Here is a 71,345-nt window from a genome sequence, read left to right on the forward strand (position 1 = left end):
GCAGATGAATCTTCTCCAAGAGATGAGAATCACCCAGCATCCCTGTTCTTGGTGTCTGTACGAGACTCATTTTTAATCCAGAACATCACCAAGCCAACCCATTTTAGGGGTAAACAGACCCCTAATATTCTAGATCTTGTGTTTACAAGTGAAGAATCAATGATAGATGAGCTTCGCCACGAGGCTCCGTTGGGCAAAAGCCACCACCAATCACTGTTTCCCAATATTAAGTGTTATGCAGAAAAGACGCTTCGGAAGCGTGAACGTTTGAACTTTGCGAAAGGCGACTATGATAAACTCTGTGAAACAGTGAATGCGGCGAATATGTCGGACTGTATTAAGGACATGAATGTGGCTGATTCATGGTCGTTTCTCAAAGACATGGTTATGTCTGCAGTTGATGCCTATGTACTCAAGATTACGCTTGGAGGAGTCAAAAAATCCCAGTGGATGACCAGTGCAGTTAAGACTCAGCTAAAGACCAAGAAAGAAGCCTACAAGCGTTATTTACGAACTCGCAGCGAGTCTGATTATAACCTGTATGCCAGAGCTCAGCCTAGCTCCTTATCGAACCCGGTGGAAGTCTAGTAGCTACTTCAAACTATCGCCAGTCATGAAAAGATCCGGTCATATGACACGAGTTTAGATCTATGAACAAGGCACGAAAAGGAAAAGAATCGGCGACAGGCCACATCAGGCCTACACTTCAGCGCCGACATCACTATGTTATGTTATGTTATACCGTTGCTCCCATTTATATAGTTTTCGCTCAGAGCAACCGAGACGCCTGACTATCTAGAATTGGTTATCAAAGCGCAAGATTCTGGTGCAGTGATTTGGGTCCAATACTTGCCTAACTTGTTGAATCGGGATGGCAACCTTCCCGGGAATTGCTTGAGTATAAATGAAGAAATTAACAGTGAGGAAAAAATACGATGGATATATTTCTTCATATAAAATATGAAGAAATCAACCGATCGCGAGGAACATTCTAGCAGGAGATTTTTGTTGGTGGCTAGAAAACCTTTTCAGGCAAGAGTCGCGGATGTGGGAGGGCAGTCAAACAAATACGTTTATTTTCGTAAAAATACAGTCAAAAAAATGTTACTTTAGTTGCTGTTAAGAGAAGAAGAGGATGAAAAGACTTGTATAGTTTTGAGGAAACGACGGATCCAGGATCCTGTGTGCGTCGGCCTCAGGGGTGCCATGAGAAATCTTATAGAGCGTACGCCACTCCAACTCATGGTGGCGCTCGTTCTGACCAGGTTAGACTATGGTATTGCAACACCCTGGACTTCCAACCACGGCACTAAATGAACTACAATTAGTTATGAACGCTGCTACCCGACTCGTGTGCAATAAGCGAAAATCGACCACGTGACAACTATATTGCACAATCTTCACTGACTGCGCATGCAAGTAGCAGGCGTATAATTTTTTCAGTAGCGTATTCCCTGAAGAGGACTTGAACAGTATTCCAGCTATTGAGGAGCGCCCAGTCGGCTCTAAATTAACAAGTTTTGAAATACAAGAAGAAGAGGTTCTAAAGCACCTTATCGCTGTAAATTCAAACAAGTCACGTAGACCAGACGGCTTCCACCCCAGATTACTCAAAGAGTTAGCAACTGTCCTAGCCGGCCCTCTGAAGTCACTTTTTCGAAAAACTTTGGACGAAGGAATGTTGCCGGCTGACTGGAAAGAAGCTCAAGTGACACCATTGTTCAAAAAAGGTGCCAAAAGCTGCCCGGGCAACTATCGCCCTGTCAGTTTGACAAATGTCGTTTGCAAGGTAATGGAATCTGTTGTGAGGGATCGATTGATAGATCATTTAACTGCTAATAATCTCCTATCAGACTGTCAACATGGCTTTATTGCCGGGAAATCCTGCACCACTAACCTCTTGTATACTCTGAACGAATGGACCCGCCTGTTGGACGAAAGGTAGCCAGTAGATGCAGTGTACCTCGATTTTGCCAAGACATTTGACAGTGTCCCACATGAGCGGCTGTTGCGTAAATTGAAGTCTTTGGGAATTGAGAGTAATGTACTCAAATGGATCAGAGATTTTCTAGTAGAGAGGCGACAACGTGTCAGTATTAATGGGTCCGAATCAGACTGGGCTTCAGTGCGCAGCGGCGTGCCACAAGGAAGCGTTCTCGAGCCTATTCTATTCGTTACGTTTATAAACTATCTGCCAGAAGCTGTGTCGAGCGCTTGCTCGATGTATGCTGACGACACAAAAATTTATAATACAGTGAAGAATACGTCACAAAAAGTACAGTTGCAAGGTGATCTTGAAAGGCTGATTGACTAGGCTGATGAGTGGCAGCTGCGTTTTAACGCTGACAAATGTAAAGTTATCCTCCACCTTGGCAAGAATAATGAACAGCAAGATTACAGTATGAGAAGACACGGTTGCAACGACAAAGTGATGATGTCGAAGTCGACAATGGAAAAGGATTTAGGAGTTAATATCGACAATGAGTTAAAATTTTCTAAGCATATTGAGGGTCAAGTTAATAAAGCCAATAAACGACTTAGACTGATCAGACGCTCTTTCGAGTTCCTAGATGCAGAAGCGATGAAACAGTTGTTTGTTGCTGTTGTGCGCCCGAACCTAGAGTTTGGAAACGTCGTGTGGTCACCGAAATTTGAAAAGGACAACAATTTAGTAGAGAGTGTTCAAAGACGCGCAACAAGGATAGTTCCGGGGTTGAAAGGCAAGTCCTATGAGGAAAGATTAAAGATTATGAAGCTTCCAAGCCTCAGTTATCTACGTCTGCGTGGGGACCTCATTGAAGCATACAACGACAACATTTCATCTCGCTTCGAGTCACCGACATGTGGAACAGCCTCCCTGATAGCATCGTTGACTCTCCGAGTATGAACATCTTCAAAAACAGACTAGACGAAGCTATGCAAGAGCATACAGTATGTTCAGTCTTAAAATGCCCAGCAAATTACGGACCAGGCAATAAGTCCAGCAGCTATCTCAATCAATCTTCAGTTATGGAAAGATCGGGTCTTAAAGGCCGGATCCCTTGTGAATCAAGTCACGAAAAGTTCAGGAATCGGCAACAGGCCATGGGCCTATTTCTTCAATACCGACACTTTTATTCTATTCTAACAGCGCACACAGTTCAAGGTTGCTGTTCCGACATTCCGATGTCTTCTTGGTCTGGGGCCTCCTTATCTCGCAGAATATCTGCAGTGCGTGTCAGATATGCCATCTAGAAGACGACTGTGTTCGTCGTTAACAGCGGACCTTGTCGTTTGCCTCGATCTAGCGTCGGCCTCAGAGCGTTCACTGTCGCCGCCGCCAGAACCTGGAACAGACTGTGGCTTCCGCAACATTAAATCCTTTGTTGCAGGTGTTCGTCGATGCCTAAAGGACGAACTATTCAGTAGAACCTACGAATACAGGTGTCGGACAAATTTATGGCCGGACTAGCGGCCGGTCTCACGGCCAATCTCCAAATTCACTGACCAAGGAATATCTCCCAAACTAATAAAGGTAGCTCGATGAAACTTGGTACGCGTATTCATTAAGACCTCAAGTGCTTAGTCATTTTATCCGATTTCATCCTTTCTCGTGTCTATTCATTTTTCGCTTGCTAATAAACTTATGTGTAATGTGTGTGTCGGAAGTTCATTTGAACCACAAGCCAAGCCATGATAACTGCTTCGTAGAATATTAATAATAACAATAATGTAAAATTGTGCAGGCAGTGGTCAAAATAGCTTCATAAACATCATGTGATCATGGAAACCTACAAATCATTCAGTTTATACATCTGCCCAACATGTACCATTATACTATACAGTTTTACTGATTAGCGGCAAGATTAGCGGGCGGTTGTGCGGACAAGTGAGCTTGTAGGTTGTTGCTGCTAGTGGCACAGTGTCACTGTGGTGCCACTATCACTGTGGGCTGTGGCTGAGCAGTTACTCACTAGTCACTCTCACTGCCTGACTGCAGTATCTGCGAAGAGGTGTTTGTCAAATTGTCATTTACACTTTGACAAATTGACAGTACTCAACGTTCACTCAGTAGCCTGTACTATATAGTCATTTCCGTAGCATGCATGCACATCGTGACGTCGGCCTGGGACTGGACTCACTGGCTGGGGTGGGGACGTTGGACTAACCGTATGGTGGGGTACGAATTACGATGCTGGGCAGCTGGAGGAGGTCGCCAAAAGTAATGGTCAATACTTAATGGTATCGTGCATTGGGATTTGGGCGGCACTTGGCAGCGCTGACTGCTACCAAGCCTACCGTTAACCGTAGTAACCGTACAGGGCACTGTACTGTAAGTCTGTCTGTGACTGTGATTTGGTCTATGAGACTATGGGGCTCTGCCTCTGGTGGGTGAGTGGTGATAAAAGGTTAATAGTAACACTGCAACAACATTACATGATTACAGCAACAAATTAGAAACTGAGAAGACAATAATAATTTTTTTTTGTTATTATGTTGTTGTAATGTTGTGGAAGTAAGCTCATTTTACTTGTTTCTTTTTAGTAGGCCTATGTTTTGTAATCTGTAAGAGTCAGAGTGCAAGTTCTGATCTAGTACTACAGTACCGTAAAATGGGGTAACTTTGAGTCTTTGACCACTTATTTTTTTCAAAATAATGCCATTTTTTTACTAGATAAGTTATATTTGAATTGAAACGTGCAAAATAGTATACAGGTCTATTCACCGTCTATACTCTAGCTTTACTCCCCATAAATTGCTGGCTCCTGCCTCTCATAGTTTTGATGTAATTTCAAAAAAAGTGATGGTCTTTGTTACCCCAGCTTTTGGGGTTTCTTTGACCGGGTGGTAAATCACTAAAATCAATTTTATTTTTTGGTAAAATAACTCCAGGTTGTAATGCATTGTACTGATTGTAGTAGAACTCTTCTAGTTACATATGCAAAAGACAAATTTTAGGAAAGTGTCATAGTTTGCAAATGGGGGGTGCCGCCCCCAAATGGCCAATGGGCAAAATGTGACCATCTAATGGCAGCCGTGACAGGGTAACATTGACCGGTTTGGAAATTAAGTTAAAATTACCATATATAAGACTCTGTAGAGTCTGAAACATAAAGAAAAAAACATTAATAGGTGTATCAAACATAAAATATGTTATATAGGTACCTATGGTAATTTTAACTTAATTTTCAAGCCGGTCAATGTTACCCCGTCCATAGTGACAAACCAGAGATTTTTTAGAATCAGTTCATTTTTAATTCCCTCATTCACCCAAGATTTAAATCAATTCCTTATGTATGATACTGCTGGTATCCAGGATACTTTACTGGTCTACTTATAGGACTCACAAATGAACTTGAGGGAGAGTCTAAAAAACTCTCTGCTTTGCCACTATGAGTCCCCGTCACGGCTGCCATTAGGTGGTCAAAGTTACCCCATTGGGGAGCGGCACCCCCCATTTGCAAACTATGACACTTTTCTAAAATTTGTCTTTTGCATATGTTACTAGAAGAGTTCTACTACAATGCATCAAAACCTCGAGTTATTTTACCAAAAAATAAAAAAATTGGAGGGGGTACTCCGACAGGCTTTAAATAATAGCTCTTTTTCATGGGTCACATTTTTAATTTTTTAACCTATTAAATATGCAAACTTTTAAAATCTTTCTATTGTGTTACGTAGCCTCAGTATTAGGCCTTTGATGGACATTGACAAAATTTTTCTATGTCGAATCGTTTTTGAGTTTTGGGGGTTTTTGTTAAAAAAACGAAAAGTGGTCAAAGTTACCCCGCCGGTCAAAGTAACCCCATTTTACGGTATATTTAAATAAATTATATATAGGTATATTAAATATATATATATACCTATATCCAAACTGCCAAACATACATGTAAGTGAAGTAGTAAATTTTAATAACAGCAAATCCTGAATAAATGCTTTGTAAGTTTTTAGCTATATATTAATTCAATGATTGTGATTTGTAATAGAAATACCAAATAAAAAATTTATAAAACTATAAAATGAATAATAAAATGAAATACATATAGCAGGAACACATAGTTTGTACTTTGTAAGGTGTTAGCTGTTACTAACTAACTAACTAACTAGTACGTAATGTAGCATAGGTAGTTCACCTACATGACACCTAGTATTAGTATTGCCAATTATGTGCTAGCTACTTCCTTTGTAAAATAATCTTTGAGTGCTGTTAACAGTTTGAAAAATTTCAGAGTTCAATCTTATTCTATTAGATTTTGTAGAAGCATGTCAGCTGAACTGAACTGGAATTTAATAATTGTTACAACAGGCAACAAAACTACCTGTCAAGCTCTACAAAAAGGTTTGTTATATTCAGAATATGGTGGCTCTGCAGCCTGCAATGAGAACTTTTTTTTTCAAACAGTTGCCTTTGTATCATTTTTCAAAGGTTTGTCATTTGGGTAGAAAATTGTTGGTATTGGTAAATAATTAAGGTGGAAAAGATATTTGTAAGAGAGGCAAATTGATTGAAAAGTCAACAATTAATCCCCTTTCCTTGTCATAACTCGGGAGGCTAGAGACAAAGAAATTTAAGTTATTGCAGAAGTTATTTTAATCTACAATAAAAATTTAATTTCTCAACTAAAGTTAGTCAAGTCTAGGTTGCTGACCATGTTATCTTATTTGCTAATGTATTTAACTCATTTTGACTGGCTGCCATATTTCAATTTTATTATTAACTATTCTACATTACTAGCCTACTAGGTACTATTCCTTTTCTAGTATCTGTTTAAAATTTCTTTTAATTTTAAAATTTGTTTGTCTCAAATGCATTTGAGTATTCCTTCTTATCTGTACTAACAAACATGATGAAATTTTTCTAGTGTTTCAGTGTTTGTTTCTCACAGTTGGCCTTTTCCCTACAGAGTGTGATGTGCTGCATGCTGGCAATTTTCTCCCTGCACACGATGAACTATTGGTTGTGGCTGATCCTCGTGCACCACAGGGGGAAGTGGGGGTGGGCAGTGGAGGAGCTACCATAAATGCTGTTCTTATTGCAGCTGAAACTTTATCTGCAAAGAAAGATTACTCTATGGTAAGATTATTCACACTGGCTTTATTGCCTGCAAAAACTTATATGTAGGATATTAGATGCATTGTGCAAAAGTCAAGATTTTTATGTCAATACTTTCATTACATTTGTACTTAGAAAATCCATTATGGACATAAATTTATTAAGAATTAACACAGTAGGTATGCAGAAGTAGGTATCAGCCATTTTTTTTTGCCAATGTGTATTTATTACATGAAAAATAATCAAACTAGGTACCATCAATATCCCCTTAATACTTTGCAACTGGGTGAAACAACCCTTGTAATTCAATTTAAGAAATAAGAATATAATTATTTGAGTTGTGTAGGGATCCTGTATCACTATTGTCATGCGGAACTGAGCTAATCACCTTGTTGACCAGAAATTACAAAACAATTTTGAAGGCTCTTTCACAATGTGTGGAAGAGATTATAGGTACTGAATTGCCAATTGATGTATGTGTAATACTATGTCACATTGTGGAAGATGGGTTAACTTAACTTGACATAACTTTATTAACTTAAGTTAGTTAAATTAGAAGCCAATGAACTGTTATCATTGGGTTCATATAGCAAATTCCCATTTGCAGATAGAAAACAGCATTCTTGAGGAGTCACGTGTGTTGGTTGTGCATGCTGGTCGGCCACCTAGCAAGCAATGGCTGCTCAATCCTGCACATCTCGCACCTCTCTTGAAAGGGCCTCGCCAGGAATTTGCTTATAGTGAGCTAGTACCTATTGTAGTGCATTTTCTTTTATAATATTACTAAGAATTGGCCAGCTGTAAGCTGCTGTTTTTTCCTAGACTAGCTCATAAGGTAATAAAGCTCTCCAGCTCATTAGATAATTAAATGATCTTGACCACTTCAATGTTACAGTATTTATTGATTCAATTATTATAATTTTTGACGTTAACCACCTGTCAAAATGAGTAAAGTTATTTAAAAGTGAAGGCCCAAACAGACGATGATCAGTATCAAATATTTTTAAGTAAATTCTTTTGGAAAAAATTGGTTTTTATGGTTGGGTTTTAAGAGAAATTCCTCATTGACATTGAGATAAATATTACAGGCATGGACTCGGCCGTTCCAGCTCATGTACGGCAACGGTTACCTTGGCCAGCGTCACCTCTTCTGGCTTCAATGTGGACAGCTACTCATGTACAAACATGGACAATATATGACAACTTTTGTGTCACATAGTCAGCTTCTATAGGATGCTTTTTATTACAGTTTTTTAGTAGAATTTATTGCCTCTGATATATCCAGAGGATGAGGTTATAAATTAATATAGTTGAGCCAATTAATTGGTGTGACACCAAAGAGTGTTGATAAAGATACAACTTATGGATGAATTATTGTGACTTGAGAATCAAAATATCAAAAATTTTGAGTGTAAATATAATGAAGGTTTACATTTTGCCTTAGATTCCTTATCTTGTACATTCAAGTCAAATTATTCTGTTCAACATTCTCCCTTTCAGTTGGCAAAACGCTGCAACAGAGGACTCTGGATCTCATCAGTAGATAGCATCCTGATGTTGCCCCACGTGCTCCCGGAGGTATAACTGATTCTTAGTTGGGTTCAACTGTTACAATTTGAAAGCAGTCCGGGATATGAAATTAGCTACTTTCTTATGCTATGCTGCTTACTTGTGTTTATTCAATCTGCTCTCCTGGGAAAGAAATACTTATTAAACAAATATTTGTAATGGATGAAATTAAAAACTGATCATTTTGAATGTAGTCTTTTCTCAAATTGTATCTTAGTTTTGATCCACCTAATTCACTTTTGATCTATCCAAGTCTACTGTCACACACGTAATTTATTCCATAGTATTCAATGAATGACATTTCAGTAGCACATATTTGACAACAATGAACCAAGTCCTTATTGTTCAAGCAGCCTGGTGTGGAGGAGGGTGCTGATGCTGTGCTGTTCACCGTGCCCTTGGCGATACTAGAGGCAGTGCAGCACGGCGTTGTGCTCACAGACTCTCATGGTCTGGTGCAGCAACTGATTTACCAGCCATCATTACAGACCTGCAGTGAGTTGTCTCCCCCTTCTGAACGCTTCCTAAGCATTTTTTCTTGCATCTATTATATGTTACTTACTCATGATGATAGCCGGCTTTTCCAGTAATAGCTAGAGAATATAGAAGCTAGAGGCATCATGTAGATATCCAAAGATAATAAATAAAAATATTAGGAACATTTATTGGTGTTTGCGTTACAGTGAATGTAATCTTGACATTTTGAATGGTCTTCCTACGATGAAAAGATTACCTATGAATAAAGCTTGCAGCAGTTGCAATTAAAGATATAAATTAGCCTCAAATGTAACTTCACCAACTTGTCTAACTAGCGAAGAATTATGTCTAACTAGTGCAAGAATGCGTATGAGTTGCTGCTACGATAATTAAATTACTGATATTTGATATCAGGACCACGCATTTTCATAATGAATGTCTACTAGCTTAGCTACCCCAGTCTACCAAGTTTACATCGTTTGTTCAAGTAATATCGATTGTGTTAGTTCTATGGAAACTCTGTGCCTGGATCGTGTGTGTAAATGCTTTATTAATATTTTTTGGAATTAAATAGTATTTTTTATGTGGATTGGGATTATTTTTGCATAAAATTTTTCATTTTCCCAAGTAAATTCGATAGTTAAATTAGCTATACAATTTTTAATTTTGAGTTTCATTCTTGGGCTAGAGGAGATGTCAGTGGAGGGCCGAGTGCCAGTGATCAGTGGACAACTATACCTTCCTCCTGCCGTGTGTTCTCGTCTGCTGTCCCTGCACACACGCCATCCCTTCACCCACTGCACTTACCATGCCACTGACTCTGGACTCCAACCGTTCTCAGTACGCAGTGCCCCAGCCTTTCTCAACATGCAGCATTCCAGCTTTACTTAGTACGCAGCACCCCAACCGTTTACTGTACCCAGTGCCCCAGACTTTCTCAGTATGCAGCGCCCCAGCCATTTTCAGTATGCAGTGACCCAGCGTTACTTAGTGCCCCAGCCATTCTCAGTACGCAGTGCCCCAGCCTTACTTAGTACGCAGCCTCACATTAATGTGTTTCAGCAAAGGCTTGTTAAGTAAGCTGCATTTACATTTTACCTTTATTTATATCAAAATTCATTTCATTTATATTCATAAATTTCATCCATTTGACCAAAGACATTGATCCATTTGGTCCATGCTGTGAATATTTTCTATTACATACGGTATCCGATTTCTCCAAGCTCTCTCACGCCTCCTCTGCTACACTGATTATACTACGTTAGCTGTAACAAATATTCCCAACAAAGTATTTGTTTTCTAATTAAATAGTCAATAATTGATCTCAATCGTGACTGTATATATTTCGTCCCTTCATCTGAGTAAATCAAATTAATTTTTATTACTCAACTATTTATTCAGTTGAATATCCTAAAATAGAACTACTTTTTGGAATGTTGAAATTATATACACTCTGAACAAGTGAATTATTGTGCAGGAATATAGTCTTTAGTGCTACATTCTATTTCATCATGACAGCTTCTATTATGATTATGCTGTCTCTAGATACGACGGGTTTAGTTTAAGCTTACCTTATCTCAAAAGATTTCTTCATTATATCTGGTGTATGAGGAGCGGCTTAAAATGTCTCTGTTTTGCAGGTGTCTCTGTATTTTGAGTTGATAGCGGCGCTGTGCTGTGGAGCAGGAGGCAGCCACTGCAGAGAGACCGCGCGGTGCAGCGCTGAAAAATATTCCACACAGCATTTCAGCGTGCACGGCACCGACATGCGTTCTCTTGCCAGGTAAATCAATTGCAAAAACGGGTATGAATTACTTCCGTCGCCAATAAACGAGTACCTGCATAGCTGTTTGTACCTGCATATCTATAAAGTTAATTTCAGACTTGCTCGTTTTTCACTTTTCAGAGAATGCGCCGAAAAAATGTTCGCAGGCATGCGGCTTAAAACTCATCTGTTGGAATCATTCCACTTCTTGCATTGGCCGTCGGTTAGAACACTCTCGTGTGAACCGTTCTTTGCATCATGTGTGGATAAAAGCCTTGCTACTTCTCAAGTGCGTTCTATCAACTCAAACATTTGGGACAAGCACAGCTTTGCCGGTGATGTGTGTTCCGGCAGACCAATATGCGTTGTGGATTCCTTCAAGAGTCAAGGGGTTTCTGTTGAAATTGGTGAAGGAAGTGCGGCGTTAGGACTGACTTTAGCTCGTCCTGGAGTTATTAAACTTGGAAATGACCTGTTATGGCAGCAATGTAGTCTCAGAAATGATGCAAATAACGCAACTTTCAACTCCATTGTTGTTTGTTTCGGCGTTACGGACGATCTACATGCAGAGTACCCGAGCGGTGGCATGTTCAATATGCCCTGGTCGCGTCTTGAGCGCGGTGTTGACGGCTTGGCTCATCGTCTCTGGCGTCAAGATGTTCCCAAGACTCCTTTGAATGCACGATTTTTCAGCCCATGTGTTGATGTTTGTGAACAAATCACGCGGCTGACTTCTTTTATGTGGCACGACGCGAGCCTCTCTATTGACGACGACTGTTATTCCATTGCTGAGGCTGCGATGCTGTGTTGTCCGATGGAATTTCTTAAACTGAGACACGCTGAGATCAAGAGGTATATTCTTTCGCACGTCGAGGCCATGATGCCTTATGTTGGGTCCATTGATGTTGGCCGAGAAATCAAGTATCTGGCTTATGCCGACCGAGAGTCTCTGCAAGAAGTTTTCAGGTCCCTTCACACGCTTATAGTTAACTGCAAATCTGCAGGTCAGTAGAACGTTTGATATTTTTCAATTACAATTTGATTCGAATTTCTTATTGTACTTTATTGCTGTTAATGGGTTCAGATATGAAAAATATTCATGACAATACTGAAATAAATATTTCACTACCTTGTTTCTCTCTGCATCCGCTATAAGTTGACGCTGTTTAATTGTGACAGGACCTGTGAGTGCTACAGGGTGGTGCTGGAACTCGGGCAGAAGTGCTACTCGTCTGCTGGCTGTGGTGGCTGACGTTCTGGCAGCACTGGCAGGCTGGCAAGGAAACATCAGGACCGGGCCTGCCGCCAATGCTATTTTCAACGAGGCTTTTCAGCACTTGCAGGTATAACTGGCATCGGAGTAGTGACGTTGTAGGACTAGAACTAGAAGGACGTAAATTAAATACACATACATGTTCATATTATCGTCTCAATCGTACTGATATTATTTTCAACATGTCTGCAAATGTCGAAAATTTTGATAACCAGAATTTTTAAATTTTCGTAGTTTAACGTTGATTCTTTCTGTTACCGCTTGAATTCTTACACCTTTATGACGCCCACCTGACCTGAGCGCATAAGTTCTTTCACTATTGAGGTCTCTTTCCGCCTGAACAGAGAATCTCGCTTAAGGGGAGCGTCTGGGTCAAAAACTAACTTTTTCATTTACGGACGGATTTCTTTGAAACTTGGTACACATATGTAAAACAAAAATCTAAGACTTTTTTGTTCGTGTAGATGAGACTAAACACGTAACTGCAGCACAACTCAAGTAGACACTATATTTAAAGAGCTCAGCAGCTAATTAGTTCCTATCTAATTACTTAGAGAACTCCCCCACCCGCCCCTCTTTCATGAAATGTCGTGAAATCATAAATCAACGTAGAGAGATGGCAGTGGTACCGTTGGATAGGGCAGAATGTCAGCTTTAAGGTGAGACTAAAAACCGGAAAAGCCAAAATTGTCGATTTTGGACCCAGACGCTCCCCTTAAAGGACTCCGGCAGAACACGCAAATATACACTATTTATGTCCACCAAATGCGCTTGTTCACAATATCAACGTCTCAATTCTGGTTCATATTTTTCAACTCTTTGAGTCCAATTCTTGGCCAACTTCTCATGACCAGGAAGGTTCGCTGGTTACGGGTGTGCAGGCGCTGGAGGGCGCGAGTGCACAGCTCTGTCAGCCCGCCACGGCGCCATACTTCGCCTCTGCCGCGGACCTCACCAGGGCCGCCCGCCACTACCAGAGAGCCGTTGAGATGCTCATCGCCCGGCAGGTATCGACATGCCGCTGTACTATTTAAACTCGTTTAAGTACACTTAGCGGCCTGCGTACACGTATAAGCCGATTTCTTGGGTTTAGCTCGAGAAGCCATCCGTGATTGGCAGACAGGGTTACAATTTAACTATTACTATTAAAACTCGTTTAAGTACACGTAGCCGTCTACGTACACGTACGTAGAAGCCAATTTCTTGGGTTTACCTCGAAATGCCATCCGTGATTGGACTATTTTTGATGGTACTAGCCAAAATCACTTACGGCTTATCAAGCTAAACCCACCTATCGCTGACGAAATATTAGCCGCTACTTGTAATCATGCTGGCATTGAGATTATTGGTCCAGAGGGCATTGGAACTACTACTAGTGTAATATTCCTAATCGTAATCGCAGCGCAGTGGACATTTTTTGGTACCTATTGTGAAAGTCATCGGCATGAATTTAAATAGTTGAAGGGATATATCCCTTGCACTTGGAATAAATACATGATTGCCGACTGTGAGGAAAGCATCTGACGACATATAAGTCTTGTCTTGCCTCACATAAGTCATTTAAGTCTCGCTCTATGTTATCGTCTTGACTACTAAAGTGAGCCATTGCTGATCAAAGAAACGTCTTGCAATCTCTGTCCTCTTAACACGTTGACTCCGAAGTGGTACATATGCGTACCACGAAATGTATTTCTCCAGGACGTAGTGGTACAGAATTCAGGTTGCCTAAAATCGGCCAAATCCGAGAACAAAAAAGGCCGATAACTCAATATATACTAGTTTATTTGTAGGTTCCGCTATAAAAATTCCATTCATTTTCTTTTTGCAGTAGGTATTTAAAATTTTATTAGGAAGCACCCCTATCATAAATTTCAGCCGGCCAGCGCAATTGAGAAAAACTAAATCACGGAATTAGTCCGGAAAAAATGACCGTCTGGCAACCCTGTTTAAAAACAACAAAAAATGAAATAATAGTACAAGATGAAGCAATCGTAGTCGACGTGCAACAACGTGCAAGAACGACGTGCTAAATCAGCCGCAACTGTTTATACTAAGTAAAACAATCGCTTCTGGACTCGCGTACAAAGAAAGAACTTAATTAGCAACAACCTGTTCAGAATTTTGTCTCTCTTTGTTTGATTTACTTCACTGCGTATCCTCTTCTCAGATCCTTGAGAGCGTACGCAGCCACCCCACCCCGTCTGTATGCCTGGCACCGGTGGCAGCAGGCGTGTGGGTAGAGGGCACCTGTCCAGCTCGCCTGGACCTGGCAGGCGGCTGGACCGACACTCCGCCTGTTTGTTATGAGCTTGGTGGTGCAGTGCTCAACGTTGCTATCTTGGTGGGTCGTGTGACTAGCGCTGTGCTTGGTTTTTATTGCATTAATTTTGTTGATAGTCGGGTAAAAATCTGGTTACTTGAAAATTGTGAAGCTAATGAGTTCGATCGAAAAAATTAGTTGTTATGCGCATTCTTGGTAAATGGTACCTGTGGCAGAGAATACAAAGTGATTTTTTGCTCTCATTTTCGTATTTCTTGCCTCTTCCACTTTTGGGAATGAGTTTTTATTTTGTCTCAGGTGAATGGCAAGAAACCTATCACCGTCCGTGGCCGATGGAACGCCCGGGACGCTTGCGGCGAATGCTGCCGTGCAGGCCATGGCAACGAGCTCCTTGGTGTGTCTTGTTTACTTCAGAGTGGCAACGACAAATACGACGCCGGTGTTCAAACTCTGAGTCTCCACTGGTCGCAACTGCATGACTTGGCTGACTATCACAACCCTCTGAGCGCTGGTGCACTCGTCAAGACTGCTCTCATACACAGTGGCATCGTGGACCTTAACTGTAGCGAGTCTTTGGATGAACAACTTGGCAAGTTCGGCGGATGGCTCGAACTGCAAATCGTGTCTCGATTGCCCTCAGGCTCAGGGCTGGGAGGCAGCAGTCTTATTGGCGGGGCACTTCTTGCAGTTTTAGCTGTCCTAAAGGGCAAGGCTGTTGACGGTCCCACCCTCATGCACTCCACTCTTGGCCTAGAACAACGGATGACCACAGGCGGAGGATGGCAAGATCAAGTCGGTGGTTTGTATGGTGGTGCTAAGCTGGGCTTGAGTAATGGCAAACTGCCTGTGCAAGTGGACGCGTTTTCTGTTCCATTGTCGAATGATTTGCTTGGCGCTCTAAACTCCCGGTTGTTGCTCCTCTACACGGGGCAGGTGCGTCTTGCTAAGAACATCTTGCAGAACGTGGTCAGGTCTTGGTACACAGGCAACGACTCCATGCTTGCAACGTTTAGTGATTTGATTGAGTGTGCACTGACCGCTGCGTCGTGTCTCACGGACCAAAATATTGACGGCTTAGCGTCTTGTGTCACCCGATATTGGCAGCTTAAAAAGACTGTCGCTGCAGGATCGGAGCCTCCAAGGATATCGAAGCTTTTCAGCGCGCTCTCTCCTCACGTAAGCGGTGCATCTTTGTCAGGTGCCGGCGGTGGCGGCTACTTGTACGGTTTATTGAAATTATCGTCTTCCTCTGAAGGAATGAGTAGCAAGTTGGCTGCTGAACTCTCGCTGTTCGATGTGGAAGCTGACCGCGTTGAGGTCTCGAAGGGTGGTCTCTCCATAACTTGCAATGGAGTGGAATTGGTCAATCTGGAACAACCTCCTCAGGTGCTTGACTCACACAAACTCCGTGAGATCAAAACCAATTTTGAGCTGCATTGGAAAACTTCGAAGAAACCGCATCTGCTACAGTCTGGTCAAACGTCATCGCAACATCATGTTCAATGAATGGTGAAATCAGCATAAATTTATTCAGTTTCCTTTCAGATTACCGAGTTAAACCCGTGGTGAAATTGCTGCAAAATAACATACAAGATTTACTACGAGCTGTGGGCTTACGCCGTTAAAGATACAAAATTTAACTTTTGAGACAAACTTTAGCCCGTTTCGTGGGTCTTGCGAGCCATTTTAATCTTAGCAGCCCCGATTCTATGGGGAACTAATGTCTGTGTTTGAAAAAATTCTATTGTAACAATTACCATGGATTATACTTGGGGTACAGCTCCTTATAATTTGAACCTAACTTCTGCGGCTAACAATGGGGGTTACTTTATGAATATACGCTCACTAACTGTTTTGAGTAACTATATCAATATACGCTCAGTAAGCGGTAGATATCTGAAATCTGAAAAAATTAAAGTTTTGTAGCGTCCTATTTTTTGTTGATTTCTGCGTTAGTTTTTGGTTGTTATGTGGTTATTTCAGCGTAAAATGTATACTTTAATTAGGTTGAATTGAGTTGTTATTACGTGAGGGCATCTTGAATTTGTTGAGGAATTTGGTAATCCTCAGTGACTCGAATGTTCGGTCATAGTTTTTTTTTACACATTTTTAACTCTTTTTACCTGTATTTATTTTATTGCATATCTAGTTACGTTGTGCGTGCCTTCATACTTTATACTTAATGTGACGTTGATCCGTGTGTGTTGGGCGAGTTATAATTCTGCCAGACGTATATTTTTGTACCGTTTCATATGTGTGGTAAACATAATGAATAATACTGGTGTTATGCTGTATATGGATTGGAATGAAATTATGGAAATTTTTTAATTTTATTTATTAGTTCCAGTGTTCTAAGAGCCTCTGTGGAAGCTGCTGAAGAGCCGTCACAGATTTAAATTCTTTTCACGAACTTGACTATAAGCCGAGCCACTTGAGAACTACGATTGAACTTGCTGCTTGTTGGTCCTGAGTACTTGTCTGTTCATCATACATACACTAGAAAAGTCGTCTTCTCTTACGTTACGCTAATATATTTTTTTAACTAACCATACTTGAGCAGTTTTTCTCAGATTATGCCCGATCTAAGATTGCAGTTTCATTTTTCTTTGATTTACTTTTCGTATTACCATGAGTATCTCGACAACATTGAGTGCCGACGACATTATACCACAATGCGTTGAAACCCAAGTTTTTTGGCTCGTAAGAGAATCATCCCAAATAACCATGACACGAGTTCGGTGGCTGAAATCGAACCTTTTCTAAAGTCCCGACTCACTATCTGCATCAATAAGTCCAATCTTCAGTATTGGAAACTCGGTTTTTCCCTATCAGTTTTACCCTTCATAAGTGATGCATGAACAAAGCCAGATGTTGGTCGAACAGAAACTTGTTTGTTTTGTAATGATAATATCGAACTCGAGGGCATCAGATGCGGGATTCCCGCCTTCGCCTCTAAAGTTACAAGTGCACATGTAGAATGACACGCAAAAATATAGGAAATAAATTACTATTTTCTTTAATAAATTTGCAATTTTTAATTACGAAAATTTTAAAAATAATATACGCACATGTAAAATTCTAAATTTTTATCATTTGATAACATTTAATATTATTGATGTCAGAAGTTCGTAAATAGAGCTCTGAACTCTGAGAGCTAGAGCTCTGATGAAATAGGTTTTCCTTTGCCACTTTATACGCAAGATAGATGATGAACATTGTTAGTGACAGTTTTTCTCCAAATTTCCGCGGGATGTTTTGTAATATATTCAACTGAAAATCGTAGGATTCTGCAATTCTTTTGGACCACTCCAAAGAGCTTCCAAATTTCAGAGCGGGATATTTGGCACTAAGGATATTCTGCGTGAGATCCTGGTTATGTTTTCAGATCGGATTTTTGTACTCGTAAGCTCGTGTATTTCTGATATATCCACTTTCTCAGATTAAAGCAACGGGTGGTTTTCAGGTGGCCATATTTTTCACTTCACTTTCCTGAGTTTCCTTTGGCCAAAAGAACCCCCGTGCACCGTGGCGTAGTGGAATGTAATTAACTGCGCAATCGCCGTCAGTTGGGCCAGCTGATGTACGATCGATGTTGGTATGCTTGCTTATCGCCAATAGAAGTGCGGCAGAAGCGAAGGATCAGGGGTTATGAATGGCCGAGCTTAGGATCGCATCCGACCATTCCTGTTTTATCCAGAGTAAGTTTAATCTCTCAGATACATCGATAAAACCTTAAATAGCCTCGACACCGCCACGCAAAGGGATAATTCCTGCATAGATGGAATCAGCATCTCTGTTTTGTAATGTGGTTATCATGCGTTTTTCCCTTCTCTCAACGTTATATGTCGTACTCATGATGGGCTCGTTTACAAAGCTCGCGGATGGTCTAGTCATAATTTTTCATGGGTATTGGTGTAGAATGACCTAACCCTCCCGTCTCCTCTCCAGTGATTAAAGACCCAGGTGATATGGACTCGGTCAGCAGCCGAGCTCTAGCATGATTAAGAATGTCGATTATGCTACGAGAACAATTAAGTTCATACAAGTGTCGGCAGCAATGCACTGAGAACATTGACAGCTGTCAACTTGTGTATTCCTGCGATAACATTTGCAGTAAACATCGCTATCGCTTGCCGTACATAATAATACGAGTATTAATCATTTAAAGAGTATTGGAGAACGAGCTTAAATGCTTAGTCAAATAGGATGCAAGTTATTCTTTAAAGTTGTCTTCGAGAGGCTTTTGAGACGAAAATATGAATTTTATATTATATCATTACTAAGCTTATATCGCAAGTTAGCCAAGAATTAAAGCATAAGCCCAGTATATTCATTATATCTTCATCAAGAACTTTTCTGAGACCAGATCTATCAGGAGTTTAGACTTTGAAAAAAAATACAAGTAAATTTAATATAAAAACCAATTTAAACGAAAGGGATTAAAACTCAAATAGGTACAAATAAAAAACAAAGGAACATGAAAACCCATATGTTGATAATTTCAGGTGGAAAAAAAAACTGTAAGCGTTGTTAAGGCAAGATTTACGCTGGATTGCAAAAATCTTTGAATCTGAGGGACCTCAAGTGGAAATAAGAATCTTAAAATTGCTCTCCGACACAGTCACTTTGCACCGTTCAGCGAGAAGGCTCACATGCGAATGAGATGGGTGAGCTGGCGGCAGTCCAGAACGAAATCTCCTGCTGCGGTGTTCAGCTAAGCTGATATACGTATAAGCTGATATATAACGACCCTCCGACAAACGCTAATACGCATCGAGCAAAACTGTCTACTTTAAACATACATTATAAAATTTACTTTGGAGATGGGTACTTACAATAGTTGTTGTTTTTCGATTGTAAAACAACGAAATGTATTTACTTTTTCAGACTCCTTGTATCGCTAACAATCAACATTTACCGACTTGGAACGAGCTTCTATAGCTTTTGCTAATTTAGTTTTGAATTGAATGTTATTTTAACTGTTGTACATTGCGGAAAAATAGTGTGGTCCGACTTTCAATATAAGCAACCTGAGTTTGAAATCATTCGTAATAGGAATTTAAAAGCAAAGAAAACGCCAAGCAAATTCACCATATCGATATTAAAAACGTTTCGGAGTCAGAAACGTTTTCAAATAAATGTATGTTTAAATATAATGTATGTTTAAAGTAGAGATAATCGAAAAGCAGGCCTGAATGAGATGGACGCTTAAAAAAAGAATTGCATCAACAATATCTGTTCTAACAAGAATTTGCTTCAAACCAATGGAATAATCGGCCAACTAATTAAGAAACCTAATGAAATTACATGATAATATTGCTAAGGTAAGATCAGGGAGATGACCCATACCAAAGCCATCAATTTGTTAGTTAAATTTGATCAATATTGATTCTACAAACATCAATAGGTTGGTGTTGTTCGTTTTAGTGCCGTGGGAACACTCCACATGTACATACTTGTATGAACGGAACATTTATGGAACAAGTTATGAGAATCTTGCTAGACCAGAAAATCGTTCCAACATACGTATAAATTTCAAGGACTTCGTAATCAATAACAAACGATAAGCTTAAAATAATATACAACAAAAGGATGTGACAATTTATCTTGGGGTTCTGAGTGATTTATTAATAATAATTAAGATCTCAAAAAACCATTTAAAATAATAAATGAATTATTGCGTGCTTTTCACAACGAAAAAGATAGCACACCAGAAAAGAATCCGACTGCGTGAAAATGAAGTTACGAGTTGAATTTTCCGGCGATTTACCTTCAATTTTTTTTTCGTGGATGCAAGAAACGCATGGTCATGCTAGTAATTAAGATAGCGTAAAATGAAACTGTAGATAGTATAAAGTTTGAGCTGCAGTTTCAAAAATTTTGCTAAAACCAAAAATAAGATTCTTAGAGCACCTTTGCTTTCCCTTTCAGGTGCCAAGGTTGTCGTATTATACGAGCAAAATTCAGCAGAATATGAATGTCATTGGCGCCATCCAGACCGAGAAAAACTACAGCCCGTGGGAATTAAAAGGCTCGCTAACGTAGAGGAAATCATGATTCATAATTATACGCGAATAGATTAGCAGTTGTAAATTTTCTCACTCTCGCATCTGGCATTTAACGTAAACAAAGCGCTCAGAAGATATATAAGTAAAGGTTTGATCGGTTTTAATCACTGTTGCGTCGAAGTTCAACAATAATGAAGCTCCTAATAGTCTTGGCTTGTCTGTTGGCTGCGGCTTTCGCCACTCCTCGTACGTAGAACACGAAACTACCTCCATACACTTAATTAACTAATATAGCATATATCTTCCTGGTATAAAAACATCATTATCTAGTACCTAGTCATTTGCACATTAAAATCATTAAGAGGAGCGTCTACACTATGCAAATTATCTCATAAACTATATCTTTGGAGGAGCATTCTACTACTGACTAATGATTATAGTTCTTCATATCGTGTGGGATTAATGATGATTGTAATGATAAAAATCTAACTATGATTGAATACTGTAGTAAATTAATTAATGGGTTATTCACCCTTTTATTCATCCACCTTACATGAAATATAACGTGTATCTAAAAAGTATGAATACATTTGTGCATAAATTTAATTGTTACTCGATTGCATGCAGTGGCGGTCCGTAAGGACAACCCAGACGAAAGGTACTTCGACATCAAAGGCCCCACGCGCCCCATGACCAAGAACGGCCTCATCGATGAAAGCTACCGCTGGCCCAACGGCCGCGTGCCTTTCGTAATCGCCGCTTCCGTCTGTACGTGCGGAATTGTTTTCCACTTACCTTACTGAAATTTGTGTGTTTTCGGAAGGTTTTGTCATGATTGCTATTTGGATTACATGTTTTAGTGCCGATGATGTTTTTTATGAGAGTTTTACTGAACCATGAATTGTGTGGCCCATCAGCGTGACCGTGGACGAAACCGTCCTAAACTTGTCAGAAGGTGTAGATTAATTTGCATTATAAAATGAAGCCTTGATTGATATTCTGGATGTTTTTTTTTCATTTGCAGGAAAATTTGTTTTTAAATTTTCAATTTATCACACGTGGTATCGACAGAAATTGTGTTTTGGATCGCAGACTTCTGATAATTTATTTACTTCTACTTCGCAATAAATTATTTATACTTTAATTAACTATGTCGTTGTTTCGAAAAGTTTTGTGATTTCCTTATGTTATTAACGATTCCTGTAATCATTCTCATTTTTATTATAAGTTACATTTGAAATCGTCCTGAAATTTTCCGAATGTATACATCATCATCGCTTCCAATTTTTGAGCGTATAATGTCGTATTTCAACAGCCGCTGCCCAAGAAGTTGCCATCCGCAAGGCCATGAGCGACTACAATACTCTCACCAACGGCTGCATTCAGTTCGTAGACAGGAACGGAGAGGCCGATTATGTCCGCATCGTCTAGTGAGTTGCTCATAAAATTTATTATTTAATTATTTATTCAACTTCAATTAGCATTTATTGTTTACAACTCACCGCTTAAATTAATCTCAATTCTCAAGTCTCATGCGAATCTGAATGAGTTTTTCGTAGGGAAATTATTCTAAAGATTTGGAACAAACACTGACGGTAAATTTAGGTAAATCAGTGATTATCATTCCTTACTTCCATGCATTATTTCGTTGAAACGAAGGATTTTAAACATATGTTTTTAATATGCATCTTATCAACGTGATCAGGCCTTTAATGATGTTATAGGTCCTACAGCGTAACGCTGATCTAGATTTCACCAAAACGAGGAATATTAAAATCGGATGGAAGATAGTAGCTTGTATTCTTTTCCAGGCTTAAATGCGTTTCTTATGAAGATTTGTAAACATTCAGTCAGGAAGAGGGCTGCTGGAGCTACGTCGGTCGCTTGGGAGGAATGCAAGAAATCAACTACCCAACCTGGTGCACTGACTCCTATGGTTCTACCATGCACGAAATGCTCCACACTCTTGGCTTCTACCACGAACAGTCCGCCTCGAACAGAGACGACTACGTTACCATCCAATGGGACAACATTCAGGCTGGTCTGTAATAGCCTTTACCTTTAAAATTGCCTCCTAGACATTTACCTCTAACATTGCCTCAAAGACATTTACCTTTAACATTGCCTCCAAGAAATTTACCTCTAACATTGCCTCCAAGATTTTTACCTCTAACATTGCCTCAAAGACATTTACCTCTAACATTGCCTCCAAGATATTTACCTCTAACATAGCCTCAAAGACATTTACGTTAACATTGCCACCAAGAGAATGACAAGTCTTCTATTTCGTCTCGCACAGGAGCTGAGCACAACTTCGACAAGTACCCAGACACGGTGATCACAGATTTTGGTTACGGCTACGACTATGAGAGCGTCATGCACTACAGCCAATTCGCTTTCTCATCCAATGGACTTAGGACCATCATCACCACGGTTAGTTTAGAATAATTCTTTGCTTTTAGTATTCAATCTTAAAACTATAATAATTGTCAAAACTCTACGTAAATTTTTATTATACTGCTCGTGAACGAATTTTAAGCAGAATATTTGACAAAGGCGGAAGTTTACTATCGTTGTAATGCCATGATTTTGGCAGTGTCATTGAGAACCACTGACACCAATTGGGATAAAAACTAAGAAATTTTATTTACGTTCGGGTAAATTTATACAATGAAGATATACTCATTTAATAACGAAAACAATTCAAATTTTTGGTGTGTAGATATTATCATCGGCTTTGTGTAAATTCATTATAAAAGAATGCGTTGTTTGAATGATGCATTGAGAAGCTTTCTTGAAATTTGATTCACTTCGAGGTATAGATAAATATACCGAGCGAGGTATTCGTTCAACGAGTTGAACAAAATTAGTACAACGATTCTCACGACATTGCTTGCGTACCTTGGAATTTCAGTATGAAATTTTCGAGAAGTATTTTTATTTTTATGTGAACAAAAATTGTTATAAATAAATGTAGGATAGAAAGTATTAATAACATCTGAGTAAATAAATAATAAATAATAGGATATCAATGAAAATTGATAAATGATGATCTATATAGGCTGTACAACGAAGTATTCAGTAGAATAATGATATTCATGCTGATTACTTTTGTCATGACAGGATCCCGCCTACCAGAGCGTGATTGGTCAGCGCGATGGTCTCAGTACGATCGATCTTAACAAGTTGAAGGCTATGTACAACTGCTAGAGTCATGCACCTACTACTGCCTAGTCAAGTTATGCTAACATTATTGCAATCGTGGACAAAACTAATACTCAATCCTCACAAAAAATCCCATACATTCATAAATCTCGAATTATCATGATTCTAAATTTGTCACAGTTATTGTGAAGAAATTGTTCTGCCGATATCAACCCAACATAATTCGATAATAACTGATTACGAGTGCAAATAAAGTCTCAATGATTTATCGTTGTTCTTCATACCCAGATCTTAATTTATTTGCAGGAAAGATTTTCTTACATTAGCCTACCTGCGTACTCGGATGGCCATGATGCTGCAAGATTTCGTCGATATAATTATAATCAGAGTAGAGCTGGTGACATTGTTATATGTAGAGAGTTTATTGCCGATACAAAAGAGTGTACTGCCTGGAAAAGAATACGTTTGAAGTCAATGAAATTTGTGCTTATTATTTTGGCATTAATACACTCAATTTAATGCAGTCGCGATCTCATATGGTCGTGATCAATACTCGAACGAAATGAAATAAAAAAATCAAAACGAATGATTCTGAGAATTTTAAGCTGTAAATCATTTAATGGAAAACATTATTCGCATCTGAGATCGACTTTACTGTTTCTTGCAACAGTGCGAGTTAATTTTTCTGCGGAAGGTGGCCTTGAAAACTTGACAGTTATCAGGGGGTCATTCCAATAGCAATTTACGGAGTAGGTGTAAGAATATTGTTTGTATTTTGATTAAAGCGCTTGTTGATTACTTTCATTTAGAAGCATACCTGACTCAATTAGTGCAAGACGTGAGGATGAAGAAAGAAAATAAAGTGACCACTCTGCACTACAGGTGTAACTAAATAACGCAAATTAATATAATCGGTTTAGAATCGGATTGCAAAACTTATAGATAAATGATAGTATTACAAATACATATCTATACAAACTAATTGAATAACAAGATTTAAGAACTGCGCCTTAGTACCTGGCAATAAATCTAAAGCCTAACAGCTCAGTCTGCTTCACAGAAGCTCGTAAAGTGTTCTCGAAATCTTACCAAGGCCGTACTTTATGTTCAGTGCGTATGACAAATTGTATGACATCTGCAATTCATCGTGATGAATTAATTACTTATTTGCATTCGAAATTTATTCTCTTTATAGCTGATTTTTTTTTACAAAACCAACCCATTAAGCGAAAAATAAGTTCTTAATAGGGACGTAAACAATTGTTAACTTGTTTTCAGCAATACCATAGAGCCATTAAGCCAAATCAGTGTCCTGGTTGGCGCAATATTATTGAATTTTTCGAAACGGTGAAAACTTAAAAAAAGAAAAGGTTTAAAATTTGTAATGTCTTTATAAAAATGTAGGGTAAGCATCGATACGGGAAACATAATGTACTCAGAAAATTAATATTATTTATAGCCAGTCTGATTATACTCATAAATTACGCATAAATCGTAGTCTCTGATCAATTTCCCTGACAGGAAAACTCTGATTTTTTTCCATATGCGTTAAATTTTCATTAAAACTATGAAAAATACATCGTATATATAAGATAAAAGAGTGAAAAAATTATTTTAATTCTCAAAAACATACTGAAAATTAGCAGTCAGGTAGGTCCTCGTTTAAGCCAATTGTCAATCAGGCTGCGTCCAGCACTCCAATGCTCAGAGACACGTCCGGTTACTGCGGCATAGAAGCGCTAGGGAAATAAATTCTTAGAAGATTCCTTGTATAGCAAGAACTGAGTTCTCACGATAAAGTTCCTTGAAGGTATTAATGGAGATATTGCTTTAGTTCGAGCGTAGAATCACTGAACAGTGATGGCTGCAATTCGTAGGTATATATACTCATAGTAACAGGCCATATTCCTTCTACAATGCTGCAGCGGCTAAATATTTTTTATGTTGCCCAGGTTCATGACGACATGCGGGCGCCAGTCTTTTGTTTAGCTCTGCTTGAAGATATGTACAATTATTTGATGGAATAACGACATAAGTAGGATACAAAACACTCGTAAAAACTACAGGAGATGTTTTCGCCGCAATTGATGCTCAAATATATTTTGATGTACTGGTATATTGTAATATTTCGCATTGCTGTTCTGATGGCATTCATGTTGCAATTCATAACGATAATTTTTCACAATAAGCTAAAAAAATGATTTAATTTTTTCGATGCGTAAAATTGAAGAACGACGTTTACATCAAAGCCCGAAACATTCTCTTGAATTTCAACAAGATCTTTTACACAGCCCACAAATGCAGTCATCCCATATAAGCAATAGAATGTATGAAAAAAATTATGGTACCGGTCTGACTGGATCGCCGATGCAATAGGTCGCCCCTACGAATAGCCAAGCGGCGGTGGGAGCTGCGCTGCATGACGACGAGAACCGCAGTTAAGATTTCCACGAGTCCATTGTTTAGCTGCAGTCCAGAGCTTGCAGGTCTTGACGCAACATCACAAGGCAGAAAGTTACTTAAGGTGCTTGTTTAATTAAATATATGCTTCATCAGTTTACAGTTAATGCAGAATAATGATGGGGTGTGGTGTGCAGTGCGATTAAAATTAAGTGGGAGCTGGATTAAGTGTCTTAGAAACGAAAATTTTGTGCAGGCCGTGTCGCGAAATCCTGTTCTCACTGGTTTCCGGTGAAAGCTGCGTGGTTTTGAAGGCGTCTTTATACGACCAACGTGACCTTTCACTTCTTAACAGTATAGGCCTCAAAACAACTAATCATGGGTGAATATATGAGTGTAGTTAATTGATGAATGAGAAGCTGCATGGTTTTGAAATTACGAAATGAAATTGAAATTAAATTTGAAGCTGCAATTGAGTGAGAAGCTGCATGGTTTTGAAGGCGACTTTGGACAAGCAACGCGACCTTTCACTTCTTAACAGTTTAGGCCTTAGCAACTAATCGGCGGTGAATATATGAGTGTAGTTAATTAATCCAGAATTGGCTTCCTGTCCAAGATATTTATTATCAGGAATTTAGCGTATCAGTTCCTAAAAATATTAACGAGTTATTTTAAGATTAAATAGTTAACTGAGAATTAATTATGCAGCAATCTGAAATTATTTAGTATAATGCGAAGTATGTCGTGTTTAATTTTGTTTTAATTATATCTAGAAGTTAGTTGAAGATCAATAAGCTATGACAATGTCAATATTAAATTGACGCCGTCATTAATAACAAATTGAATAGTAACTTCAATAGTAAGAAATGAGAAGCATACTATATTCTAACAATGTTACCCCAAAGATCGGAGTGGACGGGAAAATTTAACGTTTGTTCATTGTACGATAGAGTGCTATATAACGGCAAGTCTGACGCAGTGCTCTATAACGGCAAGTCTGATGCAGTGCTTTATAACGGCAAGTCTGACGCAGTGCTTTATAACGGCAAGTCTGATGCAGTGCTTTATAACGGCAAGTCAGACGCAGTGCTTTATAACGGCAAGTCTGATGTAGTGCTTTATAACGGCAAGTCTGACGCAGTGCTTTATAACGGTAAGTCTGACGCAGTGCTTTATAACGGTAAGTCTGATGCAGTGATTTATAACGAGGCATGAAATCAGCTAAGACACTTATGAATTTTTCATCGCGTATAGCGAAAAAACACTGAATTGTCGTGAACACTTAGTTTGAAGTAAACTTTACGCTTATTATAAGTATATGCGTAAGAATTATCATCAGTAATATGAACTATTGCGGCATGTCATCTTTTTGCATGAAAGTGCTCTTTGCAGTTAGCTTGTCATTTATGGAGAAATAACCAAGTAAATAAGCTATTTTGTACAAATGAGACTTTAAATATTAGTTAGTACAAATTGAATTTCAACCCGGTTTAAACTAACAAAAGCGCTCGAACATTTCGTAACTGCAGATGCGTAATCGCGGTCACGCAGCAGAGTGCGCAATCACGTGAGCAACACGACTGAGCCAGTCTTCAATGACATGGTAAAATGGCTTTAATCGATAAAGAATCAAGTGAAGTAGATTATTGTTAATCCTGCTTATCACGAGGGATGTCCTGATTGGCTTCGTATTGTATCTCTTATCTGCTGACGATCGCATTGAGCACGCGGTACCGAAATATGCTTTTTAGTCTGTGAATGATACTCTTGTGAGAAGCAGAATTAAATCCGACGACAACGTTAGTTCTCGTTCTCATGATCAATTTGATGACTGGTTCAAGTGTATAACAAGTGATACAAAAGTAGGGATACCGTGTAGTAAAATATCGTCTCGCCCTCATTTGTACGTGCCGCTCGTTAACAGAGATGCCAAGTGTGTTCGAATCGAATTTATAAAGGTGATGAAGGTTTTGGATGTAGCATGGATTTAAATAAATCCAAGCAATAGTCGTGCGACGTGTAGGTCTCGATTTGTTAGTAATTAAAATCTTAATTTTGATGTATAAGCTGCTGTGATAACCTGTGGCACTGAGTGCACTTTACAAGAGAAATTATCAGAACTGATATAAAATGTGACATTAGTTATTACAATCGGGGCTCTTCCATTTGACCCTGAGCGATGGTGACTAGACTCGTGACATGACGAGCTCGCATGCCTTGACGTTTCATTATTGAATCATTCTCTCTTTATGAATAAAAAAATCACTCGCATCAACTGTTGAATTCATAATTTGTATAAAATTAAGTTTCTAGATTAACATCCAGATTCCTGCAGAGTTTCCTGCCCCAGCTTCCCAGCGATGTTGAGCTCAACGCGCATGTATTGCCTGGCGGGGCTGGGGGTGACTGCAGCGTCTGCGCTGCTCGCGAGCTACTTACGTCACAGGAGAGAGGAGGAGATGTTGTACGTCACATTCACACTTCATAACATAACAAAATATATTTTTTTTAATGTAGAACATATTTAGTATAAATCGTTGTGAATTTTCATCGACTTAGGCCCTTGGTGTGACCAATAATATAATAAGTGTGTACCCAGCAGGCTGTCTAGAAAAAAAACATGACAATGTTCAATATTTACGTAATAATTTGCATGAAAGTCTTCATCACTTTGCTAACATGCTGCCATCAAGTCAGAGATACATAATTTTACGTTATTAAATAATATATTTCAATGTATCAATGAAACGTAAGTTGGAAATAGTTCTGCTTCATAGTAGGAGTCGACATATTTTTAAAATGGTTGTCTCAAATATCCATCACATTTTGTGCATAGAAATTATTTTTAAATTATGGGCTATTTCAAATGAAATTTTATATTAATCAGCATATAACGGAAATGAAAGCCTTACATATTACTAGTGTAATATGCATCAATATTTAACATTGGCCGCGTAGAAGATAAATAAATTATTAATTTTTCCATCTGCAACAGGTGGGTGGAGATTGGCCGCGTAGAAGATCTCATAATAAATAATTTATTAATTTTTCTACTTGCAACAGGCGGGTGGAGGTTGGCCGCGTAGAAGAACTCATATTAAATAATTTATTAATTTTTCTACCTGCAACAGGTGGGTGGAGGTTGGCCGCGTAGAAGATCTCATAATAAATAATTTATTAATTTTTCTACTTGCAACAGGTGGGTGGAGGTTGGCCGCGTAGAAGATCTCATAATAAATAATTTATTCATTTTTCTACCTGCAACAGGTGGGTGGAGGTTGGCCGTGTAGAAGACCTCGTAATTTTTCCCATCAAGTCCGGCCACGGTACAAGCGTGCACAAAGCCACGGCCACCAAATTCGGCCTACAGTGCGGACCTCTCACGGACAGGTTGCTTTTATTTCTTTTATATTAATGGAAATACAAGGCGATTATTTAATCTATATCTAAATTGGTGTAGTTATGGTATAATTTCGGTTTCGCATGAAAACCAATTATCTGTTATATAGTAATAGTATTTTGAATTGCTTATATGACAAATTAACCAATGATTTAAGCTCAGAGTAAATTCCTGTTCTATTCAACATATTTTAACATATCCTACATTTTGGAGGCTATTTCATCATCAGGGAGTTTGAACTTATAATGCATCTGGTACGGAATTTCTCCCTATATACGCAGAGAGCTATCCTCGTTTAAAAATTATTTCACGATGATTTAAAAAAGATTGAAGCCAGTGACGGCAATGAAAATAGTTCCAACAGATTTAATTTGATTCTTCTGCTGTACAGGAGGCGCTTCTTTCTATCTTGGCAATCCAAAATTAGAAAAAATATAACTCAGAACTCACTGCAGTGAGTGACAGAGAGCGCATTTTCTCGTCGACGAAAACTTGAGGTCACGGACGGACGGACAGACGGACAGACAGACGAACATGGCGAGCACAATAGTGCATTTTTTCCATAAATGAGAAAATGCGCTAAAAAGAGTGTCGAGGTCAGCTTAATGGGGCCGAGACTTGAAGTTTCGAGGAATACATTCTGAGTAACTAAGTGCGTAAAATTAAAACCACGGTGACACTAGAACATTGCTGTGAATATTTCAGTTTCAATATTGCGTGAATTCCAAAGTAAAGCTCGCCTTATTAATCAAAGTAAACGCACGAGGTGCTTATACACATGCTGTTATATGACAATAGGAAGATTTCCATACGATAGTTTATATGCAGCCACATTAGATGTGATTGAAGACCGCGAGAGTTATAACTCCCGGTATAACTCACGTCAAATAATAAAGTTTAAACGTCGCAAGGGTTTAAAATTTCACAACATGCTTGAATACCTTGGGCCATACTTTAAAAATTCGCTAAGTGAACGTAAGTACTTACGCTCTATTTTCTTGTCTATGATTGGTGGATTTTGCCTGAAAGGCCGTCAATGATTGGCTGATGAACTTTCGATCTCTTAACTTTTTTTGAAAGTATGGGCCCAGGGCATTAGAGGTTAAGCTGAACAGTTAAAGCAGAGTCAAAGATTTAAACATAACCCGGCAATCAAAGTAGACCGTTCCCGAAGTTTAATAAGACTCTGCGGTGCTGGTCAAGTAATTGATTTTTTTAATTAATAGCGGTTTCAGCTTTTATTAGGCCGTAGACCTGTCGCCGATTCTTAACATCGCAGAACATTCACAGCATTTTGCGGTTTTGAACACACTGCTACAATTCTGCTGTGCTTAACCGCCCGGCCTCCTCGCCGATTCTGACCAGAAACAGGCGCACAGAGCTGGGATCGAACCCGCGCCTCTCTGCGCCAATCGTGGCACTCTGAACTGTAACCACTGGGCCACCCTGGTAATGGTTTAGTATTTAACTGATAACTCGATACGGTGTAACTGACAACAAGTTTGACGGTCCCGCCAAAAGTGTTTGTACGGAGGTGAAAAACGCAAGCACCATAAACACAACAATAACTCAGCAATGGTTGTGCACAACCAATAAAGACCTAAAGTAGATATATAGGAAAATATGGCGCCATACCATGTACAGTGAAAACTCATGTGATCGTTTTAGTACACTTTTTCATTAGCTATTTTGTTTTTATTCTTCTTATTAAGAAGATTCTGCTGCGGTTCTGTCTTATTAAGACGAGCACGATCTGCTTCCTCATTGTAAGCTTCAAGAAGCCCGGTTGAAGTATTTTACCAACACCGAATCAAATGAAACACTTGGCATTTTCTTTGTTATTAAATTATTTGATATTTAGTAGTATCAGTTTGAGCCTTTTTGGACTTTAAATTCAGAGTGGCTCAGTGGTTTCAGTTCAGAGTACCAAGATTGGAGCAGAAAGGCGCGGGATCGATCCCAGCTCTGTGCGCCAGTTTCTGGTCAGAATCGGCAAGGAGGCCGGGCGGCTAAGCACAGCAGAATTGTAGCAGTGAGTTACGAGTTCGAGACCGCAAAATGCTGTGAATGTTCTGCAATGTTAGGAATTGACGACAGGCCTACGGCCTACTAAATGCTGAAACGCTGAAACCGTTTTTATTATTATTATTATTGTAATTATTGTTATTATAATTATTATTATTATTACTATTATATCCAATCAAAATTTTGATCATTCGTTTGATGTAAATATACATAAAGCACTATTAACGTCAAAATCGATCAAAACCTTGTCTTTGCATAACATTTTGAGAAACAATATTTTCCATAACAAAAAACTATGATGGGCTTGACGTTCTTCATGAAATGATTCAATGAATGTATAATAATGCGGGATGCGTTTCATGCGTTACTTCATCAGTATCTCGCCAATTCTTGAATACTTTTATGAAATAAAATTTCCTAAAATTTTTGAAAGTTGCAACAACTGTCATTAGTGAATTGCTCATGCTCGAAAAAAAACGGATAAATTGGTGTCTGAAATTTGGTATTCTCCATCATCCATCCATGTATGCGAGTCCGTAGCTTCGGCGAGATTGATTTTTGCGATCAATCATGCAGTCGAGTGAAAAGTAATAAAATCCATTGGGATGCAAGCCATTAATATATCATGTTTATATATACTCTGGTTTTATCAACAGAGCATTCGTGGTGGTGTTGGTGACGCCGGAAAAGATGGTGCACATGAACTCGGGTATGGTGCCCATGTTGGCCACCATCAGCGCTGCCATCACAGAGAGCTCGGTGGTGCTTTCCTCTCCCGTCACCAAGGCAACCAATTCTTTCGATCTCCACAAAACTGTTCAGAGACTCATCTTCGTCGGCGACCCGGAGACTTTCAAGAACGTTGCCAGAGCACCGAACGTTTACCCCTTCACCCAATTCAAAAACACAGATCTGGTAAGATCAAGCTGGGAAATCAATTTGTAAACAGAATAGGATAATCTTGAAAGTTTGTGTCTGGAAAACGATATAAATAAATATAACTCAGTACTCACTGCATGAGTGACAGAGAGCGTATTTTCTCGGCGACGAAAATGTGAAGTCACGGACAGACGGACAGACAGACAGACGGACATGACGAGCACAATAGCGCCTTTTTTCCATAAATGAGAAAATGCGCTAAAAATTAAGTGAATTTTGATTTGTGCTTTCCGCGAGCGAAAGGTATTTTATTTGTACATGTTTCTACATGTAAAGTGTATGAACTGTAGGGAAATGTATTTCAGTGTGTAGTAATATGTATTTTGTGTGCATTTTACCTTTAATTGAATGCCCGAGCACATTCTCTTCTCTTCCTGAACGCATAACTTTCATTTCCATTTCATTATGGTTTTACGTGGCCTAGAATGGATTAGGATCAGTGATGCTCACGATTGGGAACGCAATCATTTATTTACCTTTCGCATCATGAGTTATTGTACATGCGTTGACTTATAGCAGCTTATAGAGTTCGTCATTTATGCATTTTATGAATTGATATTTCTGTTGTGTTTCAGCGGCTCTATCACGACACTTGTGCTTTCCTCGTCACATCACCGTCTAGCCTTGACGATCTCAACACGCGTTTGGAGACCCCAGTGACCATGAACCAGTTTAGATCGAACATCATAGTTAGCGGACAGCCGGCTTTTGACGAGGACAATTGGGCCTACGTTAAAATTGGTGATTCAACAATCCTGCGCACGCTCAAACCACGAGAGTCGTAAGTCAATTCGACAATCCTGCATATTCTCAAACCCCGCGGGTCGTAAGTCGTTAAGTCGTTTACAATCAGTGGTTAACTGAGTGGGCTACGAATGCCATAAATTTGAAACTCGATTTGTATGAATTCGAAGATGTGTCAAATTTACAATTATTGTTCGTGACTTATTTACGAATTTCGGAGCTCATAGTACAAAAATATCAACGGTAATTGAATCGAGATTTGCTCGATTTACCTGTGCAATATTTCAGTAAGCTTCACTTGCGGGACCCAGAAAGAGTGAGGTGACGGTAGGCATCTCAGTTTTTACTCCTGCACTAGCTTAATAAATCTAATTTGTTGCAGGTGCATCCGCATCAACGTCAGGCCTGACAGCGGCAAGCGCCAGAACGAAGTGTTGGACGTAATGAGGAAGTGAGTAGCAGTCAAGATATGTGATTTATTACCTGTTGAAATTATTTTTCACTGCATTTCAAGGTAATTTTTCTATTTATCCACAAACATAGTAAGGCTCCGTGCCAATTACGTTTTTCCATCTTTGGGAAATTGAAGCTACTCGAGTAACATGAGGTACTATACTGGCTACTGATAATGCAGTGTTTTCTGAACAGTTTGAACATGTATCACATTTACTGCTGTGTGCATTATTTTTACACCATTTTCATTGCTGCGTAGATGTTAATGTGAAAACTCTTTGTACAATCTATAAGATATTTCATTTTGGATAACTTTTATAATGGTAATTGAATTATATAGCGTGGTGCGAGATCCGCTCATCCCATTGGTTTATGAAAGCACCCATAAAATAAACGTACGGCACCTAGAATACAAACGACAAAAGGGAATGTGTTTCACATTTTTCTGGCTCATGACGTATTTGGTGTTGTGTGCCCCAGGTACAGAGTGCCTCCAATGCCGGAGAAGCTGGCTAAGCAATGGGCGCACAAACCCATCTTCGGGCTGCACATGGCGCTGGACCAGCCAGGGGACATCGCAGTTGGTGACACGGTCTATGCCGTCAGGAGGAAGCCTGAGTGGTTCCTGTAACGCTTGCTCGTCTTGGCCGACTCGTGACTGAGGAAATCGTGGTTCCAACAACTCATTAAAATTTTTCGTTATAACTGAAGGATTTGAAAGCCAGATTTGCAATGCTTGAACTATTGCAAAGTTGATTGTGGGCAAGGAATGGGCTCGGAACGCATCGAGGGAGAACAAAATTCGTTATCTGTTTGTATCATTACACAGTCTGTCGCTAATGACATTGCAATAAAATGTAATGACACTGACCCAATTATAAATGAATATTTTAACTGAAGTTAATGACCAAAAGTAACCTCATACGAAGGTCAAACTTTGCTCTGAAGCCGCATCTGGATTGCTAATCCACGCGATATACGGGACTAAATATAGCAGATTGCCTTGCAATTAATCCACGGAGACATTGCCTCCTCATTCTTACGACAACGAAATTTAATTGATTTAGTTTTCGCTCTTAATTTTGTGGACAATAATCATGTATAACGTATTCTTGAATTGGTTTAAATTTCCCAACTATATAAATCAACCTATATAATTTGAATCACAAAGAAAAAAACAACTCAATATATATAAGTAACCAACTGTCTTATTTTTAAGCTCAATGTATCTTCACTACGAAACAAGAATTTATATAATATGAAATTTCTTGTTCATTATACCTAATAGGTATCATGAATAGGTACAATATTCTTAAATTTAAACGGTTCGATAGAATTAGTCAAAAAAGAGATGCGGTTTTTAAACGATAAGGCGGTGTCAATGTCGTGTTTTTCTCTCTAGAATCATGACACTTTAATAACTGCGAGACGTGAAGTTTTTTATCTAGTTTTTATAGTAGTTTTGTATTATCTAGCCGTGTTTTTTATTATCTAGCATCGTAGTTTATTAGAATTTTCCAACTGCATTCTTTTTTATTATTATTACTAATTTGCTACATAGATTTTCCATGGCTTTGCAGGAATGCACGCGGGAAACGCTTTTTAGATAAGTGTTGTGTTTTAGTTGATATTATTTTAAAATGAATTTCTTTTATATTATTTAAGTTGCGTTTATTTTGAATTTTGAATCGATATGCGTGGCAGTCGCATAATTTGTCGGTTTTCAGTTTTTTCCAATGTTATTTCCCCATTTAGACAAAGGGGGGTTTCACTTATCTAGGTACAATAATAATGTCATAAGCGCAAAATGCTTTAAGTAACTTAATAAAATTTAGTAACAATCAAGATCGAAATTGCTCCTATATAGATTCCCGACAGCTCATTCTTTAATTGGGTCCCAGCTTTCAATTTTTATTAATTCGACAAAATTTGTCTTAGATATTTACATGATGGTTTTTACTGCTGCCGGCACCGGCGCATAAATGCTTTTTATTACTTTTTGTTTTAATTCCTAAAATAAATTGCTAGCAAATACTAAATTAAGAAACCGTTTTTTTAATTCGGAAATTGAATCACTTGGCACGTGTCAAAGTGCTCCAAACAGGGCGAATATCAACCTTTTCAGTTCGTTGTCTTGCTAAAAAGAGCAAAATAATCTGCAAAAAATATTTTAGTAAAGTAGTTTTTATGTGTACGTAAGAATTTTATTGATGACGTCATACAATGTTTAGCATGACTTCCAGAAAAGTTTAACGCTTTTTTGTCGAGGTATTAAGAAGTTTAGGCATCAGGTTTAAATTTTATTTAAATATAAAATTTTCATATTCAAATAAAAAGGAAAATTCTAAGAAAATACATTTGAAGGTCAGAGTCACCAGTGAAAGAACAATATTAATAGAAATTAATCCACAAATCCATAGACAATCTACGAGGCAATCAACTTCAGAAAACATAGGGCTTTCGTCCAACATAAACCGAGCTCTTAGAAGTCGATGAGCTTTTACTCAGCAGACACAGAACAGTCGCTCAGCAGACACAGAACAGTTGCTCAGCACACACAGATCAGTCTCTCAGCAGACACAGATCAGTCGCTCAGCAGACACAGAACAGTCGCTCAGCAGACACAGAACAGCCGCTCAGCAGACACAGAACAGTCGCTCAGCAGACAGAACAGCCGCTCAGCAGACACAGATCAGCCGCTCAGCAGACGTAGAACAGCCGCTCAGCAGACGTAGAACAGCCGCTCAGCAGACACAGATCAGCCGCTCAGCAGACGTAGAACAGTCGCTCATCAAACAATCGTCAGTTATGGAAAGATCGGGTTCCAAAGGCCGGATCCCTTGTAAATCAAGTCACGAAAAGTTCAAGAATCGGCAACAGGCCATGGGCCTATTTCTTCAGTGCCGACACTTCTATTCTATTCTATCAGACGCAGAACAGTCGCTCAACAGAAGCAGAAAAATCGCTCAGCAGACACGGTGTAAGGGATTGTAATAGGACTCATGAAATTTATCGTTTAGCGTTTTGATTCACCTTTGACGTGACTTCGTTTAGATGCGCTTTGTATTTCGTCATTGTATGGGAATCCCACCACAGAGGTACGTGCGTGTAGTTATTGTGTCTAGTTATTCATGTGATAGTCATGTTTACATATATCCAGTAGTTTATATAGGCGACTATGCATATCATTACTTGTATTAATCTGTTACTATACTTATTTTTGCCTAGTTTGCATTATATTCTGATGTGTTAGTGTCCATAATTAGTTTATTCGTGCATTTTCAGATAGGCTCCGAAACCTGAGGCCGGAGTTAGAAGTGCTAAGGAAATACACGGTTTATTCATTTGTATTCTCGTATCCGTCATTTGTTTATTATAGTTATGTATTAAAAGTTTGGGGAAACCAGAATTTGTTTGCTTATTTATTGAATAGACCCCAACAACGGAACAGTCGCTCAGCAGACACAGAGCGGTGCTCGCGCAGTGTTGTCACGTAGCCAGGCGATGTAGCTGCTCACGTTAGTATAGACGCCGGGCGTGTCCGGTCTGGCGCATCCGAGACCGTAGCTCACCACGCCGGTCTGCACGAACCGGTCCGGGCTCAACTCACGCACGAACGGCCCGCCGCTGTCGCCCTGCAATTTCAGACCGCCAAATTTTCAAAAGCGTTTAATAAATACATTCGAATACCTCCCCAAAAATATATTGGAACTACACCCACTAGCCTATATTAAAATAATTCCAATTGAAAGACAGAATTAATTACATAAAACCAAGAAACTATATCACGTGATCGACCTTCAGCAGTATAAAGTAAGTTACAAATCATGGATCAAAAAATGATATTATTACTTGGCACGCGTCTTTGCCGTCGGCATAGGCGCAAAACATGGCCTCTCCGACCACCGCGTTGCTCACGCCGGAGTAGAGGAGACGACAGAGATCTTTGTCCACCAGCAGCAGCTCCACGGACCGCAGAGTGTCTTGCATCTCACCGGCTGTTCCATACAGAATTATATCATTAACTGATAAATAATGAATAAAAATTGATGGGTGTTACGAAATTGAGTGGGAGAATCATCAAGTCATCGGCTGATAAATAATGAATAAAAATTGATTGGTTTTGCGAAATTGAGTGGGAGAATCATCAAGTCATTAATTGATAAATAATGAATAAAATTTGATTGGGTCACGAAATTGAGTAAGGAATCACCAACTTAATAACTGCTGAATAGTGAAACTAGATTATTAGCGAGTTACGAAATTGTGCAGTTGTTTTGATAGCTGTTCTAATTACAAATTATTCACCCATTAGTGTTTCAAAATTATAACTGAAGTGTAAATTGTTTTTCGGTAGCTAGTTCACCGTTTTGTTAAATTGGGAAAATATTAAAATTATTTAATAGTCGCTCTCTAACCGGTCGACTTTAAGACAGTCGATTTGGCAGCACTAAAACTTAAATGAAGTCGCAAAAGCTCGTATAGTTAAGAAGTCAAACACGAGTGCATTAATATCAAGAATAGTAAAAATACTAATAACATTTATTTTACGAACCTAAATACAACCGTAAATATGATTGAAATTCACAAATTAATGTAAAAGTTGTTTTCTCATTCATCACTGACAAAGGTTTCATGTATACATGAAAATTAAGATTTTTAAACGATTTTCTTTTAAAATTCTTGCACATTTGACTTTATTGAATGCAATTTACCACGTACCCCACCAGATAACAGCGCTGGTACTCACTGCCATGGGCGTTAAGACCGTACCCCGTGACAGTGCCCACGTACCCCACCAGATAACAGCGCAGGTACTCACTGCCATGGGCGTTAAGACCGTACCCCGTGACAGTGCCCGCGTACCCCACCAGATAACAGCGCAGGTACTCACTACCATGGGCGTTGACACCGTACCCCGTGACAGTGCCCACGTACCCCACCAGATAACAGCGTTGGTACTCACTGCCATGGGCGTTGAGGCCGTACCCCGTGACAGTGCCCATGTTGCCCAGCATCAACGCCCTGGGTGACGCCAGGCAGATCACCCGCACGTCTTCCCCCAGCACCGCTGGCACCTGTAGCTCCAGCAGAGCGATGTCGTTCTCCTGGAGCATCGTGGCTGACGTTAATTTTTCAGGAGCCACTTAATTTGTACTGATCTACTTCAAAATTTCTAATAGAATCTTATGTATGACAATACGGGTATCTATAGCATTTACTTCTGGGATATCTAGGACTCAATGAGGAAGGCTAAAATGCAAATTTGAGTAATATTGAAATAATAATAATAATAATAATAATAATAATAATAATAATAATAATAATAATAATAATAATAATAATAATAATGAGACTCAACAAGGAAGGTTAAAGAAGAAATGCACGACACAACCACCTTTATTTAATTTAGCGTAAAAGAAGGCGAAGTCATTATGTGCTCATCCACAGTGAAAGTTCTTTCACCAAAAACGCCACAAATTTTTTCTTGTGCATCTACAGTCATTTAACGGAATTTGTCCTTTGAATATATTTAAACTTTAAGAAAACCAGATCACTAACGTTTGTCTTCCATGAATATTCTTTATGAATAACGACATTCTTGACGAGGATTTTCTGGCAGTGAACGGCGGCAGGTTTGGAGACGTACGTCGTCTCGTTGTCGGTTGATAGCGCAGCGAAATGCAAGCCCAGGTATGCCATGATCATCGTGTTGCCGTAGCTTAGTGATAGAGATTTTTTTAAGGCTAGAAATGCTAAAAAATGCTCATAAAATCGTCGAAATAAAATATTTATATATAAAAGTTTGATAGCATGATATTTAGATTTAAAATTTATAGTTATAGTATAGTATATTTATATTTAAAAGTTAGACAGCTGAATTTCTCTTGTCTGTTACTAATATTTTTATCAGATATTTTTCTAGAGGTTTATAGTCTCTTCGTATTTCAAGATATTCTAGACGTATGCAATAATTGTTAAGCTCTTCACTTTTTCATACTACTTCTCCCATTGCCACCTACGCAAAAACGTTATCAGACTGAAAAATAGTTATATTGGGTATTGTCACCACACCTACTGCATCACTCCATCACATTCACTAATCACAATTGATAGTGGTTTTCAATATTAAAAATCATAAAATACTTACAAAGAAAGCTATACTCGATATCACTATCATTCTTACTAAGTTTTAAAGCCCTATCCCACTACTTCCTACTGCTCACTCAAGAACGCAGTGAGCAGCAGTGAGCACCCAGCGTGGGTGTATGAGAGTTCCGCCGCAGTTGAAAGCAGAAGACGGTCGGCCGTGCAGGATCTCCAGCAGCACCTAATAATAACAATAATATTGTTATTATTATTATATTATTATTATACAGGGTGCGGCGCGGGAACTTACTTATTTGAATTGCGCGCCACGTGGCGGCCATTAGTCCTAGGAAGGTGGCGCCATGCGCAATATGGTGCGCGGGCTATGAAGTTTTTCGTCCACTCAGTTCAGTTGCGACCATGCAGTGGTCGAGAGAGGATGAAATCCTTAGTGTACACCAATCGTCCGAGGACCCTAGCTGAACTGAAGAACAACATTCGCGTTGCTATTGCTGACATTGGTCCAGACATGCTTGAGAAGGTGGAGCGAAACTTCCGATCTCGTCTGACAAAATGTATTGAACAGCATGGAGGTCACCTACAAGATGTGATATTCAAGAATTAAACTTGTAAGTAAACCCAACGAAACTTTAAATGTAGCTCTTTGTAAAAAAGAAAGAATTAAAACGCTATCTTTAATACTTTTTACTTTGTGATTTTTTTAAAAGAGTAAGTTCCCACGCCGCACCCTGTATTATTATTATTATGCTTAACCGCCCGGCCTCCTTGCCGATTCTGACCAGAAACTGGCGCACAGAGCTGGGATCGAACCCGCGCCTCTCTGCTCCAATCCTGGTACTCTGAACTGTAACCACTGGGCCACCCTACCTACAGTCATAGCTGACAATATTAGACATGCCCAATCTTGGAGTTTAAACTCTTAAAAAATTTCACTCTCTGTATTCGGATTCCAGAATATTCAATGGCAAATGCCGGTATTTTTATTCAAAATTATTTTTGTTTAGAATTGCGGTAAGAAAAGACTATTCCACTCTTTCTGTCATCAAGAGGAAGAGATTTTCTTTTATTATTTTTCAAAATTGGATCTGGCTCTTCTCATCTCCTCAGACAACATTTATGCAGTCAGTATGAAGAATTGCTACGTTATTATGACAAGCTTCTCAGAGCAGTCGTTTATTTACTTTCCCCTGTTATGCATTAATGACAATCGTTTCCACAATATTCATTTGCAAGGGTTTATACAATATTCATTAACAAGGGTTTCTACAGTTTAATATTCATTAACACGGGTTTCTACAATATTCATTAGCAAGGTTTTCAACACTATTCATTAGCAAGGGTTTCTACAATATACATTAACAAACTTTTATCCAATATTCATTAGCAAGGGCTTCTACAATATTCATTAGCAAGGGCTTCTACAATATTCATTAGCAAGGGCTTCTACAATATTCATTAGCAAGGGGCTCTATAATATTGCCATGCGATATATTTAAGCGCAGCCCAACTTGATTGAGCAGGAAGCTCCAACGAATGTGTCGGCACATAAACAGGCAGCAGTTCATTCTCGAGAAACGCTATAACTTTCTATGCTCTTTATGCATGCGCTTCAAAAATGAGACATATTTGGCTAGATTCGCACATATTTTTAAACTGAAATCCATAAAAACTAAGTAAAAAATATGGACATAAATATACCTTTCGCACTTAAAAGAGTGAATGTGAGGAAATAAAATTTGGGGCAACGCTCCGAAATATGCTGTTTGGGTTGGTAATCATAAAATTATCATTTCAGATAATGCTCCATCTGACATGTCCACCTCTCAATGTCTCCAATATCTTTAAAATTTTATACATTATACAACTAGTATCATAAATTATATTTTTATGGCCAATTTTCATGCATAGTAACATTATTCAATTGGTATGAGATTTTTAATTTGATTGCTTGTGATGACACGTTTCCGATATAAAATGAAAATCTTTTTAAACATTGGATGAAGATTATTTACATATCATAAATAAACGTTTTCAGTTGAGTAATAGAAAACTAAAATACCCTGTTTTTAGAGGTCGCACATTTCACGTTCCTTTAGGTACATATAACATGTTATTATTTCAAGCTATTCATTCTTCAACCACATCACTAGTCATGGAGGAGCATTAGTGAACAAATATATTTACCTGCCACGGATATTCATGTGGTTTAGTTGCTGTGCCACCAACAATGCGCAGGAAAAGGTATTTGTTGACTGCACCACACGCGGCCGAGTCACCCACGGGGCCTCTACGGATCTCGACCTGCTCAAGCGGTCGTGGACCGGCCAATCGTAGACCGGCCAATCGTAGACCGGCCAATGTCGCGTTGTTATCTTTGGGAACCAATATCGCGTTGTTATCTTTGGGAACCAGTGTCGCGTTGTTATCTTTGGGAACCAGTGTCGCGTTGTTATCTTTGGGAAAAAGAAGAAATTGAACTGAGACTCAAGCCAACATTCCGTGAAATTTCTAAAAACCATTTTATATATGTTTTTTTTTTGCGTTTTCCTACTTGAAGCTTTCGACAGGATTCGGCTGTGAGGCAAGAAGGATAGTTTTTTTTAGACACAAAAACATCTAATATTTTTTTTTGCCTGATCGTCTTTTTATAATAGTAGGATGGAAAGTGCACAAACTCGTCTAAACTCCAAAATTTCAGCATTTACTATCAATATGACTTATTTGCATGCCGGCGTGATTTCGGACGATTTGCTTATTGTATTCAAGATGTTGGCTGAATAACACAGCGATATCTCATTAATCGGGATCAAGAAAATTACTTTGATACCTATTTGAAAAAGAGATACTGCCTTGAACATTAATTGGTTCGAAGTAAGTTTTCAATAGATTTTAGGCATTTCAGAAACTGTTAAAAATGAATTCAGGATGTTTGAAAAACCGGAAAGCAGTTCACTTGTATGAAGAAGCAATTTAGACATTCAACCTTTAATATCAGTTTAATGGACGACGTTTAAAATTTAATGGACGACGTTTAGAAGCTTGGACGACGTTTAAAAGCTTTGCCGATTGAACCATAATTTAAACGAAATAACGACTGAAGTTAAAATTTGATAGAAATTTGTTGTTATTCCAGTTCTGTTTTGAACCCAGATATAAAATTCCAACTAGCTTATGGTTTAGAGAAAACGTATTGAAAGAACTACTCCTTAACATCACTGTTATCTAGGCATGTATGGTATCATTTTCTATAAATTCACTATCCTAAACATATACGAATACCGAATACGGTACCATTATTGTACTCACCTAATGTAAAAACAGGGGACAAAGTACAGAACATCCACAACTGGAGGCAAATTACAAAAACCTGCGATGGGTGAAAGATCTTTGTAAAGCTCATCTCCGTCATCATGGTATCTTCCCGGAATATTACAGGGATTTTTAACAACCCAAGAATCTCAATGACAAGAATTCAATCAAATGACTATACAACCCTAGAATACCAGTAGACGGAACTTCAAGCAAGGTTCATAACAGGTGATACTATGCTGAACAACTGCAGGCGCTGCATGCTTGCGACTAGAGCTGGTGTAGGTGCTTTTGCATAGCTTGTCACTTGCGTAATGAAAGTCACCGCACGACGAGCTTGTTGTTAAACAGTTGGATATTGAAACAAAGTTGGCGTAAAATAGTTCAACAGCAGTTGTTGTAAACACGCTTTTCTTGCAAGCGGAGAATACAGATCACTATATATAGATCTCCGTGAACTTATATGAAATTTATAATGCTTCTACCTATACTTTATTTTACGTCTACGCATACTTAACATCACTTCCCCAATCAAAACTCTTAAATTTGGATTTTATTATATTAGGTTGAGCCCCTATTGAAGAATGTTTTAGGTTGGCATTAATTTTGCAGTACATTTCCAAGCACTATACGATTTCGCTTCTTAACTTGTAACTTTCATGCACTACCGTATAACTTGGATCAAATAATGAAATACTATTAAAATCGAATAATTTCTTCAAATGAGTAATAAATGAGTTAAGAGAGAGAATGAGTTAAGAGAGAGAATAATTAATCTAAGATATTTGATTCACGTTTTCAATCTCTAATTTTATTGCCAAAGTCGTTATGCCTAACGACATTTTTCAAAATTGGTTTTAGTTAAAAAATGAAAGTTTATTGAGAATAAATTCACTGCACGGCTGTTTTAAAATTAGTCGAGGTAGAAATTTCGACCTCATTGATGAATTCTGAATGAATCAAAACAAAGGAACATAAAAAAACTATCTAATCGTGCAATGGCGTGAATTTCAATACATTTGATGGCAATTGATAGCTCGTAAGGAACATGAAACGAAAATAGAAAGCAATAAAAAGCCTTTATTCGTCAGTAACGGCAGCGGTAAAATTCATCGTTTAAGAATCTAGATTAGTGCCCATTATAACTATTTAATAAAAAATGTCGAAGTTGCAACCCGAGTCAGAGCCATTGGGTATCCATGTACAAGCAATTTCATTCTTCAGTGCAGCTTGGCGCAATTTCATCCAGTTACATGAACTATTTATCGCTCGTAACACTAATATTAAATTTGTATCATGCAGTAGAACCCACTTTTGCAATAATTTTGAAGTAATCTCGGGAAATGATGGACATTTTGTGCAACTGCTATAAATACGGACGTAAAATACAATCAATCTGCACAACAAAACATATCGTGGAAAAAATCGGCTAAACAACTACAATCTCCTAAGAGCTTTTCCACATGCGCTATACTGCATTGCCATCGAATGAACTATGTAGCAAGATAATAATAATAAACAATGTAGCTATATAATTCTAATAAAATACGTTGCTAGATGATAGAAAGATGTAATAAAATTATACTTAACTATGTAGTAGGTACCTCGCACATAGCAGTTATTGTCGAGGGTCATGATCGTAGAGAGGAACATTGACATTAACTTGCCATTTAAAAACCACAAAACATTTTTAAAAACAAATTCTTTCAAGCGATAAAAGTTGCGGTTAATATAGCAAGTCATCATGAACAAATGGTCACATATTATTATGATCTTTTCTTAGTGGAACTTCATAAAACCTGGAAATAAGATACAATTGGCTAATCATGACCTGGTTCTCCTTTGTTCGTAATGTGATTAAAATTTTGTCGTTTGAATAAAATACTTGGAAGTTTTTTTTAGCAAATTCACGAGTATGTTATACATGATTAATGTGCACTAAACTAAGAACAATGATTTATATCGTCAAATCGCATTGCGTTTCCAGAGCAGTGAGGAGGCAAAGCCTCCATGGATTATTTGCAAGCCAATTTGTCTTTTTTAAGTCCCGGAATCCGCGTAGATTATGCAGCGCTCCAGAAAACGACCTAAGAGATAATAATAATAATCGCTTGATTAAGTTTTGGTTTATGCATGAATTTCAGTTGAAATGTTCATTTATAACAGAATCGGATTCATAACTCTATTGCAATGACAATAGTAACATAAGTACTGTTTACTGATGTCGAATAACGAGCTCCCTCAAAGCCTTCCTTGACCACAATCGGCTATGAATTAGTTCTAAAATTGCAAATCTGGCTTTCAAATCTAGCTTGCATTCATGTCAGTCCTCACTTTCATCATATTTTAACGGGGTGTAGGAACCACGGTTTCCTCAGTCACGAATTGGCCAAGACGAGCAAGCGTTACAGGAACCAGTCAGGCTTCCTTCTGACGGCATAGACCGTGTCACCAACTGCGATGTCCCCTGGCTGGTCCAGCGCCATGTGCAGCCCGAAGATGGGTTTGTGCGCCCATTGCTTAGCCAGCTTCTCCGGCATTGGAGGCACTCTGTACCTGTGGCACACAACACCAAACACGTCATGAGCCAGAAATATGCGACACATTTTTCCCTATGTCGTTTGCATTCTACACGTCATACGATTATTTATTTTATGGATGCTTTCATAAACCAATGGGGGTGAGCGGATCTCGCATCACGCTATATAATTCAATTACCATTATAAAAGTTATCCAAAAATAAATATCTTATAGATTGGACAAAGAGTTTTTACATTGACATCTACGCAGCAATGAAAATGGTGTAAAAATAACGCACACAGCAGTAAATGTGATACATGTTCAAAGTGTTCAGAAAACACTGCATTATCAGTAGTCAGTATAGTACCTCATGTTACTCGAGTAGCTTAAATTTCTCACAAATGGGAAAAAAGTGATACGGAGCCTTTCGATGTTTGTGGAGAAATGTAGAAAAGTATCATGAAAATGCAGCAAAGAATAATTTCAACAGGTAATAAATCACATATCTCGACTGCTACTCACTTCCTCATTACGTCCAACACTTCGTTCTGGCGCTTGCCGCTATCGGGCCTGACGTTGATGCGGATGCACCTGCAACATATTACATCTAGTGCAAGAGTAAAACCTACTGACCATCACCTCACTCCTTTTAGGTCTCGCAAGTGAAGCTTACTGTAATATTCCAAAGGTAAATTTAACGACGCTCGAAGCAACTGACTGACACCTATATACAAATGTTGTATCATTTAGTTCATATGCAACAGATGTTATATTTAAAATGATATATTTTGGAATACTTTGGTGTTTTTGTATTCAATTCGACCATAATTCTCAATGAATAATTGTAAACATCAAACTAAAATTGAAAAACATGCATTACCAATTCAAAATAAACAAAATGTCGTTAAAATCTTATTAAACAATATTTATGCATGTAAACTTTGGCAAGAAAGAGAATAAAGCAGATGGATATATTTGTGAACCAGTAAGAGCTATCATGTTATTCAATTACCATTGATGTATTGTTGTCCTGCGAGTTCTGGAATGTATTAGTTAGTCACGAGTAATAAATATTTTTCAGATTTCACGAAATTATTAAATTTCACACAATTTAGAATTCATATAAGCTATCACAGATTCATGGGATCCGTAGCCCTCTCAGTTTTTATGTCCACGGATTTTAACGTCCAGTAAACTGTCTTTCGACTCTCGTGGTTTAAGCGTGCACAGGATTGTCGAATGACTTACGACTCTCGTGGTTTGAGCGTGCGCAGGATTGTCGAAATGACTTACGACTCTTGTGGTTTGAGCATGCGTAGGATGGTCGAATAGACTTACCACTCTCGTGGTTTGAGCGTGCACAGGATTGGCGAATTGACTTACCACTCTCGTGGTTTGAGCGTGCGCAGGATTGGCGAATTGACTTACGACTATCGTGGTTTGAGCGTGCGCAGGATTGTCGAAATGACTTACGACTCTCGTGGTTTGAGCGTGCGCAGGATTGTCGAATCGCCAAATTTGACGTAGGCCCAATTGTCCTCTTCAAAAGCCGGCTGTCCGCTAACGACGATGTTCGATCTAAACTGGTTCATGGTCACTGGTGTCTCCAAACGCGTGTTGAGATCATCAAGGCTAGACGGTGACGTGACGTGGAAAGCACAAGTGTCGTGATAGAGCCGCTGAAACACAACAGAAATATTAATTCGTCCAATGCATTAATGACGAAATCTAAGATATTAACGCTACGCGTGAGCGTCCAACAACTCGTGATAAAAGCAAAATAATTGCGTTCCCAATCGCGAGCATCACTAATCCATTCTAGGCCACGTAGAAAATTGTGATCAACTGGAAATAAAATTTGTGCATTCATAAAGAAGAATACAGCAACGCGCTCGGGCATTCAATTACAGCAATGCATACAAAATACCAGTTTATACACACTGAAATACAGTGAATCACAACAGTCCCTACGTACACCTAACGGCAAACTTGTAAAATTGTATATCACTCGCGGGAATTCCAAATCAAAATATACTCTAATTTCGCTTCCTATGCAGATCCATTATTTGAGTAATGCTGCAATCATAAACTATTAATTCATTTAAATATACTTTTTTATCGTTTTCCATGCACATCCTTTACTTGAATTCCAGCTGAAACTATACTTAGACTAGGTTATCCTATTCTGTTAGCATAATGATCTCTCTGCTTGCTCCTACCAGATCTGTGTTTTTGAATTGGGTGAAGGGGTAAACGTTCGGTGCTCTGGCAACGTTCTTGAAAGTCTCCGGGTCGCCGACGAAGATGAGTCGCACCTGCGGCCTCTTCGAGGGCTCGACTTCGTGGTAGAGAACTTCTTGCATCCACTTGGCCGTGACCTCCCCGCAGTCGTAGCCACGCTTCGGAGTTGCTTGCAGGCTAAATTGTTAGCAAATGGTCATGTTGGCATAAAAATCTTAGATTGATTACGAATTAAGTTGAGGATAGAATGGTTGAAATTACCTTCGTGTCTAACTATTTCAATTGTTTCATATATTTAAATTTAACTTCAGACCGGATAGTTCACTGCAGGAATTTTGGGGACTCAATTTAACCAGATTTGCGCTTGAAACTTACAAAAACATGCTAAATTGTTAATGACGCGTGTTCTATCAATAATTTTTCATAGCTTTATACATCGTTAGTACAAGATGCCCATAATTTTCAGAGCGAAAGCAGTCTAAATTTAGTAGTCGAATAAGTGATATAATTTTTATATCTTGCTAATGGAGAACTTCGTTCCCAGGAGACCGCACAACTCACAAAAACTCCAGCGGCTCAGACTGAACAGTTTTGTGGAGATCGAAAGAATTGGTTGCCTTGGTGACGGGAGAGGAAAGCACCACCATACCAGATCTGTGTTTTTGAATTGGGTGAAGGGGTAAACGTTCGGTGCTCTGGCAACGTTCTTGAAAGTCTCCGGGTCGCCGACGAAGATGAGTCGCACCTGCGGCCTCTTCGAGGGCTCGACTTCGTGGTAGAGAACTTCTTGCATCCACTTGGCCGTGGCCTCCCCGCAGTCGTAGCCACGCTTCGGAGTTGCTTGCAGGCTAAACAAGCGAAAGTTTTACGTCCTTCGAATGTCAAGCATTCATTGAAGTTGAGTGACTCTCTACGGGATGTCATAAGAAATCCTAGCATTTAGATAAATATGTTGAGACCAAATCATGGCAGCACTATACACTGTCTCGTCAGCCAACACGCCGCACATAATAGCGTAATAATAATAGCGGTTTCAGCATTTATTAGGCCGTAGGCCTGTCGCCGATTCTGAACATCGCAGTACATTCGCAGCATTTTGCGGGCTTGATCTCGCAACTCACTGCTCCAATTTTGCTGTCCGCCCGGCCTTCTTGCCGATTCTGACCAGAAACTGGCGCACAGTGCTGGGATCGAACCCGCGCCTCTCTGCTCCAATCTTGGTACTCTGAACTTTAACCACTGGGCAACGGCTGATTGACATGACGGCTGATTTTTGGCTCAATAATCACAGTATGAGAGTAATTATGTGTATTTTGGGAGCAAAACTGTGTAATTTTATGTATATTTTCGTTGCCTGGCATTCAATAACGATTATAATAGTTATAGCTTAAATTTAGCAGGTGTATCCTAATTCAGGAGAAATTCGGTAAATTCTATGATTTCTAAACTTTTGGGAGCGGCGACGGCTCAAATTTAAAAGCAGAATTAATGGTATTACTTTTAGTGACCGCTAAAGGAGTATTACTTTCTCAGGAGACAGCACAACTCACAAAAACTCCAGCGGCTCAGCCTGAACAGTTTTGTGGAGATCGAAAGAATTGGTTGCCTTGGTGACGGGAGAGGAAAGCACCACCGAGCTCTCTGTGATGGCAGCGCTGATGGTGGCCAACATGGGCACCATACCCGAGTTCATGTGCACCATCTTTTCCGGCGTCACCAACACCACCACAAATGCTCTGTTGATAAAACCGGAACATATGTACGCATATTGTATATATGACTTGCATACCAATGTTTTTTATTACTTATTACTGCACCGCTACCACCATGAATGACATATTGATGGATTGCAAAAATCAATCACCTGAAGCTATACAGTACTCGCATGCATGGATAGATGATGGAAAATACAAATTTCAGACCAATTTGTCCTTTCTTTCGAGCATGAATAATTCATTAACGATTGTTCTCGTAAATATTTCTGATACGGTGGGGATATTTAATCTAATAATCCTATTTATTCAATTTATTAATACTATTCACGCATTAGCGAAATACTGATTTATTATTTATTTTAATTGATCCCGCGCAGTTTTATACCAATTATTTTAAGATGAACTTAGCGCTAATATCTTCATCTAATATCTTCATTGCCAATTTTAAGTAAAAAATTTTTTCGATTTATCATGCCTAGAGGAGGTTTATATCTATTTTTCGTTAATGCGTTTCGTCATAGGATTTGATGAATTTTACAGTCAGATTATTCTAAATTTGGAATTACTAAATATCGAAGAATTGAGATGTAAATAATATGCCAAGTATATTCATCATATTCTATTAGTTTAGGAGACTAGCTGTATCATCAGTTCAGAACTTACAAGATGAGCTCTTCTCTGATACATTTTTAAAGAAAATATGTTGAATCTATAGTTGGAATTTACTCAACTCTGAAATTATAGGCCAATTTGCTATCGATGATAATCAGCAATGAGAATAATGAATTAAAAGTTGAATCTAAAGTTGGAATTTACTCTACTCTCTAAATTATAGCTAGGTTAATTTACTATCGAAGTAATTCAGCAATGCGAATATTGAATTAAAAATAATTGGTTTCTACTTGCAAAAAAAAATCAAACCCTTGTTACGTCAATCTAAACATCTAGTAATTTAATTACCCCGTATTCACTTAATATAGGTGCAGCATAAATAATTACCTGTCCGTGAGAGGTCCGCTCCGCAACCCAGATCTGGTTGCCGTGGCTTTCATCACGCTGGTCCCGTGGCCAGACTTGATGGGATAAATTATGAGGTCTTCTACGCGGCCGATCTCCACCCACCTGTTGCAGGTAGAAAAATTAATAAATTATTTATTATGAGATCTTCTACACGGCCAATCTCCACCCACCTGTTGAAGGTAGAAATATTATTATATTTTTAATTAAGAAGTCTTCTACACGGCTGATTTCCATCCACCTGTTGCAGGTAGAAAAATTATTAGATTTTTAATTAGGAGGTCTTCTACACGGCTGATCTCCATCCACCTGTTGCAGGTAGAAATATTATTAGATTTTTAATTAAGAGGTCTTCTACACGACCAATCTCCACCCACTTGTTTCAGGTAAATTAATTTATAGATTTTTAATTACAAAGTCTTCTACACGGCTTATCTCCGCCCAGGTGTTGCAGGTAAAAAGTATTGATAGATTTATAATTACAAGGTCTACACTGCCAATCTACACCCAGCTGTTGCAAGCACAAATGGTAATAAAATTTCGTGGTGGAAATGTGTATGACATTTGGGCATATTTGACGACAGATGTCTAAAACTCGCTTTGATGGCTTCAATGGTAATGTTCTGAACTTTGAATACAAGATATATTATATTAATACGCACTATGTTAAGTTAGTATGGTACGAAAGGTGAAAAAGACGTACAACATCTCCTCTCTTTTGTGCCAGACGTAGGTCGCTAGCAGCGCTGACGCTGCCGTCACCCCCAGCCCCGCCAGGCAATACATGCGCGTTGAGCTCAACATCGCTGGGAAACTGGGGCAGGAAACTCTGAAGGAATCTTGATTTTACTCTAGAGGCTCAATTTAGAACAAAATACAAATTTACCAATCGACGAGAGTGAGTTTTTGGTTCTGAAAGTATGAATTATTTAATAATAAACCGTCAAGGCAGTCGAGCTCACTCATGTCTTCCGTCGGGACGACATGATGATTGTCACATAAAAATTTTTGATTGCCAAAGGAAATACATCCTTGTCATACTTTACACCACCTCTAATAATTTATTTTATGAAATTTACTCTGAGGAGCATATTATCATAGTTATTTGCTTTCACTGCAGCAACATTTCAACAGTTATTCAACAACAGTTCATTTGTTATTCGGCAAGATGATTGCGCGGACTTGTAACTCTCTCTCTTGAACAACGGCGAGAATGGAACTACCCCAGTCACGTTTACTTCAAATTATGGTGTGAATTACCAACACATCATACGAATAGTGCTTAGCTTCATTCAAATCTATGCTAAACTCCAATACCTTTATCACCTTTGACACGATTCGAACACCCTTATAGCGGCACTCCGCAAACGAGAGACACTACATGGGGCGAGACTAAGATCTTAATGCATGGCACCTCTATATTGGCATCACGTGCTATGAATTTAACTGTATCGGAACACCAGGCATCTTTTTGCATTATGAGAAGAGAGTTAATTTTATCAGAATTAATCGGATCTAGTTTTGCTTTACACGTGAGTGCCATAAAAACGTATCTGAGTTCAGATCTTCAGTTCGCAAATACTAGAATGCAGATGAAGTTAGTTGTTAGTACCGTCTAAATTCAGAAAACACAGAAGTTGAAAACTGAATTTACAAATAAAAACAAAGTAAAAACAAAGCGAAACCTATCTGTTCGCAATTTCAAGTGGAAAACCGCAAGAGGCTGCATTCTAACTATAGGCCTTTGTTCAAATAAATACATGGATTCTATAATACGCAAATCAAAAGGACCGGAAGTGGAAGCGTAAATCGAAAAAAGGCACTATGGAATATTAGCATACAGCCGAAGTGTGGACGCGCTAGTAAATGGCCAGTCTTACAACTCCGCACTCTGCTTCGTCGTCAAGAACAACGATTGCGTGTCGTCATACAAACGTACGCAGGAGTGCATCGTGCATCTCTGTACTTAAAGAGAGAATCGATATTAAAGTTGTTTGTTAACATAACATTGAGATGAACATTTGAAAAGTATTTCATGAATAAAATTTTTAATCCGCTCGATATAGTTTCGGGTGCAGAGCCACAGTATTAAAATGAACTCCATTGACAATTTTTCCACCATCGCTATCGGGAACAACCGATAGCGATAACAATATAAATTAATTCCTTGGTAAACACCGGGTGAAACGGAAACCCATTTTTCGAGAAGATATTGTGCAAAAATTCAAATTCAGCGTACATTGCATTGTATGTTGAACAAACACGAAAGCCTGTGGGTAATTTTCTCTGAAGCACATTCAAACTGATTCGAAAGGAACAGACCGCTGCATGCCAAATATTCGACAAAAAAGGGAAACAAATATTATCAGAACCAAGTGTGCAAGTTTAAGTAGTGTAATAGTCCTTCCAGCGTAGACTCACGAGTGTCAACTTATGAAGTTTTGATTTGGAGAATGTTCGGGTGACATGTCAGGCGGCGATATTAAGCAAAACCTGACTGATTATGTTATTAGTTCTACCTTAACTTTAGTACAGGGATTCGTTGACCAAGTTCGTGTCGGATTTGCAAGACACAGTCGGTCTCGAGACGTGTGGGATAAGTAAGACACCATCTGTCTAGCGCACTATCTTGATACGGGGTGGTTTTACACGAGTTTTTTTTCAATGGTTTAAGGCTAAGATCCCGAGACCGTTAGGTTGGAGTAGCTCTATTATATAAGCCCCGTCCACACGCTCAAACTTATCGTCAGTCTTGCATGTCATGCCAGGTTTGACCGACAAGACGGAGCGTGTGGACGCTCAAAGTTTGACGTCTTGCATGACGGGTGGGCGGAGTTTGAGGTTTGACAAACCTGGAAAAGACGGACGGGCGAGACCTTTGGGTTCATGCAAGACTGACGATAAGTTTGAGCGTGTGGACGCGCAACCGACTAATTGGTCAAACTTTTACTCTATCTCAGTCTATATTGATGATGAGAGATGTGACATTGTTCTAAATCCTCGCTAGCTCTAGTTTTTCATATCCCAGGATATCCGACACTGGTTTTACGATTTATTTTGGTGAATTTATGGAGTTATATCGTAGTTTCCCATGTTTATGGTAAATTCGATCAAAAAACTACAGTGACAAGAAGTTAAGAACAATAGAGCACTGGCCTATGCGGCATTTATCGCTGAGTTCAAAGAAGTTGATCATACAGCAAACAGAGACTTTGTAACGAAGAAAATAAAGTCTTTATCGAAATGAATGTGCCAAAAAGAAGTCGTCAATGCTGTTTGTAGGGATGCTGTTTATTAACCCTCATTGTGGTATTTTTTAAAACCATTTTCGGAGCCACCGCATACGTTTTTCATCGCTTTAACCTAATTATGGTGGCACAAACTGCGCTCACTGCAGCGAGCGGCACTAGCTCGTCCATTGCCGCGAACGCACTAAAAACTGAAGGAAAGTTTGAGCGTGTGGACGCTCTTCAGTCTTCGGTCAAAATCGCTCAAACCTGGCATGACATGCAAGACTGACGATAAGTTTGAACGTGTGGACGGGGCTTTCTAACGCAAGTTGCATGGCGGCGGCGTTATACTTGCCTGTTAATGGGGGAGGCTTTACAATAAAGTTCCCAGCTTGTGGCCATTAAAATGACGTTAGGCTAATATTTGCAGGTTCTCGAGAATTTCAGGAAGGTTGGGAACTTTCTTTACGTTAAGAACGAATCTTTAAAGGTTAAAAACAAATTATAAAAGCGTAACATGAAAACGGACTGACAAAAATCGCAAAAATCACGACTAAAAGCCAGCAAGAATTTGGCACTCGAGGTCCCAGGCTGATTAAGAATAGCTGAAAACGACCTAATCTGACTTGACAGGATGAATTTTGTCTTGAATGAATTTCGACTAATCAAGTCTCCTCTGAAGAATCTGACTTTAATTTTCTTGAATACTTTAGTAAGCCGTCTTGCCGCGGGGAAGCGTGCAACGAATTGAAATGTAGCAGACTAATCACGAGCTCAAATTCTCTGAGGAAAATGTGAAGCAGAAAGGAGATATGGGAAAGAGCTGACGGACAGCCTAAATGCTGACAAACGATTCCCGAACTAATTTAGCCAAAACGCCCTGTACAAGCTGAGAGATCGCAAACGCAAAACGATAAAACTTGAGCAACTCGCGCATCTTGATGGTTGATACCCTCGAATAGGTTCATTAAAAAAATCCCGCCACACCATGGTAACAAAGAACAACAAAACGCTCTAAAGTCTAAACGATGATGGAGCAGAGGACACTTCAAACGCGCACACGGTCAACACAAACAGCGACAATAGCACCGCGATCATGGTTCAGCTGCCACGTACTCTCGTCAAGTCCCGGTTAGAAGCTAGTTAGGTCGGTGCACGAGGTGACGAGATGAGCAAAGTCGGGCGGACCTGGCACAATAACGTCCACTTTGTTGTGCGACGTGTGCCGTTAAGAAGTAACTTCTTCCACCCGTGTCGGATATCAACATAAGGGTATCAACGTTGTTGTCGCCACTCAATAAAACTTCTAGAATTGGCCGGATAGAATGGGCTTGATCAATCTTCAGAAGTACTACCTTTCACAAGAAACCCGTCCACATAGAACACCTCGTTCTATCGCTATACCACTCGGCAAGCCTCATTTAAATCAACACACACCGATAAAATTCATATGAATCCGGAATTGGCAATACACAACCCCTAAGTTTACATCGCAAAATTCCGACCATCAGCCAAGTCTTACCTGCAACGATCGCCAAGATTCATGACAAATTCACTTTCTTACCACAGCCACCGACATACGTCGGCGTGCCCGCCCACCAGCAAGTTCCGCAACAAACTTGGACGTATCAGAAGCGGCAATAGCAGATGACGATTGCTCTACTCAAAATTCTAATAATGCGAACAATCCGAATACGCAAATAACTTGCAGGCGGTTGATATAATAGTGCATATATGTGTGCAGGACGCGACTAAATTGAATACTCAATCGTATGTGCTGTTCTAACTTTAACAGATTACACCAATTGAATCGTAATCCAGATTACTCAAATTGAATCAAAAGGTCATCTATAAACGTTACACTCATCACTAGGGTCGGCTAGCAAGCTGCAGCCGTCACGAACGATGGCGAGCAAATGACCAATTAATGCATTCTTCCAGGCTCGTGACCTCGTGGTAGATTCGTTCAGAGAACGCCTTTTCTTTGTCCTGATTGGATTCTTCAGCAGGATAATATTCCGAAGAACACATCGAAAATAGTCAAGAAGTGGTTCGATGATTCTCACATCAATGTCATGGAATGGCCTAGTCAAATTCCCCATCTCAATCCAATTGAGAATTTGCGGCGCGTACTGACAATAGAGATGAAAAAGAGACAACCTAAAAATTAGAAAGAATTGGAACAGTATGCCTTGGAAAAATGGATAAAACTTAGCGTCGATACATGCAGAAACCTTGTTGACCATTACCCAAAGCGTTTACAAGTTATCACGAGTAAAAAGGCCATGATATTAACTATTGCATGATTCAGGGTACGAATAAATTTGGTCATGAGTCAGTTTTATGTTTCCTTTGAATCTCTTTATAAAACTGAAAAAATAATGTTTTTTGGTTTCTAAATACATGTTATATGGTTCACAAATGGTTTAAATCTGCTTTAAAGTTTTAGATAACTATTTTTTGGTCTATTTCTCGTAATTTGTGGAAATGACGTTAGGGTATGAATAATTTCGGGCACAAGTGTATATCTCTTCAGCGAGTTACACGATCCATGACTCGTCGTCAAGCGGAAAGACGCCATTCGAGTGACGTAATTTGTGGAAGGGAGGTGCATAATATACCAGAATTACGTTTTGAAATTCAGCGCTCTGACGAAGACATCGAAGAAGTTATTTCAAGTGATTTATCTGCCTCGGATGATGAAGAAACATTGGGATCTGAGATAGATTTGGACGAGTGCGCTTGTTGCCATAGAGTTGAAACTAATAATTTTTTACTCGATTTGAGAGAAATTAATGTCGTCACTCGGCGGTTATATGGTGACAAAGATTTGCCAAATGTCGCACTCCTCTGCACTGAGTGTGCCGCTGATTTAGGGAAGTGCGACCTTCGTCTACAGTGGGTTGATGCTTGGCCTGCAGTCATTTTCACGTTTTTAACAAGTGAGACTTTGCATTGTGATTCACGAAAGCTCGTGGAAATTTTACCGCGCACCATAAAGGATAGTTTTCGACTTCTAGTACCAAGACTAAGTGCTGGTGTATCAGCAGTTTGGCAATGTCCGTCAAAATCTGTTGATGCCACGCAACAATTGAAAGAATTCAAGACCGATCTACGGAAACATGCGGGTTTATTGGCAAACGAATTGAATAACACGTGTTTTCCTTCCGTCAAATGTCCAATGGGCTGCGATACCAATATTGATGAAGAGGTTGGCAAAGAGGTTGATTACCTTCCTCTTGCCCATTATTTGGGCTTCATTTGTCCTCAATTCACTTCTTTCAAAGCCGACTCAAATTTCTTCCGCGGAGCTCGTCCAGACTGGCCTAGTCGAGGCGAATACGTGGGCTTTGAATATGCTGCCACGTTACTCGTTGATGCTCAGAAAGGACTTGTGGTGACATGTTCTAAAACTATCCACGCTGACGGGAAGTCTCTCTTCATCCACGTACCCTGCTATCCGGTCCTGGGTAGCACTTCTGAGGCTCTGAGCTTCGTCCAGACCTCATCGCCCCTGTTTCAGCCAATCCTCACTTCGTCAGAGCCGGTCGTTCCAATGAATATAACAGCAGCCACGTGGTCTTCAGGGAGCACGGCGACTCAAGCGGCGCTCCTTCTTTCAGTCTTACTCCAAGGCCTTATGTCAACGGGCCATGCAATGTTCCTCAGATCAAAAGTATGGGTTTGGCTTTGAACTAACGGGAAGATATTTTTCACTCCCTTGTTGAGGCGAAAACCCTGCCCACTGGACTGTTCCATCAAACGAAGAAATCTTACGAAAGACGCCCTTTAAACAACGACACCGTAGATGGAAGCAAAGCTTCAGACACTTATGTCGATTTTGTGGATGCATCTCATATGTTAACGAGCTACAATCAACGATTATCTACTGGTCGCAATGATGAAAGATGTCATGAATTACGGAGGAAAGGGAAGGAAGTTATGCAACTTGTGCATCCAGGCAACAAAGTAGGTCGGTTGCCCTTTAAGATGCCTAATTTCAGTAAACCGAATGGCCTTAATCACACTGGCCTAGTGCTTCATTCGGTATTGACGGCTCTCCTGCACAACCGACATCTGCATCACAATTTTTTAGCAAAATTGGAGACAGAAAATCGAGACTCCATAAATCATCAAGTTCAGTCTTCTGTGGTGAAAATTGCTAGTGGTTTAAAGTTGAACAAGTCCTTGGAACTCGAAGAACAATTAATTCATATGGCAGTTGAAAAAGCAATGTGTGATGCCAACTCTCAAACGAGTAGAGAGAGTTCAGCGATTCTGTCAGCTATTTGCGATGTTCAAGCAGTTTTCATTCATCGCAATTTGCTTTGGAATGGCTTCGAAAGTGCTTTGGAACGGCTCGCCGAGCGTTCGGAGAAAGTTCTCTTGGTGGATTGTTTAGCAGTAAACGCAAGGAAACCTCCTGTTTCATTGTGTGATGGGTGTTGGCAATTAATGTTGTGTTACAATTATAGTTATGACGAAAGAAATCGATACCAATTCGAAATGGATTTCCGTTGGACCAGTGAACTGAAGTGGCATCACTGTTTATCGGAAACAGCTCTTCCATCGCAAGTTGGCGACAATCCTCGGCCACTCTTATGGAATACGCTCCTGCATATTGAGACTGACTGTTGAGTGCCTCTCTAAGACTAAGTATTTGAACTTCAGCGGAGGTCAAACCAAGCTTAAATGCTCTCAACATAGATCCCAATTTTTGATAAAGGAACGACCTGGCTCTTCTATAAGATGCAGCACTGCTGGCTGCCGTCAATCTGTCCGTTTTCGTTGTGGTAAAGGTTTCGGTGGCAGAACCATGTCCTGTAGAGCTGGTTTATGCTTGAAGCATGCCAACCCTTTGTTGAACAGCGATGCTGAGACTACGTACATAGAACCCTTGTTGGATAACGTTCCTTTGCTGCCGTTGACTGCTAACGAAAATGACGAAGAAGTGGAAGATGCTGCTGCCGGCATTCACATCCTGGATGATAACCCATCTTTAGTTCCTGAAGAAGTCGATGACGTGGCAGAATCCTGGACAATTTGGCTAGGAAACTTCCTGTCGCCACCGAATACGTAGAACCTTCATACTCGACGAGCGCCAATTCTACATCAGGACATTTCCTTCTGAATAAGTGCCTCAATATGATGTCGAGAGTGGACATAAATCGCAAGGCACCTGTCAGTTTCCAAAACTTGCTGACACACATCCACAGTATTTCTCCTGAGAACTCACTACCTTTACTGTATCCCGAAGGCTTGTTATTTCCCAGTATATTCTGGGCGGCCGTTGATAGAAGTATCATCGGAGCTCTGCCCTCGGTGTTTTATTCACAATTCGGCCGGAGGTCAATTTACGGCGGCTTCGCATCTCTCGTCGACCATCTTCGAGTTCGGTTATTAGATAATTCTCTTCTCACTAGTCACGACCCCAATTATCTAGGTTTTGCCTTCGACGTCTACCGTAACAGTCTTCTGCAGGGCAACAGCGTCTCCATTGCATTGCGCAAGGGGTTGGAGCACGTTAATCGCGCATACGTCGTTCCTGAGAGCCACGAATATTCATTGAAGTTTGATGAGGCCGACAGCCGTCGAGAGGTCAAACGGTTGTCAGCAATGATGGCTGATAACCCCTGGGACTACTTTCTCACGTTGACATGCAATGACTCTGAAACAATGGGAGTAGCACTAATCAGAAAAGCGCTCGAGAAGAGGTACCGCGGCCAAGAACTCGACATGCAGTTGCAGAATGCGTGCCCCCTTCTATGCCGAGCTTGGGCTCGTTCCGTCCGATATTTCTTTGAATTTATAATGCACGGCGAAGAAAAATTTTTTGGTGAATTGAGGAACGTGTGGTATAGGTTCGAATTTCAAAATGCGGGGAGTCCCGGAAACAAGCCGCATGTTCACGCCGGGCTCACTCTCAAAGATCGCTCTCGCAATGATAACGAACGCTTGAAAAAAGTTCACAACAACCTCATTGCTATGTTCAACGAAGATAACCGCACAGACGAGAAGAGCCTTATAAGAGATGGTCTCGTTAAGGATCACGACGACTTCGTTGAACTGTACAAGTTGGCCGACCAGCTCACTCAACACAATTGCGCCAATTCAAGATTTAGATGTATGAAAATAACTTCAAAAGATGGAACCAGAAGGTGTCGTGTCCCAAGGTATCTATCTACTGTTCACCCAAGGTACCTCGAACATACACACATGTACGATCTTAAAACGCAGGAGCGTTTACTGAGACTTGGTCTCGGGAAACGAAGATATCCTCCCGAGTTAGACCACTTGACTGAACTGCAAAACGACGTCGTGGTGGAACCGACACTAGTGGGCGGCCGCTACAACTACCCCGGAGAGAAAGGTGTGCGGCGTGTGCCTTCAAATGGCCGTATTTTTGCCATGTTTCGTTCCATGATAAATCTGCAAATATGTGACGTTAAATTTACGTCAAGCTATTTGGCAAAATATGCTGCCGGCGCCGACGAGAAGCGTGAAGTTGTCATCACCACCACTGGCAAGGATGCTAATAAAGTCGACGTCGAGCCCCGCGGACCTTTACCACTCGAAGATTTCTGGATCAAGAATCGCTCATACTGAAAAACTGCGAGCCGAAAATGCAAAAGAAGCCTTGTGCCGCGAAATTACTGAGACTGAGATGGTGTGGTTCAGCTTTCAGCTCCCATTCGTTTCCTGCACTGCTGATTTTGTGCATTGTTCCACTCATGCTCCTGAGCATCGTCAAGTGGTTTATCGGCAACGGGCTGGCTACATCCAGAAACTCATCAATGAGGACGGAACTCTAAAAGGAACGACATTGCGTGCTGACTTCCCAATTTGGCGACAATTCACACGCTCTCAAACGATGTTGATGTCCGACATGGTGAACTCTCCATACTTGGTGGACAACACTTCTCTCTTCGGCGTACGGCCCCCTGAGTTGCTTCAGATTGCTCGACTGGAAGATTACTTAAAATGGTTCAGTTTTAGCTCGGCCAAGGTCATCACTGTTTCTGATGAAGTGAGCGAGTGTCCGTGGATCGATGGCAGCGGCAAGAGAGTTCGTGTGAGGAAGAGGTATTTGGCTGAAGTTCGGCGCTTCTTTCAGAGCCTCGCAAATCGAGTTTTGATCTATCCCGGAACTCTGGAGATGTACGGCCTTCTTGAAACTCTTGACCACGAAGTTCTTCAAGGAAGAAGAGACTCAGCTTTTGTGAATCGCTTTGTGGATATGTCAGCAGACAGGGATGTAGTCGTCGTCTTCACATGCATCGAGCCAACGTCCATGTCCAAGTTTCTTGTACATTTGTTGCTCACCTTGGGAACGTTTTCTACTGAACTCGACTTATTTAGAGGTCCTACTTTGTTGCACGCTTTCCAGTATATGCACGTCTCATTGCTGACGCGGCCAGTCCTACAGAGGAAGAGGCTTTGGCCATTATAAGACTCTATGTGATGACGCAGTTGAGGTCTTTGCCTTACGGTGCAAAAGCGTTTTCACGGCATTTAGCACTCGCAATGGATGGTCTCTGGTCATTCTTTGCGACGAGGGGCGTTGAGTACATTGAAGTTCCCTTGGCGTCGTTGAGAGCAATTCGAGAGGATGCTACTGCAAAACTGTGCGAACTGGAAACATTGCGAGCTCAGACCTTGGCTTCTGTTCTGGAAACGTCAGGCATTAAAAACTGTCCCACCGCAGCTGATCTTGGTAGCATGCGTAAGTTTGACTTTACGCCGGTAATTGAACGCTTGCCTGAACAAAGCAGATTTTCGCATGCAGAGCAGTTGCTTTGCCTGCATGCTCTTGTGGCCGCGATTGATTCCTTTGAACAAGTCGGACCGGTGTTTGTGCCATTTCCTTTAATCGTTGGACCTCCTGGAGCAGGCAAGACCCATCTGTTACTGACGGCTTGCGTGTATGCACTGTCGAAAGGTTTGCGTACCATAATCACTGCTGCCACTGCCGAACGCGCCCGCAGTTTGGGCGGCGAGCACATACACTTATTATTCTGTATGCCAACTGTCAAACAGGTGACAGAATCTGTGCCTGTGACTGCAGAGAAGTGCCTTCTGAATTTATGTGCTAGCCCAGTCAAAATGGCCTACTTGAAGAGATTGGACGTGCTAATGGTTGAAGAAATTGGTCTTTTGCCTGCATCGCTGCTCAACATCATGGACTTTGTATTACGCCGGTTACGGGACAGCGCAGTACCATTTGGAGGAGTTCTGCTGCTCTGCTGCGGTGATCCTTGCCAACTGAAGCCAGTGAAGGGGCGGAGCATCTGGCTTATGCCCAACCTCATCACTATGTTCAGTGTGCTTGGCCTGAAGCACTTCGTGAGGTCTAGGGGGGATCCTGAGCTCCAAACTCTCATCAAATGCATACGAAAATCAAAATTAGACCCGCAAAATGTGGAAGAGAGTATTTTCATCATAACTAATCGTTGCTCGCCTCGCCAATTCGTAAAGAGCTGGGAAGATGTGCCTGACGAGTATCAGCGTGTCGTCGGAAAAGTTAAGGCGGTGGAATACGCAGTCGATATTTATTTGAAACAAAAAAGTCAACACCAGGCCTTCAGTATATAATTCAGCATGCCTACGACGAAGTAGAAGTTAGTGCAGGTAATTGGATTTCTGCCAACGCAGCTGTCAGTCGAGAATTGACCCGGGAATGCAAGGAGCCCTCGGAACTTCTACTCTACTGTCGGCAGCTGGTGAGGCTCAGCTGGCTCACTTTCAACAATTCCACACCAACAGCGAGAATTCCCAAATTCTCGCAGGGCCAAGTGGCGGTGATAATACAGTTGCCCGACCTCAGTCTTCCTCGTCACGCTCAACGGACAACCATTAAACTGGTCCCTCCTGGTGTCAGAGCGGTATCCGTGGATGCTCTTCCGAATGAGTGGCCTAGTTTTGCCATTGGAAGGAGGTTCACGATCCCCCAGATGATTCATGTGCAAATGGCAAAGGCCAAGCGCGAACAGTGCCCATTCACTTACTTTTTCTGCACCACGGTTCACAAGAGCATCGGGGAAACTTCCTAAACTAGCTACCCAGATCAGTCAAGACAATTCAATGTTCAGTCTCTGGGACAAGAATCAACTACTCGTCATACTCAGTAGAGTTCAGTCCTTGGACGACCTGCTGTTTGTAGGCGAGGTGGGCGACACTGTGTGAGCCATGAAAAAACTTTTAGAAGTTACTGATCCGTGGAATCAATACATCCACAATATCGTCAACGCCTGCGACAACATTCGCCAGGGCGATAAGGTCTTACCAAGAACCGTGTCTTATCCCTCAATCCTCTCCTCTGTTCCTTCTACCGAGTCTGGATTTGTGTTTATGCTCGTAAGCATGAAATTCGACTCGTTCATCATCGATTCCGGACCTAGCTTGAGACGGGCATTAAGGGACATCAATGATCCCGTAACAAGACCAGAAAAGCGTTCAAAGCAACCATATGTTCTAACCGTCTATATCGCTTGCTTTTCGGACAACATTGCAATGCATGAGTTCGCCATGTTGTGGCAAGGACGAATTCTGCAGCACCACGGCTTTCACGCAACGTGTTATCAGGCACTGGAAACTGGTCGTCATGCCTTCCGCGAAGAAAAGATTTCTTCACCGTCCATAATAATACAGGAGTGCATCGTTTTAAGGGGCGAGCTGAATGCAGACATCTAAGCTTCATCTGAGCGCTGCATGAGCAGTGCACGCGTGTATGGTTTGTGATTTTCAAGGCCTTCATTTTCTCATTACCTACGCTGCCCCAGTGTTGTTCCCTAACGCCTGTCCTTCGGCGATCTCTAAGCTGAAAACCATCACCTAGACATCGGGGCCCCACTCCATGAAGCACACGCTTCAGACCCGCTTCCCTCCTTCGGTCTCTTACCTGCTGGAGAAGGGGACCCTCACCCCCGACTCTACTCCACTGCCCTCAGCATCTTGGACAGCCCTGCCGTCTCCTCCTATTTGTCTTCAGCTGCTCATAGCAAGGTGTTGCTGATCTTGCCCTATCTCATCCAGCGAGTGGCTCCTCCCATAGTAACCAGGAGCGCCATTTCCCAGCTCCGCTCTGGCTACTCACCGCCACTCAACTCGTACCTTGCCCGCATTGGTGCGGCAAATAGCTTTATCTGCCCTGAGTGCTGAGTTCTGGATCACACCACCCATCACCTCTTCAGCTGCCCAATGAACCCTACCTCGTTAACCCCACTCGACCTCGGCGGCATTCCTAACCTGGACTGACTGCGGCATTCTTCTCATCACTCATTTTTTGTATATGTGTCTATGTGGTTTATACTGCTATTTCTACGTTATGATGGTCATGGTCATGGCAACTGTTGATTTTAGTACTCTCATGGATTTATTATGTTATTATTTCACTGTTTGTTGTTCTTGTGGCAATTACATTTCGCGAAGGTGAGATTAATTTTCGTATTAACCGTTTTCTTACCAAATATTGACTTACGCAGAGTCCTCCTAAGAAGAGACTTAAGAAGGGGCCTCAAGATTCTATATCGCTTATTGTACCGGTTATGACAGTGAGTATTTTAGGAAAAATCTTTATTTTGCAAGTTTATTCGTGGTCTACAAACAATTTTTCAATAGACAATAGATGCCTTAACTAGACATCTATGACCTTGATCCCGATTTTAATATCGGTTTGTGGCGTGTATGTCAGATATTCAAATTTTTGAGTTTGAAAGTATACACTGAAATTTCGTTCCCCAGACTTTTAGAAGTGCTTTTTGTCGTCACTATGGTTTATTCTAAGTATTTGGTAGGATTTTCAATTTTAAATGATTTTATTTGATGGCACTACACGGTATATGATTAAAACATGATGCAACAACCGTTAGTTGTTAGCTTTTCCGATCTATGATGTAATATCCTGAAATGAAGTTCATCTCAATATTACAGAGCTCCACAGCGAGCGATCGAGCGCATGGACAGCGACCGAAATCCCACGTCCCTGTTGATTGTGAGACTTGCTACTCACCCCAAGTTCACACGTCATCAGATGCTAGTGTTCCTTCATGCTCGACTAGTACAGATCTGGTGAGTTATTTCTCAATTAGGTCTGGCTGATATTTCATTATTACTTCTAGATTTTTGTTGGTATGGATATTTAATCTGAACGTCGTGGGTAATTAATTGTTTTATGTGATATCTTATTCAAGTTTTGATATGTTGAGGCAATACCAGTGATTACAGTTTAGAGTATCAGGATTGGAGCAGCGAGCTACGGGTTTGATTCCACTTTACTGCGACAGTTCAGATCAAATCGTCGAGAAGGCAAGGCGGTTAAGCAACAACATATATGTAGTATTAAATGGCATGTTCCAGACCCATAACAAAGTATGAATGTTCTGCAATGTTCAAAATCGGTGACAGGTCTAATGGCCTAATTAAAGCGACATCTTTATTGCCATAATACTTATGTGCATGTTGTGGCACAACTGCTAGATCATCTTTGTAATGTAATCATTTCAAAATATTTCCGAGCAGTTCACATGCAATAGCAGGAAGAGGAAATGTGCGTGTTGTATGCGCTATGTGCATCATGGGTCTTTATTCAAATAAAAAAAATGCTGAATTATATTTTTCTAAATGACACAATTAAATCATTTACACATAAATATTCATGCTCCGTACTGAATTTATTGGTTTGAGCAATTCGTCCTAGAATGATTTTGATGGTAGATTGACAATTTGGCCCGTTTTTAGCGCATTTTCTCATTTATGGAAAAAATGCACTATTGTGCTCGCCATGTCCGTCTGTCTGTCCGTCCGTCTGTCCGTCCGTTTGTCTGTCCGTCCGTCTGTCTGTCCGTCCGTGACTTTACGTTTTCGTTGATGTGAAAATGCGCTCTCTGTCACTCACTGCAGTGAGTACTGAGTTATATTTTTTTAATATACGGCCATTTAAACATTATAATACTTTTAAATACTATTATATGTTTAATAATTAAAATTAAATTCAATCTTACAGATAGGCACAGAAAAAACGCCAAAAAGAAAGTGATGCTCCGGCTGAATCATTTTATGTGATAGATTATTCAATTTTTGATATGTTGAGGCAAAACCAGTGGTTACAGTTCAGCGCATCAGGATTGGAGCAGCGAGCTACGGGTTTGATTCCACTTTACTGCGACAGTTCCGATCAAATCGTCGAGAAGGCATGGCGGTTAAGGAACGCATAATTGTAGTTTTAAATGGCATGTTCCAGACCCGGAACATGCTATGAATGTTTTGCAATGTAGAGAATCGGTGACAAGTCCAATGGCCTAACTAACGCCGACATTGTAATAGTATACTTATATAACTAAGTTCGAAGACATTAGTTATGGTCGAGATTATACTGAATAAAATTTTTTTTAACTGTGTAACCGTAGATGAAAGCAAAGCTTAAGGCACGTATGTCGATTTTGTGGATGCCTCCTATATGTTAACGAGGTACAATCAACGATTATCGACTGGTCCCAACGATGAAAGACATCGTGAATTACGTACTAAAGGGAAGGAAGTTATGCAACTTGTGCATCCAGGCAGCAAAGTAGGTCGGATGCCCTTTAAGATGCCTCATCTGAGTAAACCGAATGGCCTCAATCATAATGGCCTAGTGCTTCATTCGGTATTGACTAATGATGGTCATGGCAACTGTTGGTTTTAGTACTCGCATGGGCTTATTTTGTTATTATTTCACCTTTTGTCTTTCTTGTGGCAACTACATTTTTCGCAGGTCAGATTAACTTTTGTATTACTCAATTTCTTACCAAATATTGACTTTTGCAGAGTCCTCCAAAGAAGAGACTCAAGAAGGGGCATCAAGATTCTATATTTCTTAATGTACCGGTTATGACAGTGAGTATTTTAGGAAAAATATTTATTTTGCAAGTTTATGGTCCACAGACAATTTTTCGCGCTGTTAAGTAGGCATTTATGAACTTCATCCAGATATTAATATCAGCTGGTGCGTGTATGTGCGATATTAAAATTGTTTTTGTTTGAAAGTGTATTATGAAATTTCGTTCGTCAGACTCTTAAAGAGCCGTTATTGTTGTCACTCTGTTTTCTTTATTTTAAGTATTTGGTAGGATTTTCAATTTTGAAAGGAATTGTCTTATTTAATGGCATTTCACAATATATGATCTGAACATAAGGCACCAATCGTTTGTTGTTAGCTTGTCCGATCTATGAAGTAATATCCACTAATAAAATTCTTATCAATATTACAGGCCTCTACAGCGAGTGATCGAGCGCATGGCTCGCGAGCGATGCCCTGCACCGCTGTCTATTCTGCGATTGGCCACTCACCCCAAATTGACACAACAGATGCTCGTGGACCTTCATGCTCGACGAGTGCAGATTTACCTGTGGTGAGTTATCCCTCAATTAGGTTTCGCTGATATTCCATCATTATTTCTAGATTCTCAGGTGGTATGGATATTTATCGGAATTTCATGTGTAAATATTTGTATAAGGTAATATATTATTCAAGTGCAACTGTAGTAATAATTGGGTCAATACAAGTAAATACTTAAGGCTTCACTTATGATCGGGTTGATACAGCATATTATTTTTTTAGAAGAATGTATACGTAAAGTAATTTTAAACAGGTGATGCTCTTCACTTTGATTTTCATGCTCGTTTCTGAGAATATCGACTGTAAATTTATTTTTTAGCAAGAAAGATATGTCATACTGTTGATATATGTCTGCTTATTATGGTTGGCTGATGGTATATTTTGTGGTTGGTCTCATCGTATACAGACATGGAATGAATTAGTCAAGGAATGATTCTCCATACGTATGTTTTATTAACGCTACGATTTCCTTCATGCATTCCCTTGAGATTCTAGAGCTCTTTAGCCCGATCAGGATCGTTATTATGCGTTTATAATGTCTTTCTCTAACATCGCCCAACATTTTCCTTAGCTTCCTGAGTTTCTTGAGAAATGGGATCTAATAAAAGAACTTTGTAATTGTCGATAATTTTATTTCATATAATACATTATAATAATTTTTGTATGTGGTGTAATCCAGTAGCATTTACAGAGTTCTTCGGACAAGAAAGGGAAGGTGGATGGGTCAACGGAATCTTTACTGACAAGTGTGCCGTTGAGTGGTGCAGGTTGCGGCGATAATTTTGAAAATTTTAACTTTAATTTTATTGCGTTATTTGGTAGCGAAGCGATGCGATTGCGATGTCAATATGTTCCGTAAATTTCTTCCTGGTTTCAATGATATTTCCAAGTTACTTTTTTCCTAGTCTACTTGAATGTTGTTTTGAGTTTTGATTTTTTTTCTATTAAATCTTGAGATTTGCCGAGTATGCATAAAAATAGCTTGATGATGGGTTGTTTGATGCCATATTCGTCTAGTGTGCTGATTTTGGCGGCACTTAGCAGGTTGTCATATAGTCCACAATTTTTTTTAACGCTTTATTACCCATCGTTCACTACATGTTTTTCATTCTTACCCAAATTTGTTGTCTTGCTTCTATGTGTAATACTTCACAATAACTTGGCTTTGGCTTTAGACATCACATGTATCATGAAGAAATATAATTTTTTTTAATATAACAGACCTCTCCAGCGGAGGACCACGTGCATGGGCAGGGAGCGACGTCGCACACGACAGTTCGTGTTGGGGCAGCCTTCTCACCTCGAGAATATGGCCCTTCATGCTCGACGAGCACAGATGTGTCTTTGGTGAGTTGTTAACATTCTGTAAGCTATGTATTTCGTTAATGGGGCATCACGTCAGGGTCATAATGATATTTTACTGATGTCTTTTATTTATTTCATATTTTATTAATGGCTTATTAGCGACTTTTCACTGTTATCGCCTGCATTCTCATATTCAATTGTTAGGTTGAATCTTAGTGCGATATTAAAATTATTTTGTTCGGATTTTTATAAATTCTCGTCTACCACTCTCCTACAACCTCTTTTTCTTGTTCGCATCTGAAAAATCAATCTCGCTCATTATCTTAATCAGGGTAGATCTGTTATGCATACTGTTAATTTTCCAATTTGTTTCGATGAGTAAAATCTACTAGCATTTTATTTGTTATGTGATGATTAATTGTGTGTGTACATATTTTACAAGGTTAGGGATGACGATAAGGTTACTACTTGAAATAAGGTTATTACCTGAAAAGGCTGCTGCATAAGTCGCTGTAGAGCGATTTGATTTTACGCATTGAAGCGTTAAATTGAATCACTGTAAGAACTCCTTGGTTGTCTCCATTTGCTAGTTAAAATTTCAAATAAGATTACTAAGTTACTTAGCATATTATGGCATGTGTTAAGGTATTGATGTTGATTAATTGGTTCTTTATTCTGATGTATAAGCTTGAGTGCTGTTTGTAACTTGTAGCGAGGTCAATGTTAGGTACAGGAGCAGCGTTCACCGTACATTGTTTTAGCTACACGGACCTCCCTTCTCCGAGCTAAGGCTGCACGTTTTATTCTGGTTGAACTATGAGAAGTTGTTCGCCGCCATTCAATTGGAATGCTAACCTAGCGTCATTAGTTTAATTCATTTATTTCCGTTGATCTGAAGCGTATGATTTAAATCCCCAATTTTGTTTCTTTTATCTTACTTAATAAATTTACTGAGGCTCGACGTAAACGCGTCCTGAAAATTATTGATTTCTATATTGTCAGCAGAGAGTTACTCGATCCAGTGCCCGTCGTCAAGTGGGAAATATAACATCTGGCTTTGTCAGTAACATTGAGCTACAAGACATGGATATCGATGCTTCATTAACGGATTCGACAGCTTTTTCCGATGGAGATACAACGGAAAATTTAGACGATACAGAGTTTGAGAAGGAATGTGCTTGTTGTCATCGGTGTGTCACAGAAAATTACGTACAAGACTTGACGGAAGCTGATGTCATCATTAGGAGAGCTTATGGCGACCGGAATTTGCCAAATGTTGCACTTCTTTGCCCTGAATGCAGAATGTATGTAGGGACACGCGATAGAAATGCAAACTGGACTTTTGCCTGGCCTGCCGTAATTTATACTTTTCTCACCAGTCAGTCGTTGTCATTTGACGCAAAGAAGCTGATCGAAATATTGCCCCAAACCATCAAGGATAGTTATAGGCAAGTAGTCCCAAGGTTAAGTGCAGCTATTTCAGCGGTTTGGACACTTCCTTCAAAATCTATTGATGCCACACAAAAAATAATGGAATTCAAAACCGATCTTTTTAAGAATGCCGGTACATTGGCGTCCAAGTTGAATAGTTCCTGTTTTCCATCCGTCAAGTGTCCAATGGGTTGCAACGCCTACCTAGACTCAGATGTTGGCAAAGATATCGAGTATTTGCCGCTTTCACATTATTTTTCTTTCATTTGTCCTGAATTTAATGCATTTAAAGCCGACTCAAATTACTTTCGCGGTGCTCGTCCAGACTGGCCTAGTCGAGGCGAATATGAGGGTTTTGAGTATGCTGCCACGTTAATCGTCGACGCTGAGAAAGGACTTGTTGTGGTGACATGTTCTAAAACTATCCACGCCGACGGGAAGTCTCTCTTCATCCACGTACCTTGTAATCCGGTCCTGGGTAGCACTTCTGAGCTTCGTCCCGATCTCATCGCCCCTGTTTCAGCCAATCCTCACTTCGTCAGAGCCGGTCGTTCCAATGAATATAACAGCAGCCACGTGGTCTTCAGAGAGCACGGCGACTCAAGCGGCGCTTCTTCTTTCAGTCTTACTCCAAGGCCTTNGTCAGTTTCCAAAACTTGCTGACACACATCCACAGTATTTCTCCTGAGAACTCACTACCTTTATTGTATCCCGAAGGTCTTTTATTTCCGACCATATATACATACCTTGCCCGCATTGGTGCAGCAAATAGCTCTCTCTGCCCTGAGTTATGGATCACACCACCCATCACCTCTTCGGCTGCCCATTGCACCCTACTCGTGTTAACCCCACTGGACCTCGGCGGCATTCCTAACCTGGAGAGCAATATTCTTGGACCTGGCCACCGCTCCTTCCTTCCCCCCTGAGTTTTGGCCTTTGCGGGGACGCCGCCGAGCGACTCTTCCTGACAATTAACAACACGCGTGTAAGCAGTAAGTATATAAATTTATGATTATCATTCTCAATTAATTATTATTAATTTGGTTCCGTTCCCCAGGTTTCATTATTTCATGTTCTCTTTGAAGAAAAGGTTGTAATTGAATCCTACATATCGTAAACTAACAAAGTTGATTCAATCAAAATGTGGTGCAAAGAGTGTATTGATAACTACAATACACACCTTTTATCATTTTTGCCATTCAGTGCAATCTTATTTAGCTCCTTTGTATATAATTGAAGGTTATCACGTTGGATGTTAAATATTTTTTTATATAGTAGGGTGCCAAGCAAAATAATTTTTGCATTCTTGCTGGTTTCATGGTCCAAATTTGTTCAACTACATAGGCAGAGTGCATGAACCAAAAAATTTCAACAATCCAACTCCATCTACTGGTTGCACAATCAAAGTTGAATTTATGCAAATGAGGCTTAATTAATTACCTACATTAAGAGTTTCAAGGACATGCTTAGCAGTTAAGTCTACTAAATATTATTCAATGTACTACACCACTGAATTGCTATGGTACACTTCTGCCACTGACTTGCTACCAGTAATAAAG

The 71,345-nt window shown here is 39.8% G+C and overlaps 5 protein-coding genes across 7 annotated transcripts; 3 read left to right on the plus strand and 2 right to left on the minus strand.

Annotated features, from left to right (window-relative positions):
* Positions 1-6,193: 6,193 nt before the first annotated feature.
* Positions 6,194-16,721, plus strand: LOC108675927 (L-fucose kinase). Its single transcript, XM_018163980.1, has 13 exons — positions 6,194-6,319; positions 6,885-7,054; positions 7,641-7,773; positions 8,122-8,210; positions 8,534-8,611; positions 8,956-9,097; positions 9,768-9,919; positions 10,720-10,862; positions 10,986-11,848; positions 12,024-12,187; positions 12,972-13,124; positions 14,285-14,458; positions 14,696-16,721. The coding sequence occupies exons 1-13, from the start codon at positions 6,244-6,246 to the stop codon at positions 15,902-15,904; spliced, it is 3,546 nt and encodes a 1,181-aa protein (XP_018019469.1). The 5' UTR covers positions 6,194-6,243; the 3' UTR covers positions 15,905-16,721.
* A 3,838-nt stretch (positions 16,722-20,559) lies between these two features.
* On the plus strand, positions 20,560-23,837 carry LOC108675928 (zinc metalloproteinase nas-8). Its single transcript, XM_018163981.2, has 6 exons — positions 20,560-20,652; positions 21,034-21,174; positions 21,722-21,836; positions 22,257-22,447; positions 22,706-22,839; positions 23,530-23,837. The coding sequence occupies exons 1-6, from the start codon at positions 20,598-20,600 to the stop codon at positions 23,614-23,616; spliced, it is 723 nt and encodes a 240-aa protein (XP_018019470.1). The 5' UTR covers positions 20,560-20,597; the 3' UTR covers positions 23,617-23,837.
* A 2,176-nt stretch (positions 23,838-26,013) lies between these two features.
* Positions 26,014-35,527, plus strand: LOC108675910 (mitochondrial amidoxime-reducing component 1). Its single transcript, XM_018163964.2, has 7 exons — positions 26,014-26,095; positions 28,307-28,435; positions 29,239-29,361; positions 32,053-32,311; positions 32,911-33,116; positions 33,462-33,530; positions 34,013-35,527. The coding sequence occupies exons 2-7, from the start codon at positions 28,332-28,334 to the stop codon at positions 34,161-34,163; spliced, it is 912 nt and encodes a 303-aa protein (XP_018019453.1). The 5' UTR covers positions 26,014-26,095; positions 28,307-28,331; the 3' UTR covers positions 34,164-35,527.
* Positions 35,528-36,935: 1,408 nt separating this feature from the next.
* Positions 36,936-43,232, minus strand: LOC108675916 (chymotrypsin-like elastase family member 2A). The gene is made up of 7 exons (XM_018163969.2): positions 42,950-43,232; positions 41,828-42,096; positions 39,760-39,863; positions 39,095-39,254; positions 38,499-38,640; positions 37,385-37,530; positions 36,936-37,167 (listed from the first exon to the last, which is right to left on the minus strand). Exons 1-7 carry the CDS (start codon positions 43,053-43,055, stop codon positions 36,988-36,990), a joined length of 1,107 nt encoding a protein of 368 aa, XP_018019458.1. The 5' UTR covers positions 43,056-43,232; the 3' UTR covers positions 36,936-36,987.
* A 782-nt stretch (positions 43,233-44,014) lies between these two features.
* LOC108675906 (mitochondrial amidoxime-reducing component 1) lies at positions 44,015-51,545 on the minus strand. 3 transcript variants are annotated; one of them, XR_007157196.1, is made up of 8 exons: positions 51,149-51,539; positions 50,428-50,550; positions 49,264-49,449; positions 48,363-48,561; positions 46,946-47,151; positions 45,995-46,063; positions 45,287-45,508; positions 44,015-45,039 (listed from the first exon to the last, which is right to left on the minus strand). XR_007157196.1 is itself a non-coding variant. In XM_018163959.2 (8 exons), the coding sequence occupies exons 1-8, from the start codon at positions 51,247-51,249 to the stop codon at positions 45,358-45,360; spliced, it is 1,035 nt and encodes a 344-aa protein (XP_018019448.1). In that variant the 5' UTR covers positions 51,250-51,545; the 3' UTR covers positions 44,015-45,357. The 3 variants fall into 3 exon arrangements, 2 of the variants coding, with proteins under 2 accessions (XP_018019448.1, XP_047740691.1); XM_018163959.2 differs by lacking the exon at positions 48,363-48,561 and adding exons at positions 47,692-47,890; positions 48,275-48,357 and having other exon boundaries at positions 44,015-45,508; positions 49,347-49,449; positions 51,149-51,545; XM_047884735.1 differs by having other exon boundaries at positions 44,015-45,508.
* Between the last annotated feature and the right edge of the window lie 19,800 nt (positions 51,546-71,345).

This window comes from Hyalella azteca, unplaced genomic scaffold (assembly GCF_000764305.2).
Source record: "Hyalella azteca isolate HAZT.00-mixed unplaced genomic scaffold, Hazt_2.0.2 contig16069, whole genome shotgun sequence".
In the NCBI taxonomy this organism is placed as follows: Eukaryota; Metazoa; Arthropoda; class Malacostraca; order Amphipoda; family Hyalellidae; genus Hyalella; species Hyalella azteca.

Excerpts from the sequence above, each read along its gene's own strand:
- LOC108675927 (XM_018163980.1), top strand. The coding sequence starts at position 6,244 with ATGTCAGCTGAACTGAACTGGAATTTAATAATTGTTACAACAGGCAAC. Across the intron at positions 6,320-6,884 it reads CTGTCAAGCTCTACAAAAAG|AGTGTGATGTGCTGCATGCT; the intron begins GTTTGTTATATT and ends TTTTCCCTACAG. Across the intron at positions 9,920-10,719 it reads CTGGACTCCAACCGTTCTCA|GTGTCTCTGTATTTTGAGTT; the intron begins GTACGCAGTGCC and ends TCTGTTTTGCAG.
- LOC108675928 (XM_018163981.2), top strand. The coding sequence starts at position 20,598 with ATGAAGCTCCTAATAGTCTTGGCTTGTCTGTTGGCTGCGGCTTTCGCC. Across the intron at positions 21,175-21,721 it reads CGTAATCGCCGCTTCCGTCT|CCGCTGCCCAAGAAGTTGCC; the intron begins GTACGTGCGGAA and ends GTATTTCAACAG. Across the intron at positions 22,448-22,705 it reads ATGGGACAACATTCAGGCTG|GAGCTGAGCACAACTTCGAC; the intron begins GTCTGTAATAGC and ends CGTCTCGCACAG.
- LOC108675910 (XM_018163964.2), top strand. The coding sequence starts at position 28,332 with ATGTTGAGCTCAACGCGCATGTATTGCCTGGCGGGGCTGGGGGTGACT. Across the intron at positions 28,436-29,238 it reads AGGAGAGAGGAGGAGATGTT|GTGGGTGGAGGTTGGCCGTG; the intron begins GTACGTCACATT and ends TACCTGCAACAG. Across the intron at positions 29,362-32,052 it reads TGCGGACCTCTCACGGACAG|AGCATTCGTGGTGGTGTTGG; the intron begins GTTGCTTTTATT and ends TTTTATCAACAG.
- LOC108675916 (XM_018163969.2), bottom strand. The coding sequence starts at position 43,055 with ATGATGACGGAGATGAGCTTTACAAAGATCTTTCACCCATCGCAGGTT. Across the intron at positions 42,097-42,949 it reads GTCCCCTGTTTTTACATTAG|ATAACAACGCGACACTGGTT; the intron begins GTGAGTACAATA and ends TTTTTCCCAAAG. Across the intron at positions 39,255-39,759 it reads GCTGCTCACTGCGTTCTTGA|CTACGGCAACACGATGATCA; the intron begins GTGAGCAGTAGG and ends TCTATCACTAAG.
- LOC108675906 (XM_018163959.2), bottom strand. The coding sequence starts at position 51,249 with ATGTTGAGCTCAACGCGCATGTATTGCCTGGCGGGGCTGGGGGTGACG. Across the intron at positions 47,891-48,274 it reads TCTGAGCCGCTGGAGTTTTT|CCTGCAAGCAACTCCGAAGC; the intron begins GTGAGTTGTGCG and ends CTAACAATTTAG. Across the intron at positions 45,509-45,994 it reads GTGTTGGACGTAATGAGGAA|GTACAGAGTGCCTCCAATGC; the intron begins GTGAGTAGCAGT and ends TGTGTGCCACAG.